We start from the raw sequence: 52,262 nt of genomic DNA on the forward strand, positions 1-52,262 counted from the left end.
TTCATTCCTATTCTTATTCAGTGGTTAAACATAAGGCCCGTGGGCCAACACTGGACCGCACGGTACTCCAATTCAACCAAACCAACAAATAAAACTTTAATTTACAAAGAAAGAATTGATTAAAAAGCAGATGCTGAACTATTGGGGGGGGGGGGGGGGGGGGGGGGGGGGGGGGTGGGGGTTTGGTTGGAGAAAGACCCATAATGCAACAGGATAAGGAGAAGTTTTCTAGACATTTCACTGGATTTTACACCAAAAGGTTTCATTCAAATTTGAGTAATTTTTAGAAGTAATTGTTTAAATTTCTCTTCACCACAACAAAGAAAATCCTCAAAATTTCAACTTTTTTTTTTTTTGGCACTATTTGACCGGTCCGGTCCCCTCAAGATGAAACTGGACGGCATGTGGCCCCTGAACGGAAAATGAAACCCTGGTTCTTATTCTCACTATTATCAATGGTCATCTATATATATCTAATCAACTTGATCAGTTTATTCCATTTTTAGTAGTAAAGGCTTTTTGGTGTTTTTTAGTGTCCTGGATTTATTTACCTGTTTATCCAATCTGTCTGTTGCTTTTATGATTTCATTGGTCAAAATATTTATTAATAATTCCACAAGTCAGTCTGTCTTCTGTTAGATGTCTTGAATGCAGATTTACTTTTGTGAATCTACTCAGTGGTTTAATGCTTCATAAACTGAGGAAACATTAAGAACAAGCGAGGGAAGTCAACAAGGATGAAAACATTAGCAGACAGCAGGTCGTGTGAATTCAGAGATGATACGTTCAGGTGCGGAATTAACCTTAAAACAGACCATGTGTACTTCTGATTTCAGCCTGGTGTCCATGCATTGTTCAGAAATATCACGATACATCTTATGTGATGAAGAGAAGGAGTGAAGAATTAAAAAGTTTAAGTCTAAAAACCAAAGGAAACGTGTTAAAATTCTGTGACGATGGTATGATCAAGGATGGATGAGAAAAAAAATAAATAAATGAAAACCATAGTGGCATCATTATTGACCTGACTTCCGATCATTCTGATTGATTCACATTTCTTCTCTGAGCTTCTGCTTTCCTCAAACAAACCGACCAACAGCAACACTCTGCGTTCAATCATCAGCCTCCTTACGGCTCATCAGATGTGGCATCACCCACTTCTGTCTGTGTGTGTGTGTGTGTGTGTGTGTGTGTGTGTGTGTGTGTGTGTGTGTGTGTGTGAATAAGACACTGTTCTCAACACCTGCTTCCTGGAGTCTGTTCTATCAGGGAGATAAAGAGCAGATCTCCTCCAGGAAGTGCCGTCCGCAGGTGTGACTCCATTTTTGAATCTCCTGCAGTGAAGCTGATAAAGCGACTCTGCAGACCTTCCGCAGAGCTTCGGCAGTAATCAGCATTTTAAAATCCAAACTCAGACACCTTCTTCAACATTACCGCTGAAGAAATAACAGAAGGATAGAATTTTAAAGAGTGACAGAGACCACTTTTTACCATTTCACATAATAAATTAAGAGAGATTCATTTCTGTGCTGACATTTTTATGAATTGAAAAACTGCCTGTAAATATTCAGTAAAAGCTAGATTTAATAATTAGGAAGTGCCCATTTCTGAGCAACAATAGGTAAATCTGTATGAAAATCTGTAGATAACTGACAATCGTGTCACATATATGTCAAAACACGTCTGTATTCGACAGTCTCCAGAACTTTGGTCCAGGAAGTGGGATCTTTCCCACTTCCTCTTCCTGTTTGTGTTTGTTTTCAGTCATCAGGAACTCAGAATAATGACCACATGATGCACGACGTCGTTTTTCACTTGTTATGCTCCAGCTATCATCACATCATTTCCATTTGGCACGTGTAAAAAAATTAATAAAACAGCAATTCTATTGTCCATTCATTCATCTTCAACACCAAAATGCATTGAACTATGGGAAAAGACTCAAGGCGTTTTATTTTTATCCATTTCTTGCTGAAAATGTTCCAAAGCAGACTTTGTGTCTTGACTTTATGAACTAAGGAACTTTCTCGCTGAATTAATGGATGTGAATTATTGTTTGTTTCCAATATATGATGAAATGCATCTTTACAAAATTCATACATTATTCAACGTGGCTAAAATGAGCAAATGGGATGATTTGATTGGTCTGAGCAGCTGTCAGAAAGTTACATTCAGGTGTTTCCAACCTTTAGGACTAAAACAGTCATTTTTTATGTTTTTCCACCAGGTCAAACGCGGAGCTGCAAAACACCTGTAACCATTAATACGAGGCCGACGCAGCTTCCAGAGCTTCGTGCAGAAGAGAAGCTTTGAAATACACACAAAACTGTGTCTAGTAACTTTAATGAAGTTACAATTTAGGATGTTAATTCAGCATTTCATGACATTTTCAGCTGCTTTTCCAAGTGACTTTAGCAGCTTCATCATTCTTTTCCAAGATTTCTTCGGATAATTTTGACATTTTAGAGAGAATAGAAATATTTTATGAATTGCAGGGGGAAATTCCTTTCAGCACGGCTCCACACTGAACGAATATAAAGTTTAATACCAAATAAGACAAGATAAAAACGCCAGTAAGTATAATAATGTAAAATTTGTACAAGGTGGTTAAAATAAGCAGAGAAACCTTTTAATTAACCAAAACACAGCTATGACGGCACAACAGGGAAGGGTATTCTTTTATTCTTAATGCCTTTTTTTTTTTTTTTTACTTTTAACCATCTTCTCTTTAAAAGCCTTTTTTCTTGAATGTTATTGTTTTTTTCCCACACCTTTAAGAAATTCCAATAATTTTAGCAATTTTTTTCCCTATTTCTTGTAGATTTTTTTAGTTTTACTAAATAAAATAAAGGCGAACCGTCCCACACCCCTGCTTTAGAGCAACACAAAGGAAACCCACAGGTTTGGAGTAGGTTTTGGCGCGCAGGTGAGTGGGTGGGCGGAGGTTTTGCTGTTCAGGTCGGGGTTCTCGGTCTCCAGACAGACTGCGGAGCAGCACTGGTCCCTGCAGGTCCAGGATGAGCGAGGACTCACTTCATCCGTCCACCTTATAATCTGCACCTCGTATCGTCTCCGTCCGTCCCGTCGGCTCTTGACGAGGAGACTGACATCCCTCCACCACCCGTCCCCCCAGCCTTATCACCCCCTCCCCCCTCCCCCCCTCCCCCCCGTGTCCTCCATGTCTCCAGAAGTCCAGATAAGCGTGTGTGTTTGCGTGATTGCGTCCTGCCGTGGCCCCTGTCTGTCTCCACGTCTTGAATGACATCAGTGTGCCCGAAAGGGGAAATGCGTCTGGCTGCTGAGGGGGGGGGGGAGGATGTTTGATGGTTGCCATGGCAACAGCATCTTCCATCCCAGCGGCGAGGGGGGTGGGGGTGAAGTCTTATCAATCTGAGAAGCTTTTAAAACAGTAAAAAGAAAAAAAAAAAGTAGTTGAGGCTTCAGAGAGAGCAGAGCCTGATGGGTAAATAAGTTAACCACGATCCATTTAAGCCCTATTCCCGGATTCTCTCATTATTAACCGAACGCTGTGTGACTGTGTGCTTTTGTCCATTTGTGGGGTCCGTTTATTTATTTCAATGAATGCTGCAGGATGAATGTCTTATAAGAAAACTAAATACAGCAAATTTACCAATTAAACACTAAACTACTGAAACTATCAATTTACACACTTAATAATCCAGATTAATATCATCATGTAGCTGCACAATGTGAGGATGAGCAACTGAGGCAGCTGTTCACACGCATGTGGACGTATTTCTACCTCTGTTTAATTCATATTAACCTTCTTCTGGATTTATTGCGATTTATAGCGTGAGAACTCTCATTTCATTATGTGACACAGATAATGACAAATAAAGCTATTCTAGTCTAAAAACTGTCAGGAAATGAGTGAGACCTACAGACTTTACTTTCAAGTTAACTTCACGTGTTTTCCTCATCTTGCAAATGTTGAATCTTGTCTGTGATCTGTCAGTCGTGCTGTAGACGTCCTGATCCCTCACAGGGTGTCAGGCTCTCTCTCTCTCTCTCTGCTTCCTGCATGTCTGATCGCTTTTAGATATCATCATGGATGAAAGATTGATGGTTCTGAGAAGAACACACATCAAACTCCTCTGACATGAGAAAAGACTGGAATCGTTCACTGGAATCTCTGACAGTCTGGAGGGTTTAACTTCACTAAATGTGGATTTGTTGGACTTCTTGGAAATGTCCAGAGGTCAGACTGTCATCGAAAGTCCATCATGGACACGAGGCCTGCTTGGTGATCAGGAAGCATGAAGAATAGGATCTGCTGTAACACCTGAGCATCAATCCGAAGATGTGGATGTCATGATGATCCACTGCAGCGAGGGAATCGGCCACAACCTGCTCTCTTTCTATCAGTTGTTTTATTTAAAATCAAGAAAAGGATTTCCGAAGCTGTGAATCACCGCGGGAGGAAGATGCTCATCTGTTCATCTGATGTTCGCCATTTTTTTTAAAGATCCTCAAACTTTTTTGCACCACAGGCCGGTTTTAAGCAACATCATTTATGCCAGCGGTGGATAAAAACGCCTTCACGATGCACGAAGAAAAAAGAAACTGACAGACATAACCGAAGGAAATGAGCGCTGGTCGAAGTGAGGAATTTTTGAAAATAAAACTCAATGCTGACTCACAACTCATGACAAATTCAACAAGTTCACCGAGACTTCAGTGACTCGGTCACAGTGAACATCTACTGTACAGCTGCTGCTGACGGATTTTCTTTCTTTCTCATATTTCTCTGAGTTCACTCAGCCCTGAATGAGTAATCCTCCTTTTTCACTTAATAGCCCAACAAATAATTGGCTGATTCCATGCGGCCTGGTGCGTCTCATCCAGCCCATTTGTTGGAATCGGGGCTGACAGCCGCGCCGCGACGATCTGCAGCTCCGTCGCCTCGCCGGCCGAAAGCCGGAAGCTGCTGGAGCGCCGAGGCTCCATAGAGAAAAACCTGCCATTAATGAAGGTCGCTGTAAACGAGCAGAACGTTCTTTCATGGGAGCCACTCAGACTGACATCCTGAAGGAGACATAAATATACCTTTCTGAAGAGAATGCACACACACACAGACACACACACACAAACTGTCAAAACACACACTCACACACACACACCGAGCAGACATCCTTCCTTATCTCTCAGCTCCTTGGCTGCATCTTAACACACTGACCATGTACAAATATGGAAAGAGCAAAGCACTGTCAACACCATCCCAGTCCTCCCAGTATGGACCAGTCCTCCCACACACACACACACACACACACACAGACACACACAGACACACAATCAGACATGCACCCCCTAAAACCCTCCATACACAGTGTAAACCGCGTGCTGACTCACTCTAAACTCCTCACGTTCACTCCCGCTGTGGTAAACACACCGTCCGGACCCGGTGATCCAGACCTGCCCGCCTCCCCCCACCGTCCCTCCCCCCCCTCCCTGGGAAAGGGCGAGAGGACAGCGGGCCGTCACTGTTAGCGTTACATACCACTCAGAGCGCGCTCAGATAAGACAAGCAGAGGAGCCGGGCCCTTCAAAAGACCGCGAGCACGCCCAGACTGAGCGGCCGGCGCTTCCAAAATAAAACAAGATGCAGACCAGCAGGTTTTCACGCCGCTGCAGACAGAAACAGCCGACGTTTCCAACACACTTCACCTCATGCAAACTGCATTTAACTCAACCGTCACTGGAAGAAAGTAGACAGTACAGCAATATTCTATCTGCTTTAATGTGTTTTATAATTAGTTTTGGTAATAAAGTAAGATTTAAGGAGATTATCCAGCCAACCTCATCATTTTGTTCGTTTGTGCAACTCATATATAAACTTTGAATTTCAAAACTTTATTTGTGAGTGGTTGACACAGTAAACGTGGACTCTCTGTGACTTCAAGGACGCAGTCCTGTGTGTGTGCAATTTACTTTAATTCAAAGTGATTGATGCAGATAAACAAGCACTTCATAACATATCTGTAAAATATATTCACATTACACAAATATCAGCGGGCTTTGGACCCATAAAACTTTGTCCTATATTTTCAGTTTACACTGTGAGCAACCTGAATGAATGAAGACGGCTGGTGAGACAGGCAAAGAAAGAGCTGACGTTAGGTCGTAACTCTGAAGAAAATAGGAGGAAGGCAAAAATAATTAGAAATAAATAATGAATGAATCAAATGATCAGATGTTGCACAGTTCAGTCAAACTTAAGATAATGACTGAAAAAAACCAAGTTATATTAATTAAGACAACTCAAAGCCATCACCTGATTAAAAAGCAAAAAAAAAAAAAAGAAAAGAAAGTAGTGGTCCACGCTGATGATGAAGATGATGAAGAGGCAAAGATGAGGTGCTAATTTAAGATGTTCACTAATGAGGGGGCTGTGAGCCGTTAGGACCTGACAGATAGTTTATCTGAGGCCTGGCAGCCGATTATCAGCTCAGATGCTGTCTGTCCGTCTGTCCGTCTCTCTGTTTGGTACTCTGAGCTGTTCAAATAATTTCCTACAGTCGGAGTTTCGTGCACATCTGACGTCAGTTCACTGAACGTCATGACGTGAGCAAGAGCACGTGCAAAGAAGCATCTCGAGCTCGTCTCTTCCTGGCTTAACTTTGCACAAGAGAATTTTTTTTTTTTTTTTTAATTCAGCTTAAAAAATAAAGAAAAAAGAAGAACCAAAAGCGTATTAACCCTGCTTAATTCTATTTTTGATGTTGGTGAACTTCTGAGTAAAGGTTGTAGAATTCTGTGCGCATGTCAGAAACCGCAAACGCCACAGAGCAAAGCAGTATGGGATCAATCCACTGAAACTAATTCGGTCACATCTTGATTAAAAAGTGGCACATTATCCTGATCACTTCATTCAGTGTTCATGTAAACAGGCAGATCTGATCTTCTAATTGGAAAGAATCTAATTCTCTCATGAAAACACAGTGATGGAGAACGTTTAGGAGCTTGTTTGGTTTAATATAGACGAGGGAACATTCTCAATACACATCATTGCTTTACTTTACACATCTGCATGTGTACTGAATTAATGGTTTTAATTTAGAATTGCTCTGCTGGTCTGGAGTGATCTGAGGCGTCCGTCTGCTCTTTATTTTGTAGTTTAAAGGTCGCTGTGCTCTCAGACGGTCAGCTGATGGTTTGGTTCTTCACTGCAGTCCAAGTTTCTGTGAAATGCTCGATCCAGCCATGCACAAGTGATCCTGTTAGTATTTCAAATGAGAAAGTCCCAACTCTTCCCAGTGAAAATGAGGGTGGAGGTGAAGATCAGTTTCTTCAGTCTTTCGGCGGTTTTATCACGGCGCTGCGACGGGAGGTCAGCGGGTCGCGGCGGGAGGCCTCAGCGCTAACTGACTGGTCGTCTCTGGACTAATCCTCAGTCTCAGACGTGATTCCTCGACTAGCAGCAGGCGGACAACAGGACAGCGGTCACCATGTTCTACATCCGCATCTGCCATGGGTTTAAAAAGTGTCCCTCTGTCACATCCGAGACGAGCATTTTACTGTGCGAACGCCATCGTACATCATCCGTCATCCCGGCCGCCGCCGCCGCCGCCCAAACAGACTGCAGACCGGGAGGCAGGGTCAGGGTCAAAGGTCTGGGAGAAACAGAAGTCCCCGGTCACATCTATCTATCAGCACTCCATCCTTCTGCACCTCCTTCTTCGGGGCACGTCAGGAACATAACGACAGAGCTATCAGCGCCTCACCACTGCTGGACAGCAGGAGCTGTTTACTTCTTTTAGAGCCGTTAACAAGCATGAATCCTCAAACAGTCCAACCACACAGGCAGACAGCAACAACCGGCTTTAAAGGACTTTATATGGAAGCAGTGTCTGTCTAACAGGTCTCACAAACTGCATGACGAGAAAAACATTGTCCAAGATTCACTGATCAGCAGCTTTTTCTAAAGTTAAATAAACTGAAATTTATTGCAGTTTATATTATATTAGATTTGCTGGGATTATGATAATCTATAAGGCTTGGATTGGAATAAAAATGGGATTTTTAACCCCTTATATACCAGGGGAGTCAAACATAAGGCCCGTGGGCCAACACCAGCCTGCAAAAGGCTCCAAACCGGCCAAACAAACCGGCAAGAAAAAGGCAAAAAATTTAAAAACCATCGGCACAAACACCTAGAACACTACTTTTTTCTATAAATAGCTGAGTGGGTCGCCCACTGCTAAATAAAAAAACCTACATGGTCCGAAAAATGGGTGTGTTTCTGTTTATGATCATATGAAGATGTCAACTCAACACAGCAAGGCTCTACTCTGTCACAGATTACATGTCATAAACATATCCAACTTGCCCTCTGTTCTTTTTTCCTTTAATATTATCAGTTAGGTCTGAAATGCACATTTAATGAAACTGAAACATAATCTTTATATTTGGTGTGTTTCAGTTTCCAGATATTAAAGAGAATAGAAAAAAAAATACAAGACTAGGATCCAGTTCACCTTATTGCTAACACAAAGAGAAATGCCTCTATTTTCAATTATTATAAACAAATGTATATCTGGAAAATGGATGGATGGATGGATGGATGGATGGATGGATGGATGGATGAATGGACTAATTCTGGCTTTGGATCTGAGGTTATTCCTTTTATTGTTCATTTCTCAATTTTTTTTCACTTTGTCTTTTCTGTCTTGATTTTGAGCTAGTTCCTATTAGCGATCTACTTTCATATTAAACTAACTGTGAAAATACACCACTGGGTGATAATGTAAGTCTCGTTGAAACCTCTGGTTGCCAGAGAAAATGAACAATATAAAAAAACAAAAAACAAAAAACAAAAGATGAAGTGGTCACAGTCCTGAGGGGATCCTATCTGTGCAGGCTGGATACACACGGTGCTTTACATTCATGTACACACACTTTGTCTTGGAGTCCCTGGAGAAACACAAGAACTGCTAAAGACGGAGTGATGCTCACTGCTGCTAAAATCTATGGAAGACAGACAACATCACCTCTTAATGGTAACAAAACACACACACACACACACATTAAAAACACACACACACACTCCCGACACAAATAAAAATTGTGTCCATGTTGTCAGCCGATGCGTTCGGCGTCTCTCCAAGCCGAGGAATGAAAATCAATCAGGACACAGGAATCATGTTTTATCAGGTTTTAAAACATGCGCGATTGATTTCTGAGGCTTCGCTTCCAACGACGAGCGGCCCGGTGCGTGTCAGAGGAGAGGATTGTTTGATGAGGGACTCCTTTGAGAATAGCACACTGATAAAATGAAAACGTCGAAGTTTTGAAAGCGTGTGAGGATGGTGTCAAAACCGTTTCAGCTGAGGAGCCACATTCAGGACAGACCACGCAAATAGTGCCATAATAATATTTAAAGGTGGATTAAGGAGTTTGCAGGTTTCATGTGAAACAACGGCCCCTGCAGGCCTTGGGCGTAACTGCAGCTTAGTGAAACACTCATGCCTGTGGCTTGCGTCCATGGACGTGCACGGAAGAGGGGAACTCCTTCCTCGCTCTTTTAGTAGCGCTCGAGTAAAATTTCAGTTTCTTCTGCCTGGTGGGGTCTGTGCTGGAGCTGTGGCAGTGCTAGAAGCTGGCCTTTTCTTACTTTCTGGAAGATCCATCCTCAGTACTGCTCAGTTGTTGTTCGCTAAGCATCTGGCGGAGTAATGGCGGCCAAAACGAAAGCTAAGCAAGTCAGGCCGGCGGAAGTGCGCATTGAGTCACATCCTCTCAAATTCTCCCCAAGAAATACAATTCCTCTTGCTTTATCATTATGGGTATTTTTGCAAACTCAAACCTGACAGCATGGCTTTGAGGCTAATGCTAGTTTGCTAGCGTTCATGGCGGCATCACAGATAGCTCAGCTCGAGTTTGTCTTGTGTCTTCTTCTCTAAGTGTGTGTGAATGGGTGTGAATGCGGGGAGGGAGGGAGGGAAAAGGGAATTGTTATTTGTTATATTGGTTATTTTGGTGAAATTAGTGTAATACTGTATGTGAAGAGCACGCTGTAATGTCCCGTGGAGATGACTCCAGGAAGATTAGCTGTACCGGGTACAGCTAATGGAGTTCATAATAAATACAAATACAAATACAAATACAAACAGAAGACATAATGTGGCTTTTTTCAGACTTTTAACATCTTCTCCCTGTGTATGCCCTGGCTTCATCTTAAAGCGGATTATAACGCGTTCACCAAAGTGTTTTGGGGTTGTTGGATTGTGTATTTGATGAGTTTGACAAGGGGGAACAAAAATACCGTTCACCTCCATTGAGTCCGTCCCGAAAACCTTCCCCGACTCACCTCTGGATAAACAACAGCTCGCCCTCACAAAAACAGTAAGTACGCTGTTCGAAATGACTAAGGAATTGCACTAAATGGGCCAATTTGCCAAAATATTGAAGTATCCCTTTAAAGGAAAAGTACGGTTTAAACAGCTTTCACGTTGTTTATAGAATGAAGTAGAACAATATACTCACCCAGAAGCCTTTTCTGATCTGAACAGAGCTTCGGGAGAAATTTAGATCCAAAATCGAGCGGCACACATCCGTATACGTCTAGCAGACGGGGCATCGGTAACTCCACTCCTAAAACGGCTTTAATCATCCAAAAACTCATGAGTTTCACCAATATTTCATCATGGTCCGCTCACACCACTCCTCTACGGCAGCCTGGTGTTGTGACTTAAATGCTGACCTCTGAAATGAAAGCTTTGTTTACGGCTGCCGTGCGCATGAGCAGTACGGCTCTGGCCAGTCGTTCTTCTCTTTGCCTCTGCACTCGCTTTTCGATGTGCTCATCATCTGTATACTCTGGCTCGAAACTGTAAGGAAACCCTTCATATTCAAAGTTCTCGTCCACAACTTCTTCATCCGATAGATATTCCTGTATTTTGCACTAAACTGGTAGAATAAAGTTGTTGTGTAGCCTCTGGTAGCCCCTGAAACAATGAGCCGTACTGCGCCTGCGCACGGCAGCCATAAACAAAGCTTCAGTTCAGAGGTCAGCAAAACCACTACAACATTTATCTCGTGACACCGGGCTGTCGTGGAGGAGAGGCGTGGGCAGACCATGATGAAATATTGGTGAAACTAATGAGTTTTTGGACGATTAAAGCCGTTTCAGGATCGGCGTTACACATGCCCCGTCTGCTAGACCTATGCGGATGTCAGTCGCTCGATTTTGGATCTAAATTTCTCCCGAAGCACTGTTCAGATCAGAAAAGCCTTCTGGGTGAGAAATATTGTTCTACTTCATTCTATAAACAACGTGAAAGCTGTTTAAACCGTACTTATCCTTTAAGTCATTAAGTTATTCAGCTTCAACATCACACTGCTTTATGTGACCTTCTGTGCTTCTCCATTCAAATTCATTAGGGTTCGATTAATCAAGGCATCCTGCTCTTTCATTCCCAGTTTATTCATTGGCCCAAACTTTCTGGATTGAAATGATTTGTACAAAGAGTCCAGAACTCTAATCTGATGACTGCAATTTATTTAGTAGCATTTTCTCTACAATGATGACAAAGTTCTGTCAGCACTTCCTCAAAACAATTCAAATAGAAACCGGATGTTTTGACCTTGATGAACTGAAGTTTTTCTCTGAGCATTGCTCTGCATTGGCTGGCGGGTCTAATGAAGTGGAAAGTGAGGCAGATTGGAGACCGGCCTCCCGGGGCTGCAGCACTTCTTAGCGGCTGCTCGCTGTTTATGTGACACCTTTTCAGGAGCGCTAATGCTGGAGGAGCCTTTAAGAGCCAAACGGGCCGGCGATCCCCGCGCTGCCAGGAAACAGTAATGGATGGCTGGACGGTGACTGGACGGCGGGGGGAGGCGGGTGTGAGGAGGGGTGAGGGAAGATGTTGTTTTGGGGGGAGTGATTCTTATCCCCGTCCCATGGCGGCTCCCCTGCTGCGCTGGATGAAAGCTCCCCGACCAGCCGTCGTCGCGGTAACTAATTTGCCGAGATTTTCCGCTCGGCTGGAGGCACGAGGAAGAGGCCGGACCATCCGACCGTCAACTCCCAGCCCGCCTCCCCCTCAACACTCTGCCTGGAGAGCCCTGCTCGCCTTCTTCAGAGGTCTTCATTATGCTCACCGTCGTTTACAAAAACATTCAACACAGAAGAAGACGAAGAAGAAGAAGAAGAAGAAGAACAAGAAGAAGAGAAACACTGAAAAGCCGTTTTCCTGTGGCTTCCATTAGGAAAAAACTTCACCAGCTGCAAATAAAGCAATAACCTGCTCTTCAGACTGTCTGCAAGCTTTCTCTGCAACAGAGAATATATAGTGTTGGATTCCTCTTCTTCAGTGGAAATCTTTAGAACAGATTAATTTACAGTCAAAGTAAAACCAAGAGATCCTGACAGACAGAAGATCCAGGCTCGTTTCTGTTTCTTCGTGTATGTTGTCTCTGTGTCTGCACTTTCAATGTCTCTGAGTTCAAATGTATGCACCAGCTATCAGGTCAGAGCTGTCCTGACTGTCTTCCCCTCTATTTAGCATGCAGATGGTGGGAATTACTGGGAAAACAGTAAGAAAGGATCCATCCACCAAAACCACGGAAGAACTTTAAAACAGAGGAGGATAAAATCAACCAGACCACCGAGCCGGGACTGGAAACTGACCAAATGAGCCAAATTCAAGTATTTCAAGAATTATAACGCATGATTATCAAATTCAAGAGCAGGACATATTGACAGGATGATGATTTCAGATGAAAAGCCAACGGACCGGCTTCATCGACTCATAAACTGCTATGACTCATCTAATCTGCCCGGCGGCTCTCCCTCTTCTCCTCCGATTATGTCTCTGCCACGTCACCTTGAGAATATTCACTAATCACTGCTGTGGCACCCTTCAGGGTTCAAACGGGTCGCTGGCAAGAAGCCATAATCCTCTTCCTGAACTCTGACCTGCGACGGCCATCTTAATGGGGTCAAATACTGGAAGCGGATCGGATCACATCACATCCCGGCCAGTGCCGCGGACCCTCATGCATCGGCTGCCAGAGGTGAGACGACTCCTGATGTCTTTCACACTTCGGGATTTCCGCAATTACCGTGCGTGGAATGGATAAACATGAGGATTAAAAGCAGCGGGATCGATAATATTGATGGGGATGTGACAGCGCTGACATGTACTGTATGAAAACCCCAGGAGGGCGAAGGACCTCACTGTCAGCACGGGTTACTGACAAACCTGTGGGAACCGTGTGAAAAATGCAAAAAATAGCAATCCTGTGCACAAATCTCCACTGCGCACGCGTGTGTGTGAGTGTGTGTGTATTATGGTGTAACTAAGCGCAGATAATTCCAGGCAATAACAACACTTGGACAACAATAGCCCCTTTCTTGAGGCTGTTTGGCTTTCCTCCAGCTTCCTCAGTGTTGTTTTAGCGCCGATGCTAATCCCACTGCGAGCGGCGCTCATTCAGTAAAGCAGCAGGACGAACGCAAGCCGAGAGGCCGGGCGAGATTACGGCTCACACATCGTTTATCTGTCCCACACGAGGTGCAAAGGAGCACACGTAACCACACAGTGACATTCTTACACTCATACAATCTTTTTTCTTGTTTCAGCTTTAAATACACCTGACAGTGTTTTGTTGTCAACATATTTCAGCCTCAAATGCAGCAGGTGGCGCCGTCTTCGTTACTGATCCATGAGGGACCTGACCTTCGTAGACATTTACATTTACAATCACATCTTCAACCAATCGGGTACAATTGAACATCATATATTACTGAGTCATTTCTGTAGGTTGAACCACTGCATGTCCCTTTGTCTGATTTTCCATTCACACAGTTTTTTGTTAGTTTTAGCTTTTTAGTTGTTGAAGTTACCCTATTTGTTGATATTCTGCAGCTGTCGATCTAATGACATTAAGTTATTTAAAGCGCGTGCGGATACAGCTGCTCCAGGACTGATGAAATTATTGAGAATCATGAAAATGAATGACATCTGCTTCACACTTTTATAACAACAAACATCCCTGTGCTCTGTCTACGTATCCTTCAGATATTATTTTTCCTTGGCTGATGCTAAGCTGAACTGGAGCTTGATTGATTAATCAATCAATCAATCAATCAATCAATCAATCAATCAATCAATCAATTTATTTTTGTATAGCCCAGTATCACAACAACAGTTGCCTCAGAGGGCTTCCATATAACTACCATCTCATCCACATCATGTAAAGGTTTGGAAACCCCTATAGCTGGACCTCACTAACACCACAGTAAACCCCAACCTGAAAAATAAACATTTACTTAAGGTAAAACCTCTCTAATGGCCTTTCCAACACTGGGGCCATTGTCAATGCAGCGCTCGCTAATGAGGCGCTGGCTGTGTGACGTGTGAGTTTCTGACACCCTCAGATGCAAACTGACAGAATCCTCACAGCTTCCAGGAGAATGCTGAGTTCTGTCTGACAATAAAGGTTTGGGAACTGGAGCCGATCCCAACAGAGTTCACAATCAAAATAAACAACAATCAAAAAACACAAAATAAGGTTAACTTACAACTGTTTGGAAAACACTAGAGCGATAATATACGAACAACAAAAAGCGCCTCCATCCCTGAAGTTCGCTGCCAGAAATGGTCGAAGCCACCTGAATGCTTACGATCATTAACCCCGGAAGCACACTGGATGCGGTCATAAATTCAACTGGCTCCTCTCATGCTGAAGGAGCAGCTTCTCTACTGAGACCCTCCTGGACCCAGACGGTCTTCAACCTTGCAAACCACAATAACTTTGGTTACTTGTGTCTGTGATCTAAAGCATGACTGAGGATGAGGATTGATCACGAAACCAAGAACATCAATGTGGGAGTGACGCGCAATGGTGCCAAAAATGGACATCATCATAATCTGCAAAGATCTGAGATCCCACCTCCCTCCGCTCACTCCAACACCACAGGAGATCGAGGTGATTTGAAACAGCACAAAATCTAAAAGTGTCGAGCAGCTTGACAGCGACCCCGGTGTGGAAGTACAGGCGAGGCGAGCAGCGGCTGACGGCTGAAGGATGGTTCTCCAGGCTGTCGAGGTCTTCAAGTGAATCTCGGCTGAAGGCGACACGCCTAACAGCAGCTCTTTGCACCTGCTGCGTTTCGCCTCCTGTCACTGAACCGACCGTTAACACCCAGCATCCTTCTGCTCCCCAGATCCACCCGCAACTTCCCAACTTCACATGCACACACTCACAACCACACAGAATACACACACGGTGCACACAAAACTCATGTCAATGGCCTTGATATGTGTGGCAAACTGCATTTGTGATCACAAATCCAAAAAGCTTCTATAAGCAAATTCAAAATTACACGACTGTAATTAGGGAATATTAAATATTTGTACTTTTTCAAGAATTGAATTTTTGTCATAGTTACAATCGACACCTTTTCATCTTTGAAACTAAGCTGTACACCAACAATTTGAAAACTCAAACCTTTTGAGCTGCGTCTTTGTAGCTCATAAGTCAAATTCCTGCTGCTCATCAACAAATACATTCAAAACCAATTTCCCTGAGCAGACCTGACAACATACTCTGCATAGTGTGCCTGAAAAATGAACTTTGAGTATAGTTGTTTCATATGGCCTGCTGCTGATAATTCAATTAAAAGAAAAGTAATTAAGGTTTAGTATTTTTGAGGAAAACACAGTACTTTAAAATCAGTGTCTTTTATAACAAAACTATCATACAATTTAAGCAATGTAGCAAGAGGGGTCCTGATTGTAAATAATCTCTCTACCTCTTCCAAAACGTGGAAACATGTCAAGATTTTTAAATAAAAATACTCATCTTGAAAAAAAGTTTTTTTTTACTGTCACAATATGAAACTAAATGTCATCCAGCATTACCGGTGGTGTACCACAGGGTTCAATATTAGGTCCTATTTTATTTTCTGTTATCATGCCCCTGTTAGGAGACACAGTTTTGTGTAATGATGTTACCTCCCACAGCTATGCACACAGCTATGCACACAGGTATAATGTCCATTAAGAGAAGGTGGCTGAAAATCACATCAACTGCTGGACGGCCCAAAAATTTCTCCAATCTAACAAATCCCAAAGTGAAATATTTTTATTTTCCGCTCAAACGTTACCAAACAACTACATCAGCTTTCCATCAAACATAATACCAGTACAGAACTGGACTCCAACTTTCCTTTTGATTCATTCATCTCATCCGGTTTCTTTCAGCAACAGTCCAAAGTTAAATCAACACTCTCAAAAAGCCTTGTGTGCATTTATCTTTTCCCACCTTTCTCTTCCCTTTCCTTCCTCCAGCTGGCTCAGAACTCGGCATCTTGGCTCCGTACAGGTTCTAACAAATAGCATCACCCACATCTTAATTTCTCTGCCTGAGATCCAAATCCTTCTTATTTGTCTGAGATAAGAAGTTTAAAAACCCAAACATGAGCTTTTTCCATCAAGATTCCTGAATTCTGGATCAGCCTACCTGGGAGATGAGAGTGGAAGAGTTAGTACCTTTCTTCAAAATGCACCTAAAGTGAAAAAAAAAATCTAAATGAAGACTCACAAATTTATAAGTATACTTTCGAAATAAAACTTCATATTATCTCTTCGGTACGGAATGATCCACAGACAGTTTAGTTTCACAAATAGCTGTTGTTCAATGTAATCATTACCACGTTACTGTTAATAAAGGTGATTGGTTCAAAAGATTGCCTGACTGATCTTCTTTCATATTTAAAAAATATATATATGTTATTATAAAAATAAAAAAGAAGAATGCCATTAAAGTACTGATAAGCAGTTTCGATTGAAATTTTTAATACTACACATGTCTACTACTAATGGCCAAACATAAAAATGACTTCGTTTTCAGCGTTTCTGCCATTTCCATGTAAACAGGTGTAGTTTTCGAAATGTTGCTCTGTAAACACTAACCTTCTCTAAAAATAAAATGCAAAACTATGCGTTTTTACTTGAAACATTGTGAAAACAGGCTCTACCTGCTTTCAGTTATTCCTCTCTCCTTCCTGTTCAACCCAATCTAAATTTATTTTTCTGTTTCTGACTGATGTTCTGTTAAAGCTCTTCATAAACTCTGCTTTTAGTACCTATAAGTAATAAACTCTGCTTTCAGTATCTACAAATTACGCTGCTGATGGTAAATTCACTTTGAAAAGAAGTTTCCCTGAGTTCTGCTGTAACCTTGACTGATAGCTTGCTGGGTGTGAAGGTTCCTGGGAGCCCGTCTCCTTCTCCGGCTCTTGCCAAAGTGAAAATCTGTGGATCTGAAGTGTGGAGTTCTGAAGTTGAGGTCAAACTAATACAAGGACACGGAGGTGAAGTCCACAGGCTAACATGCCTCCTCCTCCTTCACCATGGCCATATTTAGAGATGTGACTCTTGGCACATCGCAGAAACAGCCTCCCCCCCGGGGTTCAGGAGGGTCGATCCAGTCTGCAGGATCACAACACAATTACAGCTCCCCGTCTTAAAGAGATGTCGGAGCGGGGTGAAGCCCGGGGTGGAGGCGTGTACTTCTAAAAAATCCCGCTGTTAGCTTTTAGCACCACGCCCCTGCCGCTAAAATCTCATGGTTGTCCGTGCTATGCTGCAAAAAGGGTTGGGGTGTTGCTGTAAGCGTGTTATTAACCTCTCGCCGCCGTTTGTCTGACGCACTCTCTGCCCGCCGAACGCCGCAGAGAGCCTGTAGCTGTACATTAATCTGCCTCTCCTTCCTCTCAAACCAGCGAGCTCTTCAATTATTCACAAGCAGTGTAGAGTCAAACATTCCCATTTAAAGATCCAACACTTGTTTGACCAGCTGAATGTCCCACAGTCGTGTAGAGACAGACGGCACACGGCTGGCCGACGGCTCAAGCATCTGTTTTTTTATCAAAAGGCCATCCAGATATTTTTTTAAACTGTCTAAAGTCTGTCTAAATGCATGTAGACTTACATTTTTTAACCTTCCATCCAAACAAGGAAGTCTAAACTGTGTTTTAGGCCCCAATCACATGACACCACCTGAAGAGAAAACTGAATATTTTTGCATTGCTGTTTCACGTTTATGCGGCTATATTTAGAAAATGATGTCTGTTTCCATGGAAACTGCCAAAATGTTGAAAACTGTCATGTTCATGTTGGGCTACTATACACAAAATATACGCTATAAACTTTAACAATGAGAGAAAATGGACATTCATACGGATAGACGGCCAAGTTGGATTGTTATTCCAGTGACTATCAACTTTAAAACTACCAAGTCCACGAGAACAGAAATAGTTTTCACTTGAAAACATCGTGTAAAAGGGGCCTTTGAGAGACAATGTTCGCAATAACAGCTGCTGAAGTCCTCCCCTCATTTCCACCCCACAGCTTTGCTCCTTCTGAAACCGTCTGTGGAAAAATAATCATGAATTAGACTAAATTTTAAAGTCGCTGATAAAATATGAATCCAGAAAGGCGTGACAGGAATTTCAATAAAAGAGCTTGACCTTCAGACACTGAAATGATGAGCAAGCTTTACTCACAGATGCCCTGTGATTTCAATATATTCAAAATCTTCCTTCTCCGTATTTAAAATCTCCTGTCATATAATACAGATAATATCGCTTCATGTCCACAAGCTTTTCAGAGGTGACTCAACCTGCTCAACTACGACAAGAATCTTCGACTTCAAAACCAGATAAAAGCAACTGAAATGAAATAATGACAGTATGGGGAACCTACACGGGCACCGGGAGAACATGCAAAGTCTCTGCCACAGTCCCAAACTGTCACATTTACCCACCAGTTTACAACATTATTCCTCTCAATGAAACTGTATTCACTGATTCAGTGTTTCCTGTTAATACTGATTGATTTCCAAGATCCAACATAAAATAGAAATGTAATAACGTGTGGAAATATTTACACACTTAAACTTAAACAAGACAGGTGTTTTAAAGGAATACTCCAAAGATTTTGGACCCACACCCTATCCCTATCATTTACAAAGTGAGATAAACTCATAAATACCTTTTTTGTGTCTGTGCGTCCAGCGGCTGGATCCCAGCTGTTAGCATCGTAGTTAGCTTAGCTCAACTGCTGGAGGTGAAGAGGAGACAGAGCCGGACTGACGAAAGTGGACAAAATACTCCTTTCAGTGATCCAGGGGACGGTGTATTAGCACGTGAAGTAAATCCGAATGGCTATAAAACGTTTAAAAAAACGTGTTTTCTTTTCAATCCGTTAAAATAACGTTTTGATACATACAGACCTGCACATGCGCAGTGCTCCATGGAAGGATATACCGGAGCACAGCAGTAGCAGCCATAGACTCAGCCGCTGAGCACCAGTAAATCCTTCCGCGGAGCACTATGCTTGTGCAGATCTGTGTGTGTCAAAATGTTATTTTAACGGTAACACATATGCATCCTGCAGTAATCTGCCTTAAACGAGTTGAAATTACACACAGTCCAAGGAGAATTTGCACCTATCTGTTCCATTTAAAGTGACACTAAGAAACTTTTCAACCTTAATAAAACATTTTAATATCTTTTGTGATGATACATCGATTTACAACTAGTTGAATGACCCTCTGTCAGCCTGAGGGTGTCAGTATTGCTTTCACTTGGATAAAGCAGCAGTGAGGAGGGTGGTAGGAACCCTGCGCACTAAAAAACTCCAAATGTGCGGACTGCTTTACGGCATGCGTCACATCATGATATAACATTGTTTAGTCGTTATCCATCCTTCACACAGCCACTGGAAACAAATGTAGGTGAGTTCAGTTCGACAGCACGCCACAGGGAGCAGCATTTTACGATGCCACGCGCTAGTCCTCATGGGAACTGTAGTATTCGTTCAGGCAAAACACTACCGCTTTTGTCCACTGGCGCCGCCAAATTCAACGAAAACAGAAAGTTCCTTAGTGTTGCTTTAAAGCTGGTGTCTGGAGTTTCCGTTCGTTTTCAATGTATGTATCATTTTTCAACAGAGCTTAAATGTGTCAGTCTGGTTCGATACTACAATATAATATTAGCATAAAGCAATATAAAAATGTATTTATGAGCCCCGCCTTCGTCTCATAGACCCCCATGTTATCCGAAAAAGCGCCGGTCAGCGTCAGCCAATAGAATGCAAGCTTCCGCATTCTCGTGCTGTCAGTCAACATGTAGAGCAGCCAGAGAGCACGGCCGCTCGCCCAGCAGAGGAGAGTTAGCCCCGCAGCAGCCGCTCCGCTTACCTCGGATATATCCACTGTCTGCTGAACATCCACCGTAAACAGCTAAACATGGAGGATGCTGTAGGACTCGGAGGCTCTCATTTTCATCCAATGGATAATAACGTGCACAATTAAAGGGGCGTGGCTTGGTCACTCATCAAAGCAGAGGGAGGGGGAACCTCCAGACGTTGGATTAAAAAAACCCTCTCTCTTTCAAAACACGAGCTTTAATATCATTATTCTGTGGTTTAGTCTACCACAGGGTGGTAAACATAAGGCCAGTGAGCCAAAACCGGCCCACAACAGGTTCCAACTTGGCCTGACAAACTCACAAGTAAAACTGTAATTCTTTTTTTTTTTCCCCCAAACACATTTCTTTAGAGTAGCAGCCACGACACAACACTGAGACCTGAGCGGAGATATGGGTGATGCTGCCATGAAGGAAAGCTGTCTGGTCACCATCCAGCTAAAGTAGAATCAAAACAACAACGTTCCAGTGAGTTTGGAAAAGCATGAATAAGGCAAAAGTTGTTTTTCAAAATTTCAGTGTATGCTGGACCAGAACGTATCACTGAACTTTTTGTTGTGATTGTAAGCCATTTTCTGTAGTAACTGTTTAGGTTTTTTAAAAAATAAATATATATTTTCATCACATACACTCTGCGTCACAACAAAGATAAACTTCACTGTTTAAATGTAAAGGTTATTATGGCTCTAATGTATCCGTCTTGGGTGAAACTGGTCTGAATGAGGCTCCTGAGCTGAAGTGTGTCTGACCTCCCTGGTCTACACAGTGACGCTTCACATTGAAGATTTTAGGTGCGATATGGCCCAGAAGAGTCACATTTGTTAAAAACAAGATAAAAAATCAGATAAAGATGTTTCTTCTTGACTCACTGATTTGAGAGAAGGCTGAAGAGCTTCATGCGGCTCCAGGACTGGGAGTCAGACTCTCATAGCAGAAGCTCCGGCCTCTCGGCCGTCTGACGGAGGACATGAGGGGCCGGGTGGAGGGGCGGAGGGGGGGTTGGCAGGAGCAAGTGTGTGTGAGGAGCGGAGGGTTTATCGGAGACGCCGGTCCTGCATTTGAACTTAACCTGACTGTGGCCCGGGACTGACGCAGCAATTAGCACCAGGGATCAGCATCAAAAGGAACGGCACAGTGTGAAGCTGGTCTAATTAGTCATATGAACAGAGGCAACAGACCGACCACTGCATGCCTCACTGTGTCTCTGAGTGTGTGTGTGTGTGTGTGTGTGTGTGTGTGTGTGTGTGTGTGTGTGTGTGTGTGTGTGTGTGTGTGTGTGTGTAGGCAGCAGCAGCAGGTGAGTGAAAGTCCACATTGACGAAGTTACGCTTCAGATCAAAGTTTTGTCCCGTCAGCTGAGGTGTGATCAGACACGATCTGTTTGGTAAATTTAGAGAAAACATTCTCACTTCTCCTGGTCAGCGTGTGTGGAGGCGTCCAGTCTTCCTGATCTTCTTACTTTCATTAAACCAAAGCTGTTAATGATCACATTCCACCGAGGTGATTCAACATATGAGCTTCAAGTACCTCCGCCAGGAGGTTATGGAATCACGTCGGTTTGTTGGTTGGTTGGTCTGTTAGCAACATTACAGAAAAGGTAATGGACGGATTGCAATGAAACTTTGTGGGAAGGTGGGTCTTGGGCTAACTTAGAATCCATTTCCTTTCTTATGTTTGCCGATTAATAGAAAAAGCTAAACCAGAGTGAGCTTCAAGTTACTGTGGAGGATAAAGGATCAATTCATGTGGAAAAGTGTCATCTTGAAATCGTAGCAGTTACCATCAATTCATTTAATTAATTTAACAAAATCATACAGGTCAGAACTTCCAGGTTTCCAAAACTCCGGCACCTTTTCGGGTCACTAAACACTAATCAGACAGAAGACAGTTTGCCACATGGGAAAAACCTTAATGTGGCTCCAGAAACAACGGTGGAAAAAAAGTCTGTTAAAAAAAAACATTCAGTATTGACTCTATCAGGTTTGTAACTTCAGATCCCGGTAACTTTATTCCAAGAATGCACATAAAATTATTGCAAATTGTAATATGAAGAATAAAGACTATGTAGAGTTGAGTCTACACAATATACTGAAATGTTGCATCTAACAAGAAATTACTCTCATTAAAAGTAAATGCTTTTGGTGTTATTTATATTGAGTAAAATGACTTACTTAAACATTTTGTTTGTGATAATTAAGACTTCATTGTCAAAAAAAAGGAGGAAAGAAGAGGAAAGTAAATCTCACCAGATTGAACGTTTGAGTTACTAGATTTTTCACTTTCTTGACTCATAATATACAGTATAGGCATGAAACCTAAAATGCTTCAAAACTTTATGGAATAAATAAACTGAAAAATAAAAATAACAAAAGGAGCAGTGAGCAAAGCATCAACTGAGAGCCAAAGTGAAAAAGTACTTGGTTTTGTGTTATTTTACTAGTTTACAGGAAGTTTCAATAAAAACAGCATAAAGTTGAAGCTATATTCATTAAACTTTGGAGACTGAAACTTAAACAGACTTGGTAGAAGTGGCTTTTGTTTTTCACCATGCTGGTGTGTCATGACTCTTTGGACTAAAACTGTCCAATTTCACCTCGAGCGAGCCGGACCAGTGAAATAGTGACATAAAAACACTTAAATTGTTGTTGTACTGCAGAGTATGCATCATGATAACATCCATATTTTTACATAAATAGTTAATATTGAAATCTACTACAATCATAAGGTGAGTTTTAATGAATCCTTCTGGTGCAAAATACAGTAAAAAGATAAAAAAGTTTTTTAAAAATCTGTCCTCTACAAGTTGCTTGTTGGTTTGATGGACCAGATTGGAGCCAGTGTGGGTCAATTTTGGGCTACTGGCCTTATGTTTGACACCCATTTAGAAGTAGGTGTATAGAGTATAACTATAATGATGTTTTCGCTGAAAACCTTCAATAAACTGATTATAAGCATCGCAATAACTAAGACAAGTGTTAATAGTGTAGAGAAAGCTGAGCTATAAAGTTTAACTTCACTCAGATTAGTTAAAGGGGCGTTCCTTCCGGTGAGGAATCGAACATCAGCCCCCGGCGCTGTGACGCCCCGCCGGCCTCTGCAGGTGAACGCCGCCATGTAATATTCAGAAGCAGCTGTGTTAATGGGGATTTACATTGAGAAAACAGAGCTATGCACATAAATCAGGCGCTGTCCTGCAGGCGGATCGTCGCCCCGCCGCGGCGCTAATCGGGTGAAAAATCGTCACGGAGGCGAAGGGGTCGGGTCACAACAACAGCCATTTCATTACCGTGGCCCAAATGTCCCCAGATCCAATTCAATCACGGGGCGATTATTCTTCCTCTGATTCCACTCTGCGGGGACTCGGCCGCCGTTTGCTGCTGACCTTTTCGCGCGGCGGCCATTTATCCCGGGGAATAATTGTTGGGATGGTCTGGCCGTCATATCCCTGAGTGCTACCAGCTCCCGGCGAGGAGAGGCGTCGCCGATCCTGTTAGCTCCCGCTGCTCCGCCACATCCGTGTGGTGAAAAGAGCCTCTCAACGGTCAGGTTTGACGGATTCAGCTCAGATTAATCTGTTATGATGTTTTTATTCAGAGCTTTATATCAGAATATCAGTGGAAATGTTTTGATGAAAGTGTCCTTTCAGTAGCGCGGCCTCTTCACCACATTACTGATGACCGCATGCTCACGTCTCACGTTTGGAAGTCGAGTTGTGCGATATTATATATCAGTATCATATAAAAATGTCCACTGTATTGATAATCTTTCACTGTTTATAACATGTAGGCTACAAGGTTAATTCTGTTGCTACAGAAATGCTATCGCAGTGTAATTTAAATAATCCACTTGTATGATGCCAGTTCAAAACATGTTCACTGTATGAAGGTTAATGAAACTGCAGCGACACATCTATACGGTCGTTCTGGTGGAGGCAGAGGAGAGAGGATGGGAAACAAAAATAAAGTTACCAGGATTGTTCCATCAGACTCCAACACAGAAACAGAACCCCGAGAAGAACTGGTGCCGAACAGGAAGAGGTGGAATTTCAACATTTGGCTTTAATTTGGGTTTATAAAGTCAGACGTGGCACGAAAAACAGAAGACTGACAGCGAGAAGATGTGACAAAACCACAAAGTGATGTAAAAAAAATAATACATTTGCACATGTTATATATAGGTGTAAAATGTTTAAAATACTGTGTAAGATGTGTCTAGATCAGCACTGTTTGTAAGTAACTTGTACATCAGTGCAGTGGTTTCCCTCGACGACAGCTTTTCAAGTGAAAACGCACGTTTTTAATGCATTGTCATGTCAGAAGTTTCTGGTTTACACCTTTTGAGAACGAGATCCGTAACGACAGACAAGCTGGAGGACAATGTAGTTTTCATGTCGGGCCACCAGTGGGCGCTGTTGGTGACAAAACACGAGCAGAGAAGCAAAGTTTCACAGCCGTTTTCAGAAAGTTGTGTTTTCAGCGGCTCAGAGCACCGTTGTGGTGTGAACGCGGTGTGAGTCCAGATGTGAGGCCCTTCCAGGTGAAGCTGGTCTGTTCTCCCTGAACATGTCCAGAAAAACACCCATTTTATCCTCATGAGGATAAATTCATCAAACTGTGATTCATCTGTCGTCTTCATTCATTCACTATTAAATATTGGACATCTCTTTTTTCGCTTCCCATTTCTTCATCTCGGCCATGTTTTCCATCAGCGATGATTAAACATATCAACTCCTTCGGGTTTCTCTTTTCTGTGTCGCTCATTCGACCCACACTCAGCTGTGAAAGGCAGCAGGACGCCGCTCGCCATCTGTGCTCCACTGTTTCTTTAAGGCTGCTCCGGCCCCTCAAAGTGTGAATAATATTCAGTAAGGAGTAACGCTTAAGTGGGAAAGCTTTTAGCACATTATCCACTGGCAATTGTAAGGTAATCTAATTTGCCAGCGCAGGTCTCTTATTAAATATCTGCAGCAGCGGATTTGCATCCAGGAATCTCCTAATGGGTTTAGCTGCTCCGCCGATCTCTGGCTCCGTGTTTGTGCACACCTCCATCATCCCTCAGAGAGGAGGGGGGTGACATTGAAGGCTAGCACACACACACACACACACACACACACACACACACACACACACACACACACACCTTTAAAAAAAAAAAAAAAAAAAAATCTATGAAGTCAGCTCTTCAGAGCCGTGATGCTTTCAGATGCAGCCTCTGTGCTCCGATGAGGCCGACAGGCTCTGATTGGCTGCAGTCGGCCACAGTCTGACCGCATGCAGAAAGAAATTTCACTGTAAAATCATGAAGCCAATTAAAACCAGCAGATCTGCATCTGGATCCCTAATGCACTGAGTCAGGTCTTCACCCTGAACAGGCGACCAAGTTGGATTGTTTTTAAGGTGACTGTCAACTCTAAAACTACCATGTCCAGGAGGATCTGGACTGAGACCAGGACCAGGAGACTCTGGACTGGAAGCCTTGACACTCTGGAGGAAAACAATGTTCTTAATATCGTCCACCTACTGAGCATGTGCAGAACACAGCATCAGCGTTTCCGTCATCAACACGTCGACGTAGCCCAAGCGTTAACATAAAGTTCCATTTTCCACCATTCACACGACGACAGAGTCAGACCTTTGTCAAAAAGTTCCACGTTGGTAGCCATCTTCTAAAAGGCTCCGGTCGTGAAAACAAGGTCTTCATACTGCATTGACTGAGGTCAAACATTAAACTGCGCCAGGATTACTTGAAGCGGTATTACCAGCAGCAACAGCAGCTATTAGCCGCAGCGCATCCAAACATGCCTCTGGGTCAGTCATTCACAGCGGTCCCACTGTGTTTAGTTGCTTCTGATTATTGATTAACCACCAGAACCACATGCAGTGAATCCGGGAAGAGAGAAAATAAATAAAAATCCTCGCTCTGCATTAGCTGATGTCCAAACCAGATCCAGTGTCTATCAAGTTGAAAGCAAGGGAAATCATTGAAAACATATTTATTTAATCAGTCTTAAAAGCTTTCTTCCTGGACACTGACTTGAATGAGTGACTGAGGACAGTAATGAGATAACAGCAGAGTGACTGAGTCCAGCAGCAGAACATCAGCTGTTACTGGTCGGCCCAGACAAAAACACAATAATAATAATGTGAATTTCCTGATGTCATGTGAAAGCTCAGCGTGTGTGAGTGTGTGTCTGTGTGTGTGCAAGTGTGTAAGATTAGGTGCTTACTGGTGTGTGACACAGAACGGATTAACCCGACGCTGCTGCTCCTGGACTCAATAAGGTCCCTGTACAGTATGTTACGGTACTTTTAAGGCCATCTCTGCCTGGATGGGGTTCGGCCTGGGAGAAGGTGGAAAAGCTCCGGTCACTTCTCGCTCTCTCGCACACCTTCACAGGTCTGCTTGCTGGAGGGTTACGGCCAGACGCGATTCGAAAAAAATGTCAAAATTCAGGCTGCAAAGTAGAAATTTACTTTCAAAACTGTTCAGTTTTTATTCCTTCATCTTGCTTTTCTTGACTACATTTGTTATCATTGTTGTAAAGACAGTTTATAGGACTACGACTTTTTTCAGTCAGTGTTTGCGGTAGAAGACAACAGAAACACGAGGGATTCTTTGTGGAGCAGCTTTACCATGTGGACCTGGGGCGGGACAGGGACTTGAACTTCCAACCTCCCAACTGAAAGACGACCTCTCAACCATCAAAGACATCATAAATCTACAATTCCTATTGGAGCTCCATTCAGCTTTGACTCATATTTCCCATCACATTATGTAACACACGACTACACACAAGAATAGAGTCCATTCAGCACATTTTTTCTTTGCTTTTTTATTTTTTTGTTCAAGTCTACGCCACCCTGTGGTGTAGATTTGAACTATAAAACTGAACAGGCTCAGGCTTGTTGGAAAATGTGCAAACTTTGGTCAAAAAATTGTTAAGACAACAACAATTGGACCAAACACACCAACCACGTTGGAAAGGTCAACATGTTCGGTATCAGTGTTTCTGAAAATTATCCAGAAATTTTAAAAAAAGAAGCAACACAATTAGTTTCTACTGTGGAGATTTCACCTGAAATCACCACCATCCTCTCTACTGCCAATCCCCGCTGACTGCAGAGGAGTTCAGGTTCCTCTCTGCACTGACAGACAGACAACCACACACACTCCCACACACACACACCAATTGGCAGATTTGGAAGTCAGCAATGAACCTCACAGGCATGTCACTGGACTGTTGGAGGAAACTGGAGGAGACCTACACGCGCATGGGGAGAACATGCAAACTCCACACAGCATTTTAACCCATGACTGTCTCGCTGTGAGGAGTGGGAGTGTGATCCTGAACTGTTAGATAGCCTCAGGTTTTTGGACTCAAGCACAGGGAGAACATGAAAACTCCACACATCACAAACCATTATTTCTAACTACGTTTCAAATAAAAAAAAAAAAAAATACAAAATACAAAAAATAATCCAAAAGCCTCCAACATCTTGTATAATTTCTTGTAAAATCCAAATTTCACTCTATTTTCCAAGAAAATGAAAACAAACTGGTCCAAACCCATTATGACTTTTTTTATTCATAAATTCTTGTCTGTGTGATCTATATTTCCTTTTAAATCAGGCCTTGAAGCATGAGCTTTGACTATGGCTCAAAGTGAAGCCACTTTTTGTCTCTTCTATCTCTGAACTGCTGAGGACAAAAGCTTTTGCCAAATAAATTTATGCAAATAAATGTAAAACATAAAGACGGAGACTGTCTGCCCAGCTTCCAGAAACAAACAAACAAAGAAAAAAAAACAGTGTCCAGCGCACTGTCACTAGTTTCTCCTTTGGTTATTCATGAAAGGAAACATCGTGCACTGAACGCAGTTAAATCTGGTCCCGTTTGTGTTAAAATGCTTTAATCACCCTGCAATTTGTGATTAAAGTAAAACCGACAATGTTTTGGAGAAAAAGAGGCCGAAAACAGCTGCTAACCCACCTATCCTCATACTCCACTCTATTTTCTGCAAACGCAGGAAAAGTGGAGATTCTGCAAAAAGCACTAGTTGACGGTGTGCTGTGCGGTTTTAAACTTTACTGAATGAAGCTCTGCTTCAGTCAGGCTCTGAACATGTGTGTTTTTTTATTGTCTTCAGTTCAAAAGTTTTACTCCGCTCAAAAATCATTGTGAGTTTGAAGTTTTTTTCAAATAACAGAAGAATAAGAAGAATAACAGATTTTTATTTTCCATGTGGAATAATTTAGGCAGAGAATTGTGGCTATAATCGGTTTGTTATGAGTGAATCTTTTTTTTAAATCTACAATATCGTAGCCATGAAGGAAATAGGGTGTATTTTAGTATGAGACCATTTATTACAAACTTCATTTGAAGTTTGTGTCTGTTGGTGAATGAGAAATGAAGAGTCCTGATCCGTCACCACAGATTCCTGTCCAACAAAAAACCAGTAATAGTGAAAAAGTATCAATAACGAACCAGGAATCTTGAACAAACTATCAGTAAAAAACCATTTGACATATTTTGTCAATTTTTTTCTTGTGAGCTTCTTTAGTTATTTTTATTTATTTGCCCTTTTTTGTGTAGGAGATCAGAGTTTTTTTATGTGCAGATTTAAAAAGAATAAAATGTTTATTTGAAGCTTCCAGAAAAGCTCATTGAGCTGTTATGAATCAAGTAAAGAAAGAGCCAGATGTGGCCCCTGAGCCAGAGGTTGGACATCCCTGCACTGGAGGCAGAGAAAGCTACTTTTTTTTTTTTTTTTTTGCCGCCACTCTATGGGGGCAGCTCCACTTTCCAGTGGTGGTGCATCGCATCATCTCCAGTTTATTTCTACTGCTACACAGATAGAAAGCACTTTTGGAGAGTTTGCATGATCCATGATTGAGCTGCACTGCAACACAACATATAAGTGGTAAAGCTGAAAGGTTTACAAGCCTGACACACAAACACACACAACTGAGTGTGAACTTGAGTCACAAAAGCAGTCGCAGCAGGTTTTCATACAAAAAGAAGACAACCTGGTGAGATATCAATAAACATTTCAAAGAGAAAACCAGACGGAGTCAGAATTCTGGTGTAAATATAAAATATGACAACAGGTGGTAAATGTCAGAATATGAGCAAAAAGCTTCATGTTTTAATGTTAACACTGACAAAGAAGTGTCCTTGGTAACAGGAAGTGGTAAGGTCAAAGGTTAATGCATGCTGCACTCATTGGCTTAATCAGACCAGACTGTTTTTGTTTTTTTTTTCCAAATACATAAATAAACCTGACAACAAACTGTAAGGGTCACACATCAAAGCCGATCTAAACAAACCACTGTTTCATCTTGAAGTCTTGGGGGTGCTGTGGTTCATTCCAGGAGGATCTCCAGCCCCCCTGGTGCCTCGGCTGTGCCCCCTCCCACCGCTGGCTCTGGATTTGGGGTCCCTGACACAGAAGCCCCCCCCCCTCCCGGTTCCCGGCAGGCAGCTCCAGGTCCTTTAATTGGCTGCTGGGTCTCGCGCTGCTGTGGGACAGGCGCGGAGTGACGTGCAGCCACAGCCCGCGATTGGAGGGCAGACAGGAATTATAAGAGGAGGCTGGACCGGACTGGAGCGCCTCTGATCTGGAACCGCAGGACGCGCACAGAGTCTCAGGAGTCCGACACTCGTCCCTCCTCCACCATGAGTCCTCGGAGGCTCCTCGGCCGGCTGTGACAAGTGTCTCCGCGGCAGAAGGCGACTTATTCACCCTTCAGTCCAGCTGAGAGTTTGTGCGCAAAAGGCCGAAACTGCGCGTAATTTCCGTGCGCCTCGTTTCCTTTCCCTGCGCGTCCGAGGAGGAACTTTTTTTTTTCGATCTAAAGAGGGAATATTTTGGAACGAGTCACTTCGCCGACATGGAGTACACGTCGTCCCCGAAACCACAGCTCTCATCCCGGGCAAACGCTTTCTCCATAGCCGCGCTGATGTCCAGCGGGAAGCCGAGCAAGGAGAAGGAGGCGGAGGAGAACACCATCAAGCCGCTCGGTGAGACACACTCCTCTCCTCTCTCCTCTGGGTCGCAGCAAAACATTCGAACACAGATAATATAAAGACCTGTTTGCAGGCTTTAGGGAACGCATGAAATGCAGATTGAATTAAAAAAAAAAGAGGGAAATCATTTTAGAACTCGGAGCGCAATAACAAAATAAAGTTGAACAAAGCAGGACTTTAAGAACTGTCAGACTGCAGTGAAGTGAGAATAAATATTATTAGAAGCAAATATTTGAGTGAATGAAGATTTAGAAACTTGAATGAAGTTCCCAAATACATGTAGTTTAAAATAAAAGAATGGTGGATTTTGAAAAAAAAAAACTATTGACGCAATTGGTTCATTTTATTTCATAAAAGGGAAATGTTGACATGAAATTGATCATTTCATGATATGGGGAATTTGTGAGGTAAAAAAATAGACTGCTCCGCTTTTCAGGAGAGAGCCAGTCACTGTCCAGAGGTCACAGTCTCTTCTAAACCAAGCAAATACAGAAGATCTCTGATGATTTTATAAGTGAGGCTGTATTTCTGTCAAAAAAAAACATGAAACACTGTCAACTCCAGAATTATATTTACCAGCTATTTCATTAATAATTAATGCAGGGCCACAACTTTTGCAGCATGTGTTCAGATTGTCAAAATGCGGCTTTTGAAACTTGCAGATGAGATGAATTAAAATAGAAAAATGATCTGGTTTGTTGTGTTTTTCCCCTCACATCTATGAATTCTAATAAACAAAAACGACAGAGCAATTCGTGGAGAAGTCGTCCTGCAACCAGCAGCAGGCTCTGGCTGACCTCTCCGCTCTGGACGCGCACGGGGACTTCAGCGGGAGCGCGCCCGCGGTGTGCACGGAGCCGCTCATCCCCACCAATCCCGGCATCCCCAGCGAGGAGATGGCCAAGATCTCGTGCAGCCTGGAGACCAAAGAGCTGTGGGACAAGTTCCACGAGCTGGGGACGGAGATGATCATCACCAAGTCCGGGAGGTAAACAAACACTGACCGATTCTCAGCGCTGACAAATATAATGACACGAAAAAGAGAGTCCCGGTCTAAAATATGGATGGGAGTGTGAATACTTGGCTCTTTAAATATACAGTGTATTATAGGACAGTTTTAAATCAGCAACACTTTGAAATAAAAGCTTCCTTGATCTCCATTTTAAGCAGAATATCTTTAAATTACCACCAAGCTGCAACCACTGACTCGATAATCATTAAAATTAAAAGAAAAAAAATTGTCATACTTTCCAAAGTCAAAATATCACTGCATGCAAATGATGCAGTTTTTAATTTTCAGTAAAATTACGGTCGTGCATTTTTAATATTGTATTTAAAAAATAAAAATGCACGAAAAAGGTTTCGTGGTTTGGAGTTATATATATGCAGCATTTAATGGCGTACAAAATGAAAACCTATTCATATATTAGAAATATGTCCAACGTGCTTGCAAAAAAAATAAAATGTGTTCTTGGGTATAAAAAAAGCCATTTTTGGCCAAAGGCTGTATTTAAGATTGAGGATGACGAAACATTTCCATTTCAATAATAATAACAATAAAAATGTGTGTCGTGAACAGGAGGATGTTTCCCACCATCCGGGTCTCTTTCTCCGGGGTGGATCAGGAGTCCAAATACATCGTGTTGATGGACATCGTCCCGGTGGACAACAAGCGGTACCGGTACGCCTACCACCGCTCTTCGTGGCTGGTGGCCGGCAAGGCGGACCCTCCTCTGCCCGCCAGGTGAAAAATACACGTGGCCGAAAAAATAATTTGAAAAAAAGGTCACGACAAAAACAACGCATTAAATGTGTGCGTCAATCTAGATGTAAAATCTATGAATCTATTATAGGATTTTTTTTTTTTTTGTCTTTTTCACATGGATCAGTGATACTTTTAAAATGAAAAAAGTACAAAAAACGGTTGTGATGTTTTTCAGTTTTTGTTTTATAGCACACGTATAAAAAATAATATATTAATAAAATGTATTATATGAAACTGAGTTTACAACACGATTTCATTCAGTTGTGTCGCTTCTAGCTACTATCCACGCCCATATTGAGTGTCATGAATGGAGGATCTGCCGTGCAGGCGGTGACCAGCAGCCTTCCAGCTTCATGCACCTGAGCCAAGCCTGTCGTGATTAACCTTGTTATTCAGGAATATGCAAAATCAAACGAGTGGCCATTTCATCTCGGTATTAATTCCAGTATTCAGTTCCTGCCGTACAGGTGGCCGCTCACCCCGCCCCCCTCCTGCCCACAGTTAATACGAAGCGAGCGCACCAAGTGACTGGAGCCGCACTAGACTTGATAAAGTTTTTTAATCGTTTCTTTGGTGAATTTGTGATTTTATGAATGAGGGGGAAAAATATTGTCTCCCCCATATTCCCCCAGCAACTCCTTCAAACACAAAAATATTTTTGTTCATAAACGAGTGTTTGTTTTTTTAGACACTGCTTTTAAGTAAGCAATATAATTAGGTTCCTAACAACATGTATTTTTAGGATTTTTAACACTGATTTCTGTTGTGGACGGCAGTATTTTTGAGGCATCTCTCACTTTATTTGTGTGATGTGAAGTTAATTAGATTCTGGTGTTCTGGGTGTGATGCAGTACCGAACTCAGTAAAAATAAATATTAAAGCATTTTTAAAATATATTTCCTTTTTCAGTTTTGACATTCTAAATGTCTAATGTTTTCCCCCCCTTTTCATTTGACGGCGTTTGAAAACTTTTTCTCAATTTCCAAATACTTTTTTTTTTTTTTTTTAGCTATATGTCGGATAAATCTGTCTAACCTGGGGTTCGAACCCAGGGCCCTCCGAAGTCGACATGTTAACATTTGGCTCTTTATCGCTGGAGACCTCTCCTTCCCAATTTAAGCGAGTTCACACAAAACACGTCTTCACTGCTGTCTGTCCCTTTTAAGCGTTTGTTTCTGTATTTCAGCTGCTCAATACAGCGAGAAAAACTCAGACATCAGTCCAACGTCAATTTGCACGACCCTGAAAAAAATTTAAAAAATAATCAATTTAATTTTGGCCTCTTTTTGCCAATGTCTTAAGCTCTATTAGAATTCTGAAAGCAATGTCAGAATGATTTTAATTTAAAAAAAAAATACGGTTAAACTCGCAAAAATGAAAAAAAAAAATCTATGTCATACTAAATGGAACGTTTTCTCATTTTTCCATAGTAACGGTTGCTACGTGTTATTTTATTTCCCGGGTTCTTTTCCTGTTCGTTGATTGGTTTAAAAAAAATAGTTTGGAACGCCTCGCAGCCAATCACAGTGCTCGTCTTTGCGTTGTTGCCCGACAGGTTGTATGTGCACCCGGACTCGCCGTTCACCGGCGAGCAGCTGATGAAGCAAATGGTTTCCTTCGAGAAAGTGAAGCTAACAAACAACGAATTGGACCAACACGGACACGTGAGCATCTGATTTATTTCACCGTCGTCTGTCTTTTATAAAATCAACGTCATTAATTGAAATCTGAGTAGGACTTTTCACGATTTACCGCCGCGAAATCTTGTGATGATGCGTTCAAGAGAGGACAGACTTTTTAACGATTCATTAAAAATTTGGTGTCATGTAATGTATTTCAACACGAGTAATAAATTAGAATATTAGTAATATTGATTTTAACTTTATGCAAAATGTCACCACGCTGTGTGTCTGCTTAAGTTAATAGCTAATTGTATCACGCAAATGTTTTATTTCAAATAGCGGCTTTAATCGTTCAGTCTTTGAAGGCATCACGTAGCAAGCGCAGGACATAAAAAAAATACTGCGTCTAAAAATAATGTTTAAAGTTTACACATAAATAAATACCATTAAAGGAGTCTTTATATAAACATTCAAACCTTTACATTTATAAGAAAAAAAAGCAAAATATTATTAAAAATCCTATGTTATCGTTAATATTTATCAAAATGTCGCCATATCTACATATTTAAACAAAGCATCAATATATAAATAACATATTGCATACTCTAAAACAGATTCAGGCATTTACAAAAAAAAAATAACATGCTTGGAATACTTTTCATGTATGAAAGTTAGTTGTGAGTTTTTTTGTTTTTGGAAATAAATGGAAAACAACACAAGTAATCTTTGGAACAGAAATAATTTTATAATACCTACTTTTTGAGAAGGAACGAAAGCATAAGTTCAACATTTCATTCAGATCAATTCATTTTGTTGCTCTACATTAATTTCTCCATAAAAGATAATGAATTAAATGTTGTGGCCACAGATCTGTAAGGTAGTTTCAGTGAAGATACATTCTACATTATTATTATTATTATTATTATTATATTATTATTATTAATTAGCTTTTGCTGTGTCATCTGTTTAATTTAAATGTATAATTACATTAAGTCAATTTTTCAGTTTACATAGACTTTTCTCTCTATTCAGTCAGTTTTGAGCTCTAATATACTCTTAAAACTTTGCACACAAAAAATCTCACAATGTGAATCTGACTTTTGCTTATGAGCACATGGACAGCAAATTGTCATTTAAAATATAATTAAAATGTTTGCATTTGGTGTATATATTTTACGCAAGACAATAATCTCCATAGGCTCAATGTGCAGTTTGGCTGGATTTAATAATTTCTTCATTGTTTGTATTTTTCTGGCGATGACAATCAGCACTTTGTGGTTTTTTTTTGGTTTTTTTTTTAATAAAAAATAACTTGGTGATATCTTTATTTGTGGTTACTCCTTAAAAAAATTCTCAAAAAATAAAAAAAATTCTAAATGTGAAATAGCAGCTCACTGCTGCTTCAGTGCTTTTTCTGATACACAGATCTTAAAGAAAAAAGTGTGTGTGTGTGTCTGTCTGAAACAGATAAATGACATTTTTACAGCTTTGAATACACAAAGTACAAAAATATGGGTGTTTATCAAATAGTTAATAGCATAATCAAATATGGAAAGATGATAAATTTTGTGTTTATATGCATGTCTGCCTCTCCCTGTGGACTAATCGCTTTGTCTCTCATCCTCCACAGATCATCCTCAACTCCATGCACAAGTACCAGCCGCGGGTGCACATCATCAAGAAGAAGGACCACACCGCCTCGCTGCTCAACCTCAAGTCGGAGGAGTTCCGCACCTTCGTCTTCATCGAGACCGTCTTCACCGCCGTCACGGCCTACCAGAACCAGCTGGTGAGGGAGCCAGGGCTGCTGGGAACTGTGAACAGCTGACCAGCCAGCTGCAGTGTCAATAACCCTCTCACTCCCACTCCCACTGTCTCTCGCCACTGCTGACAGGATTCAGCACGTCTGCTTCTGAGAAAACTGAAAGAAACTGATTGTTTCTCGCGATGCTGGCTCACAGTGCCGTTCAGTCATGAACTGTCAGACACAGTATGATTATTATTCTGACAGAATGTGGGGGATTCTCACTCACTGATCCTTCTTTAACACTTTCACAGCATTAGAATTACATAACGGCTTCAAATTATCATCAAAAGAGAGACTGGATTTGGTCAGAGTTCTCCAGTTTGCTTTGTTTGGTCAGAATCAACACTTCCTGCTAACTTCCTGGTTCTTCCAACCTGACGTCGGCGCTCTGCTCCTGCTGTGTTTCCCCAGATAACGAAGCTGAAGATCGACAGTAACCCGTTCGCCAAAGGGTTCCGGGACTCGTCACGGCTGACGGACATGGAGAGGTACAGGGGATTCTGGGTCCTGCACTCCTTCTTTCTTCTAATCAAACTTCTCGGGACAGAAATCCATCAGAAATCTCTTTCCTTTTCCGATGTTGCGACGTCTGTGACGGCATGCATTTGTGGGATGAGCAGCAGCGCTGAGGGAATGTGAGATCTGGCAAATCGTTTATGAGTTACACTCAAGAGCTCCCACAAATTATGTTTTTTACTAATTAGCCCCATTTAAAATGGAAATAATATTGCATTTAATGCAAAGGTCTCACACTGTCTTCTCTCTTTTCTTGTAATGAATCGTTTCTTTTCATTTTTGTGATTATTCCCATGTTTTCTCACGCCTCTCGTTCTTTTCCTTGTATTTACTTTATTGTGTTATTTCAGGGTCTCTTGATGTTCATGTCTTCTCTGACTTTAAGATTTTCAACCCTCCCTCATGTTTGTGTTTCTCTGTCATACATTTCCTGCTTTTTCTTTTAACTTCCTTTCTTTCCCTTCATATTCCTTCTATTTTTCACTTGTTTATCGTTTATATTCCTAAATCTTCATTTTTCTCCTCTGATCCTCTCTGTATTTACTCCATTTTGGGGTATTTTACTTCTTTTGCTGTCATCATGTTGCTTCTTGTCCTTTCTGACCTCCTCCTCTGTCTTTTATGAATCGTCTCTTCTTCTCGTCTCTGATTTCTTTTGTTTTTTTCTCCCTCTCTTCCCGACGGTCTCATTCTGCTTCTTATCAGTAGTTCTTTCCCTCTGCCTCCAGTAATATTTCACTGTGTTGCACGTGAACAAAACGACGTGCACACACACACACACACACACACACACACACACACACACGTGCACACACACAGACAGAATTACAGATCCTTCCAGCCGCCACCAAAGGATTTTTAACGCACACTGCCAAAACACACACTTCTTGTAATTCCCGATTCCGGCACTAAGGCCAAAATCAGCTGACAAAATCAAACCATCTGCCCATTTCCCTCAATCAAACATCCTGAACAGAGACCGCCGAAACGCAGCCAGACGACCCCCCCGTCCCCCGTCCTCCTCCGCTGTCTTTCTCTTTTTGAGGGTTGTGAATTAGACCTGATCAATTGATCTTCGGGAGCTGCAGAAATCACATTAGTCTGGAGTCGGCCACTGCACTAAAACACACTGTAATTCAATTGGCTGCACTGACTGATTGAAACCAGCAAGCCCCCCCACACACACACACACACACACACTGCCACCACTCCTCGCCTGCCGCCCCCGTCCTCTGTCCTGCCGTGCATTGTGGGAGTTCGCCGTGGCCTCTGCGCCGGAGGGGCCTGACGCTGATAAAAACACACACATTTGTACTCCTCTGCTGACAGATATTGCACTTTCCTAACCTAATTGGAGGAGCGGGGGGGAGAGGAGGGGGGAGGAGCGGGGAGGGGGGGCCGCTAATGTGGACGCATGGCTCTCATGACGCGCGCACACACACACACACACACACACAGGGATATGAACACACACTGCCTCTACCAACAATTTGTGTCACTGTGTTTGAGAAGTGCTGTCTGACAAGACTCAAATGAGCTAATGCACTTTGTGGGAAAGTGAACACACACACACACACACACACACACACACACACACACACACACACACACACACACACACACACACACACACACACACACACACACACACACACACACACACACACTTGAACATTTCAGTGAGTTTGAAGCGATTCTTCTTCCTTTTTCGCGTGTATTTTGAAAACATTAATTCACTTTTTTTCCAAGCGATAATGAAATGTAATGATGTGTGTGTGTGTGTGTGTGTGTGTGTCGTCGTTTCTTTTCATGAACTGGGGTCGAAAAAACTTCAAACTCAATGAAAAAACTCATCAACCACATGTTTGCATTCATCACACATTTCATTCACTTTTTGTTTCATTCATTATATTTTTAGCTCAGAAATTGTGAAAATTGAAAACACGGTTTGTAAAAATATTACAATATTTTATTACCTTTGTTTTTTGTAGTCATTGCCTATATAAAGATCTTAATTATTTTTTTTAAATGCTGAAAATGTTGTAGTTTATTGGAGTGAATAAACAACTGAAAAAACTCAAATAAATCTTATTTTAATTAATTTTTTGGGATATTCTTGCAGTTATGTACTGATAATTACAATATGTTTTGTATGGCAGGTTAAAAAAATGATTAAATGCTTAAAAACATTTTAGTTTATATGTTATGAGAAAAAAATAACTGAAAAAAACACCTACATTTAATTTTGGGGGGTATTCTTGTAGTTATATATTATTAATTAATAATAAAAAGTACAGCAGTTCAAAAATGTTAATCAAAGGCTTCCCTTATTTGTTTATAGAATTTCAATAATGTGAAGTACATTATAGAAGCCATAAAACAAATAGATAAAATTCATTTAAAAATCAGGGAAAACTTCTTTTTTCTTTTCTTATCATCATAAATTGACTAAAACTCTGATCCGTTAACCTTTTTTTTTTTATTTTATTTTTTATATACATTTACTCACATTTTCATGATTTAATTCCATGAGAAAACACTGCCCACCACTTCAGAGGGGGCTAAAAAATCCAGTAATAGTCGAGGGTAATTATTTATTTTCCTAAGAAAGCGGTGGGTGCACAGTAGACTTTCCTGTGATTATTTCTTCTGGCTGGATTAGAGTTGTGCAGGAATTCTGCGTCGTGGTCAATCCCACAAGCCTCTGTCGTTACTCCAGAGGGTGGAAGTCGCGCCGAGAGCATCGCGGCTGCATCGAGCTGCGTTTGAACACAAAGCGACAGAAAGAGATTCACTCTGGGGCTCTCGGTCTTCCACTTCTGCTGCAGGGAAAGTGTTGAGAATCTGATCCACAAGCACTCGTACGCCCGGTCGCCCATCCGGACCTACGCCGGCGACGAGGAGAACCTGAGCGAGGACGGACACGCCACACACACCAGAGGTGAGCGCCACACACACAATCAGCTGGTTCACAGTGTAAATATGTCCTCACTTTTCTTTAGACACTGTTGGAAACTGCAGTTTTAATGAATTAACATTTATTTTTGCCACTGCTGAATAGATTTGCTTTTCTTTTGAGTGTAAATGGTAGAAAAATGTTTAAAAAAATGATGTGGACAGTTTAGAATCAGGAAAACTACAAAATAATATAATGAAAACAGTAAAACTTCCAAATATTTCGTATTTACTCCAATGGAGCTAAAATTTTAAAGTCTTTCTTTGTTTGGATTTAGCTAAAGTACCATGAAATATTACAATAAATCACAAGTTTTAGTGTTTTTGTTGTTTCTTTTCAATAGATTCTCATGTAGAAATAACAATCTAATGGAATTTGGAATGAACAGTTTTGAGTTTCACCTGAAGGTCGTCATGAAGATACAAACGAGTACAAGAAAGACGATACAATAAACAAAACCAGGAAAGCAGATTATCCATTAACAGCACCTCCATAATATAATTCCATCATTTAACGCCCCGTTTACACGACAATGTTGTCAAGTGAAAACGCAAAACTATCGTATTGTTGTTTGTTTACACGACAACGGTTCTCCGAGCCGCTGGAAACAACTTTTATTTAAACGGCTCTCAAGCAGGAACTGGTAGTAGATGGACAATAAGAGCAATGTTTTCCTCCAGAGTGTGAAGACGTTGCCTTGTCAGCGTCAATCACCTGAAACCTTGCTGTCTGAACGTAAGCAGGGCCTAAGGCTCGGTAACTTCCTGTCAGCTGTCTGAATCAAACGTGTGGCTCTGTTTCAGGCTCGGCCTTCACCGCCTCGGACAACCTGTCGCTGAGCTCCTGGGTCACCACCACCTCGGGCTTCTCGGGCTTCCAGCACCCGCAGTCCCTGTCGGCCATGGGCAGCGGCGCCGCCTCGCTGCCCCACCCCATCCAGGGCTCGCTGCCGCCGTACAGCCGGCTGGGCGTGCCGCTGACGCCCGGCGCCCTGGCGGGGACCATGCAGGGCAGCGGGCCGTCCTTCCCCTCGTTCCACATGCCGCGCTACCACCACTACTTCCAGCAGGGGCCCTACGCCGCCATCCAGGGACTGCGCCACTCCTCCACGGTCATGACGCCCTTCGTATGACTCCGTCCCGGACCGGACCGGACCCACGCTCGCGCCCGTCACTCCGGACTGTGTAAATAGTTGTCATAGGGGACATGAAGGGGATCTGAGCAGGACAGCGGCGGCAGAACAGCAGGTCCTGCGCTTTCTACAAACACTTTAAGACGTTGTACAGACACCGACGACCTGGATGCAGACTGCGACGGGTCGGCGGCGGCAGCACGCTTGATCTCAGCCCTTGAAGAACAGACGGTGGAGCTTTGACTCGTTTTAGCTGAATCGTCCCCGCTGGTCACTGCGAGCAGGAGGCTCTCCGCTCGGCGGGAACGCCGGACGCCTCGCCTCGGCCACGCCAACAGAGCGGCCATGTGAAGAACGTGAAGGCGTGAAGCTTCACGCTTTGCTGAAAATAAGCTCACTTGAAGAGGTAACTGTACAGAAACCGACACGCTGCATTTATTCGTAGGAAAATTCTCACTGTAGAGAGCAAAGAAGAAAAAAACCCAACAACATAGGACGCATGCTGACTGCAGTAGACACACACACACACACACGCACACACAAACACACACACACACAGTCTGAATTTTATATGGAGGAATATGACATGAATCAACTTGAATATGAAAAAAATGAAGAAGATGAAGGTTTTTTGTTTGTGTTTGTTCAGCGGCCGGTCACACCAGCAAATAACTCCGCTCCTTTAAAAAGAACTGCAGCTCCAGTGGTGGATTTACACTCTCTTCTCTTTAATCGCCCTCTAGTGGACACATGTAGCATTGCAAGCCGGAAGCGCGCTTGAGTCACAGAAAAATCTGCTTTTATTACCGAGATGAAATTTCACCAAAAATTCAGTCTATTTTTTTTTTAACGAAAGATACACTTTAAAGAAAAAAGACACATTTTTTCCATTTTCATTATTTTGAATTACTTCTGAGATAATTTTTCTTCTCAAGTTTAGTCTATTTTTCTCAATTGCAAAGACAAAATGTTGATATTTTGATTAATTGCAGAGAAAAGTTTTCATTCGAAGTAATGTTCTTTTTTTTTAAATTTGAAGTTAAACGTTCTTTTTTCCCTCATTCCCAAATTAAAAACTATGTTAATTTAAAATAACAGAATATTTCTTGTGAATTTAAACTACAAACACAAAATAACCCTGTTTCCCAGCAGCACTGCTATTAATGCTCTTCATGTGATCGACTTATGGTTTGATATTTATTCTCATGAGGGAGAAAAGTTTCTTCAGAGTTTGTTAAATCATAATTTTTTGCTGCCTCTGTAGAAAAGGTAAGCATTTTCAACACTGTTTTCACTCTAAATGTTCACGACGCGTTCTGTGAACTTCAACACAAGAACGAGGAGTTGGTGAAGTGAACCGAGCTTCTCACATGCCAGTTTTGGCCCTCGGGCCTTATGTTTGACACCCTAGCTTTAAATGAAGGACTCCATCTTTCAGCTGAAAATGATGGTTTAGATCAGGGACAGCAGGAAGGTCCTCACACACGCCAGACCAAACAAACAGCTCAAAAACAACCAGATACCTGTCAAGTCTCTGGAACAGGAGGTTTTTCTCATTACTGTTAAAAAGGTTGATTCACTCGCCGCCAGTCCGACAGGATTAACCACCGTCAACAAAACACTTCCTGATAAGACGTCCAGACTTCTGTTTATGTGAAAAAACATCCAGCTGGATGTTTTTTCTGCAGACTCGTCGGTCTGCTGGACATGAAATGACGTGAAGTGAAACACCGACTGCAGTAAACGGCTTCCAGAAGCTGTAATGTGGAACAAAGGGGCTCCGGCTCTGAGCTCCGGTGTCCTGCAGCCGGCTCGCTTCACATCGGTTTGTTGTTGCGGTGCTTTCAGATGTGACTGGGCCTCCACCCAGACGGCGGCGGCGGCGTTACAGTGCGTCTCAGTCACAGTTTGGAGCTAAACTGGTGAAACGCCTCCAGTGATTTCTCAGCCGTGTTTGCAGCAGATCTGGTATAAATCTGAAAAAGAGTCTCATTCATGTTTTCTTGTGTAAACCTAATTATAACAAAATCCACAAGCCACCTATTGCTCCCACAACCCCGCCATAAAAAAAAAGACTAAATCTAATATAATGAAAGATTTTCAGTTTATCAGCATTTATGGCAGTACACTGATTATGAATACAGGAGCATCTCGAAGAATGGGAACGTTATGGAAAAGTTAATCATTTTGTTATTTCTAGACTTTAAAGATTTAATCCTAAACATCTCAAGAATATATTTTAATTTAATGCATTAATCTCATATTTTTTGAGACCTTCTGAATCACCTGAACTGAACTATAACTTATGATGGAGTAAAACAAACCTTTCCATTATATTCCTATTTTTGGAGATGCCTGATTGTGTCTCCTCTGTGTAATAATACACATGTTGTCGACATGACTGTATTCACGCCACTTCCGGGGAACAATTCGCTGAAAAATATCACAAAGCTTCACATATTCCTGGCTCTGGTGGCCACAGTTCGTCTCATTCACGCACAGAATCCACATTTTCCTGCTGCCTGTGTAACTTTTGAAGCATCTGAACGACTCGAGTAGTTTAGCGACTGTCACAACACACAGCTGAAATGTAAAAAAAAAAAAAACCCCACAAACACTAAACGTACCAATCTGCCACAGTTTATATCAATAACGTGAAGCTGCAGCTGATTTAATCTCATCTGTTGAGTGATCAGGAATTTTTTTTTTTCTTTTTGAATTAAATCTTGGTGTTTTTCTAATGTACAGCTTGACGTGAACGTTGATTTTCATTCATGTAAATGTTGAAACACTCCCACTGAAGATAATCTCTTTTTTAAAAACAGTGTCTTTTGTTCCTGTTTTGTATGCCATGACCTGAAGACCACACCCAACCAGATTGTGTTTTGATGATTTTTAAGTGCAATATATTTATTTTGCTCTCTGGAACTAATGTGTAATATACTCTACTGCATTAAAAAAAAAAATGTTATTTGTAAACCATGAGAAATATATATAAATATCACCACCTGAACACTCGACTTCCTGGTTTTATTTGTCACTTATGTCTCACAATAAATCACAGGTAGGTGATCAGAAATTAATAAAAATATCAAATCGACAAAATTGAAAATTATTGAAATTCTATGAGAATATTTTCTGCTGTTTCTGAGGATTGATGCTTGAATGTCTTCTTATGTCCTGCGTCTCCACCTAGTGGTCGGTTTATCTCATGTCCTGACTTCCCTCAGACAGTTGAAGCTGAAAAAACCATTTGAATTTATAAGAAAACTGAACAATAAATCGTCAGTTTGACGACCATACTGATGTGAATCTGGTTCAGAAAACACACTTCAGGAAAAAAAAAGGGACTGATATTTTTTCAGGCCTGAAAAACCCTGAAAAATTACAGAAGAAAATCTTCTTTGAATTCTACTTTTATGGAACAATGAATAAAATTATATGAATTTAATAATAATGAATTATGTTAAATATTATTATATTGATAAATAAATATTATTATGGAATATAAAGTATCTATGTAGAGATTTGTACTTGGACAGATATTGAAAACAATACCAGAGCGGACGGATGAACGGGTGGGTGGATTAATGGATGGATGGATGACTACATTTTAAATCTACGCTGGTGAAGCTCGTGCTGAGAATGTACACTGTCCCCGTTTGAAACGGAACAAAGTAATAAGACAAAATCAAGTCAGAGTTGCTTTTTAGTTGCTTTGTTTTTGTGTGGAACACAGTAAATTCGAACAGACTAAACTTCGGGGGTCATTTAAGTCACATGAAACTAAAACTGTTGCTTCTTAAAACTCCAGACAGCAACATTACAGCAGCTTCAGCTTCCACGTTTAAAGAATTAAACAATGATTCAAAGCTTTTCCACATATGTGATGAGCGTAAAAACCACTTCATCACAGTTTCATCGCTGTGTGTGAGAAATGGAGTGAGAGGTGGAGGGAGAGAAGCAAAGGGTCAATATTGACTAAACGAGCCTTTAAGTCACCTCGTGTAAATATTCATTTTTATCTGCTGTTAAAGTAAATGCTGGAAAACTTCAAGTGATGAGCCATCTATTATATTTAAGGATTAGGGGCGCATGGTGTGTCAGCATTGATCTCGCTATCGGTCAGTTTTTAACGTATCGGTAAAACTGGTCCGACATTAACAGCCGATGTTTATTTCCATCTCAATGTGACCAGAAAAAAGTCTCCTGGCAGCCAATTAAAACACGCTTCCTCTTTTTAAAATGTTCTAATAAAAACTGTCTTCATCATATCGGCATGTTTCCAGTAGATAATGAAGACTTTTCCCTGCGCAGGACGTTAAAGAGTTAAAACTTCAATACAGATCAAACCTGAAACGTGGACTCCAGAACTTTTTGGAGTAACTTCTGTCAAGGATACTCCTCCGTGTTGAAACCTCGCTAATGTACCACAGCACTAATAGACCTGGCAGGAGAAACGCATAAATGGGAGCCTCGTAATATGGAGCATTTCCATTTCAGGCATTCTGCCGACGCTTTCATGAGCCGGAGTGGTGCGGCGGTGGAGTCTGAGCTGAAGACGGTCTTATTCATCACTTACTCAGAAACAGCAGGAACAGAATAAAACAGGCATAAATTCAGGGACAGAATTAGGTAACATTAGTGCCACAGCCGAAAACACCCGTGCAGGGTTTTTTAATCTTGTGCAAGTTTTGAGGCTTCAGTACAGAGAAATCATAGAAAATAGATATAATGTACATGCATGAAAAACAAAGATGACCATCCTACCCAGTTAGACTTGCAATATTAAACATCCTGATGGTCTTAGTTTCAGCTGTTTTGTCCTTTTTCTTGTTCACCATTAGCACACTTTCTACTGTGGCCTATGCATGTGGATTTATTGTTCTGATCTTCTGCAAAAAATTGCTCAAAATTTCCAGATAATGAGGATAAGAGACCTGTCCATTGACAACCATAACTGAGACGATTTGGGGTGAAATGCGTTGAAAGCATCAAAAAAAGGAACGGTTCAGAAATGTGCCAACTTCATAGTAACTATTCCACCAACTGATTTAATTTCATTTCTTTTGCAGTTCCAGCGGTTTAAGGATGAAGGAGATATTGGAGAAGATAACTTTGATGTTTTCTGTAGAAATGACAGTGTAAATCATCAACTTGATAATGATGAATTATTCAGCTGGCTGCCCTGACTGGAGCTGAGAGGAGGCCACAGCCCCCACAGTAGCATCCTGAGGAGATTTTTAGCATTAATAATAAACCAATGTAGCACTCTATTATTCTGAAATTGTAACTAAAAATGCATAAATTACACAGAAACCCTGAAAAGCAGAGAGTTAAATAAACACTTAACCACTAAATGTGTGTAGATTGCTGTGGCTTCACATGTTCATCCAAATAAAGTTAGGTGTTCAATGTTGGTTTATGGAAAGTTTAAATGAACAAAATATAAACTAAATAACAAAATAAGAATAATGGGATTACATATTTGTCCCTTGTACTGTAATGGATTACATTCCCCAAACTTTCATGAGAAAACTGAATCACTGCACGTCTTATAGCCAAACCTCACCTCATTTTGCCATATCAAAGTAAGACAGTGGCAAGAGGGCGAAAACCGTACATCCTTCAATAGAACACTGAGTGGAGCCATATGGAACCCGTTCTCCTCATATGTGCGCTATTGACCGTGGCGCACGTGCCCGTACATATAAACACGTGCATATGCAGCCGTCTATCACCAGGACCATCACCCGCCACCGCAGAGCGACGGACGGATCGATGGCTGGACGTTAGTCACCGTTTCACCAGGAAGAAGAGCCCCACTCCCGGCCCTGATAAGAATCGGTTACATCCTCCGAGAATAAATAAATAAACAAATAAATAACATCCAGCGTGGCTCTGATTGGATTAAAGGGAGAGGGGAAGGGCAAGACAAGCCACCATGAGGTATGGCACTGCAAATTGAAGCTAACAGTCGGGCCAGAGAGTCCATTTTGGGGCATAATTTACACAGTGAGGAGCATGAGCTGAATCTAATGTCATTTCCATCAATTTTGCATTTTGGCCCCCTTTTTCCTTCCCTCGGGCTTTTAGCGGTCGTCGGAATCGTCTGGTAGAGGACGACCGGCGAGCATTACAATGTCGGAGACGGCATTTAGCGGCGGAGCGAGAGGTGGTTCTTTACAGCGTGGTGACTGGCTGCAGCGCTGTCCAAAGCTGCACCATCTCGCAAATGGCTAACAATATGCTAATAGGTTAAGAGTACCGAATCGCCCCAGACAAGCCGCTTAATGGATGTTTTATCTGCAGGTCAGGAGTCTCATCAGCTGCAATCTCCCCTGACAAGACGTGCCAAGTCAAATTTAGCGATAAAGTGCTTTTAACAAACAGGCCACAAAGTGCTCCGGGCGGGGACAAAGGACACAGACACACACGGGAGTTTGTGGTGAAATGTGAAACCTGTTGGCAAACAATGGAAACTCGTTTGAGAGAGAAATACGGCCTGAAAGCAAAGTTGTCCGAGGACAAAGCGGAGATGACAGGGCTTCCTGACAGAGCTTGAACTGATTCTGCCCTCGCGTCTGCAGACGGTTGGATTCCTGCTCCAGATCGGACCATCTCGCCAGAGGTTTCCCAGCCTGAACGCGGTTTGACATTGAAGCTGCTTCAGTGGTTTCCAGACTCCCTCTGATTTATTAGTTTATCCCAGATGACATTGGGGGAGACGTAATGCACATTATGGACGGTCCATCACAGAAACCACATCATCATCCACATATAATGACACCTGCAGCCAAAACAAAATCATCATTTAGTCCGGTGGATGCTTCAGGGAAAACCAACACAGGCACAAGGGGAACATGCAAACTCCTCACAGAGACGCACCGGCCTGAATTCCAACTCAGACCTTCATCCTATGAGGTACAGGAAACCTCTCTGACTGGGAGACCTTTTCATCCACTGCCAGGAACTATGATTTATATCCAAACAAAATAGTTTCAAACTTGAACAAATAGTTTTGACCATAAGAATTTGCTGAAGGCTACAGATGCATCTCTAAATAATATATGGGAATATTAATAACACATGAAGAGTTATTTTTAATTTCGATGAAACGTTTCCTTCATATAAATAACTAATATTTTATGGCAATTTGTCTCTTGCGAGCGATATATAACATTTGCTCTTTATTTTACCCGGAAAAGTTGCTTGAGAGCAAGGCCTTGCCAAAATATCAGCATTAAAACAAAAGATGACAGACAGACACACACAAAGACTAAATCATAAACAGACAAAGAGAGAGAGAAAGTCCCAGAGATCAGTGGATGATGTTACAGAGTCTGGTGATGGATGAGGGAGTATAAGGGGAACGAGAAGGCTGGATGGAGAGAGGGAGGGAGAACAGAAGGTCCCAAGGAGGAAAAGAAATACTACAGCACACAATAAACTACCACAGCACACACTGATAAACCACGAAGACAAACATGATGGCGGTACTATACAATAAAACATCTATACATTCCACAACGGGCAAACTATAAACTCTGGAACATGAGTTCCAGAGCTGAGTGTTCCAGAGCTCCAGTGGAGGAACTCAGTGGAGAAAGGCGACCAAACTACCGATTATACAAGTCAACATTTGGAAAGTGACATAAAACTGAACCAAGTGGCATATTCCCCGTTTAAAAATGCTAAAAATCTGCTTTCCCTCCCATTAAACATTACTTTAAATACTACTAAAAACTAACTGTGCTGCTTTGCTAAACAAAAGGAATTACATTCTTTTCTATTGTAGGAATACAAACAAAAATGACTTTCTCAATAAAGACATGTTTCCACTGCTTTATACAGAAGAAAAAACACAAAAAGCTGCACAAGTTACCAAAGGCAGTCACTTTTCCCATAAATCCTTTGACATATGCAGGAAGTTTAGTTTTGATACTGATGTAGTTTTGTTTGGACGGAATCGGGAGATAATCACGTTAATCACACAGGGCTTCTGACAGGCGGGAGTTGGGAGGATTTCTCTGTCCATGCTGCCGTTTTGCTTTCAGTGTCAGACACAGCAAAGAAAATCCACTTAACATGTTCAACACTATTACCTCAGACAGCTGCCGCAGTCCAGCAGTCAGTCCCACAATACCAGGCTGCAACTTCCACCAGCAAATCCAGTTTCAGAACTCAACTAACTTCATGGTCAGTGGTTTTTTTTTTTTTTTTTTTTTTTTTTTTTGTTGGTTTTGTTTTTAGGAACTCAGAAGTTAGAAGACACAAAGGAGCCAAATGTTATTAAAAGCAAAACGCGAAGAAACATTGATAAACCCAGATCTAATTCCCAATAGATCATCCAGGGAAATTGTTTTTTTTTATTGTTATTATTGCATGGAAAACATTTTCAAATTGTTGATTTTTGCTCTAATTTATATATACACTTTCAAATCCGAACCAGGAAATAAATCCAACATAGATTACTATTGTTTTGTTGTATCTATGTCACAAATTAAAGACTGCTGTTCATATAAATTTAGTTGCTTCTTAGCTGGTAAATATTTCAGTTTAAATGAATATAATGCTCCAGATTAAAATAAACACGAGGATAAATCCCTCTTTTACCCCTAGTAGCACAGGGTCAGGGCACAAGGACTCCCTAGAGGGAAAAATCTGTTTTTCACAACAACCAGGGAACAACGATAAGAAAATTTACATTCTCTTACATCTGTAACATCCTATGAGGACGGCCATGTCCCCATATTAATTGAAGTCTGGATGATTCCCCACAAATATTTCATTGTTAATAAGGTAAAAGAGGTGTCATTCAAAATTCTCCATAAATATTATCCAGCCAGTCACTACATGCTAAAATTTTAAAGAGAAATAAAAACTAACTGCAGTGTTGTGCATCTTTTTTGGTATCATTGTTTTTAAAGTCTTCTTTATTGTGCACTTTGAAATTTTCCCACAAATGTAAAGTGCGTTATAAATAAAATCCATTATCATTATTATTACTCTTTCACACAGATTCTGGAGGAAATTTAGCAGATTCATAATTTACTTTTTTTAAGAACTTCACACTACAACAGGAAAATGTTTTGTTCTGTTTGTTTATAAGTATTCCCAGAAAGGGTGACGAATATTGTTTTTGTAATAAACCTTCACAGATGTAAATTTTCCATTAAAAGACCATACTCCCTTTACTTAGTTCAAGATGGAGGACAATATATACGGTCAATACCAGACTCCCGTAACAGAAAAGCTCTTAAAACAATTAATATATGTAAATCTTTGCAGATGTTTTATTAGTTTTATCTATGCCACCTCTGGAAATATATGTGGTTATGTTCACTGTGGTGTTGTATACTTCTTGTGTTCAATAAAGTTTAATTGAAAAAAAAAGTTAGCATACTAACAAATGTTAGCTTTAGCTATTGAGTTTTTGTGTATTTCCGCATGTACCGATAGTCGTCTTACCTCCAGATGTTGTCCCGGGACGTGTTTACAGCAGAGCTGCCCCCGCGTTCAGCCCATTCACGGAAGTTGAAGACTGTTAATCCTCCGGTGTTCATGAACTTGTGTTAGCAGCTCGTTAGCGCGCTCGAGGCTCCACAGCTGTTTCTGGCACGTTTCTGTCGCGTGTCTGAATTTGTGACGTCAACTGTTGAAACTTTTAACTTTGAAATGTAATGGTGCTAAATGATAAATAATTTTCATTTTCATTAAAAAAGAAAACACCTGTAATCTGATAATACATTTTCCCTGGTGCTGTAATGGATTAAATTGACTTTTTTGTATCTGTTACTCCCCAAACCTCCCATTTAATTCATTTATGTTATAAAACTACTAAGTTGAAGTGTTTACATAAGAAGTAATAAGCAATGGGAGGAAAATGGCTGAAGAGGATAATGAACTCATCAAATAGACAAAGAGAGTTACATTATGTGATTTTATTGAAGAAATGGACTAAAATTAGAGCCAAATGCTTTTTTTTTTTTTATTGTGGTGGTGAAAAACTGACAAAGGAAAGTTTGAAAGTGCAGTTGAAGCGTCAGCAGGTCTGGAATCACTGCTCCAGATCCAATCCACTGATGTCTGCAAACACAAGTTTCTCCCTAACTTTTCCTGTCAGTCTCACTGAAAGGCCTCCTCTTGCAGCGTCTCACCATCCCGTCCTCACAGGTGTCGCCCCCCATCGCTGCCTCCCATCTGTCCTCCACTGCCCCCCTCCTCCCCCCACAAAGACAAGGCCTGATAGCAGGGCAGCAAGAGGGAGCCGGCTGCATAACAAAGACTTATTATGATGATGAAGCATCCTACAAGGGTCCAAACACCCTCTGAAAGACATCCCGATAAGGGGTGGGGGGGGTCTAACTCCCATGTGGATGATGAGGGTGAGGGGTGGGGGGGTGACGGGTCCTAACCCGATTGGATCAGGAGCGCATGTAACGAAATCAAACGGCCGTCAAGCCGCTGTCATGCATAATTAATTGTGCCTTCTACGACCAACTGCACAAAAATCCATGGTCATTGGATTAGAGGGTTTTGGAGGACTCTCTGAAGTGCATCGCTGTCTGAGCTGCTTCCCCGCTCACCTCTCTATCTGCGAGGGCGGTGTCAGACCGACGTCAGCATGAGGACGTTCACCTCCAGGCCCTGAACGGAGGAGGGGTCAGCCCTCAGAGATGCTCCAGGATGAAGACCAGGAGGTGTCTCTCCTCAGAGTCGTCATGTTGGATGTGATAAACAGACAAAGGTCTCCAAAGAAAGATCCAACCCTCTTTCCAGGATCCTCTGAAACCAAAGTTCATCTGGTGTCTCTAACTCAGGACTGTCAAACACCTTTCAGTTCAGATTCCACATTCAGCACAGTTTCATCTTGAGCAGGCCGGACTGGTGAACCGATATCGTCACAAGTTTCTCTGTGTTGTGGAGCAGAGCGTCCACGATGATTCATAAAACCAAATTACTACAGGAAATGATGAAAATGTCAACATGACATTAATTTTAATGAAACCTTCTGGTGAAAAATACAGTGAAATTTAAAAAAAAAAAAAAAAAAGTCTGACATTTAAAACATTTCAGTGGACTCAAACACTGCTTGAGGCATCTGTTCTCTAAAACATCCAAGACTGAAGTCCTGAAAAATGAAAGGCTGAGGTGATTCTCCGGTTTTCTATTTCCCCTTTAACACCCTGAAACACATTTAAAGTGTCTTTTTGAGGAAGATGAAATTATTTTTGCTACCAATATCATGAGTGACATCTCCTCCTGTAATCATTCATTATGTAAAGTAAATGAAATATTAAACTTACATTTGTAAGTATTTTTAGAATAATGAAGAAAATTGAACAGAACAGACACAGTTAGAGCAGAGTGTTGAAATTCAGTTTTTTTAGTTGTATTTTCTTTTTGGGCCGTCAGTTTTAATCACGATTAATCAACATAGAGTTTCCAAAAAGACATAGAAATAGGATAAAAGCAAGCAATTGTCTTAAAAAAAATGTGGAAAGCTTAGAACTCAGATGGTGGTATTATTGTTCCATTTTTTACGTTAAATATATAAATTATGTTATTTAGTAAATTTTATTATTGCCATAACAGCCAAAACAGGGCAGAACAGACAAACTGACTCTCCTTCCCTTTAGCATCTCAACTTTAAAATGTTGGATGGCTCAAATCCCACATTTATATTTTTCGATGTGAAACTGCTTATACTTAAAATGCATGCTCCAACTGAGTTAAAAGATTCCAAGCAAACATTCTTGTGCATTAAATTTGTGATTTTGTCTGTTTATTACAAGTTGTGATTAATTGCAAATGATAAGGGTCAGATATGCAATTAATTCGTGAATTTTTTAATTGATTGACACCAATAATTTTCAGTTTTTTTTTAATCAAATTTTATTCATCAACCTGCAAAATTCAAAATAAGAGAGCGCAAGTTCATGTTTTTCTAAGTAGAAACGTGAAAATATGTACAGTAAACAATTTGAGATGGTACATGTATGGGATTTAAAAACTAGAATCAGAAGAAAAATTACCAGTAAATTTCAAATTACAGGAAAAAAGAAGAGGAGAAAGGAAGGAGAAGCAAGCGAAGCTCCAGCAGCTCTGGCTGCAACCCTCTTGTTGACTGTGTGGATGCTGCCACCTGCAGGACACTACTGGAACAGCAGGGGATATTTAGTTTTTAGTTTCTTTT

At 41.4% G+C, this 52,262-nt stretch overlaps 1 protein-coding gene across 1 annotated transcript; it reads left to right on the top strand.

Annotated features, from left to right (window-relative positions):
• The first annotated feature begins 30,126 nt into the window (after window positions 1–30,126).
• Window positions 30,127–40,063, top strand: tbx20 (T-box transcription factor 20). Its single transcript, XM_030102952.1, has 8 exons — window positions 30,127–30,259; window positions 31,013–31,253; window positions 31,845–32,009; window positions 33,586–33,694; window positions 35,283–35,441; window positions 35,871–35,947; window positions 38,804–38,916; window positions 39,735–40,063. Exons 1-8 carry the CDS (start codon window positions 30,130–30,132, stop codon window positions 40,061–40,063), a joined length of 1,323 nt encoding a protein of 440 aa, XP_029958812.1. The 5' UTR covers window positions 30,127–30,129.
• Window positions 40,064–52,262: the final 12,199 nt, after the last annotated feature.

Source organism: Salarias fasciatus, chromosome 11, assembly GCF_902148845.1.
Source record: "Salarias fasciatus chromosome 11, fSalaFa1.1, whole genome shotgun sequence".
NCBI classification, from domain to species: domain Eukaryota; kingdom Metazoa; phylum Chordata; class Actinopteri; order Blenniiformes; family Blenniidae; genus Salarias; species Salarias fasciatus.

Excerpts from the sequence above, each read along its gene's own strand:
- tbx20 (XM_030102952.1), top strand. The coding sequence starts at position 30,130 with ATGGAGTACACGTCGTCCCCGAAACCACAGCTCTCATCCCGGGCAAAC. Across the intron at positions 31,254-31,844 it reads ATCATCACCAAGTCCGGGAG|GAGGATGTTTCCCACCATCC; the intron begins GTAAACAAACAC and ends TGTCGTGAACAG. Across the intron at positions 38,917-39,734 it reads ACACGCCACACACACCAGAG|GCTCGGCCTTCACCGCCTCG; the intron begins GTGAGCGCCACA and ends GCTCTGTTTCAG.